Source organism: Aplidium turbinatum, chromosome 7 (assembly GCF_918807975.1).
Source record: "Aplidium turbinatum chromosome 7, kaAplTurb1.1, whole genome shotgun sequence".
NCBI classification, from domain to species: domain Eukaryota; kingdom Metazoa; phylum Chordata; class Ascidiacea; order Aplousobranchia; family Polyclinidae; genus Aplidium; species Aplidium turbinatum.
Genome location: NC_137478.1, coordinates 29,777,072 through 29,828,745, shown reverse-complemented (window position 1 = coordinate 29,828,745; position 51,674 = coordinate 29,777,072). Strand labels below are relative to the sequence as shown.

Below are 51,674 nucleotides of genomic sequence, written 5' to 3'. Positions count from 1 at the left end.
GGAAATTATTGTAAAGTTTCTTGCCCAGAAAAACAACAGCAAGTGCGGGTGGCTGGAGTCGAACATGCAGGCCCTCGACTGCGAGCCTAACGCGCTAACCACTCGGCCACTGCTGCCGATTGTTCTAGACCATGAGCTGTTCGTACTGCATTTTCATAACTTAATTTTGTCAATTTAGTGATGTTTGATGATAGTGGTACTATATGTAATAGTTGTTGCTATTATGTAAGTTGCTATATGTTGCAAAGCGGTAGGCTATATCTACTCATAACAATTTCCCGTAAGACACCGCCAACCAATCAGAACATAGATTACGTTTAAGAGACTACCGTCCAATTGCCTCCCCTCTAGCATTCAGCCAGAGAGTTTATCCTACTTACAACTTGGTTTGGTAATTACAGAAGAAAAAAGAGTTATGACAGGGGTGAGAATTCGAACCCACGTCATCGAAATGTATTCCCTAGCCTTAACCGAATAGACCACGCTAGCTAGGGCGGATTGTTCATTGATTTTAATTTCTATCAGAATGATCAAAAATATGTGCGTATTTTCTCCATTTTACCTGTAACTTGATGATTGAGTAAAACGCTGTTCCTGTATAGGCTAACTACCAATAGAAAACTCCACTTTGTCAATCTCGGTAGGCTACCTGGCCTTGCGTCAAAAGCTTCTACAAGTATGCGAAACTACCAGGATCAGGAATAACCTATCAAGGCTTTGTCAGTCCAAGGTTAAGATTCAAAACCAACCAACTTATATTTTCTGTTAATTCACTTAATTGTAGGCTACTGTAAATTGAAATCAATGTGGAGCTATGCCGAAATAAACTTGATTAATGATAAATATTGGAGACAGCTATGAAAGACAATGAAAAAAAAAATCAGATTTCTTTACAAAATTTTATTACCGGAACAATTATGAGTATTCAGCAGCCAATACATCAAGAAATAAATTGCTCCAAGAATCATCATATTAGTTCTTTTGATGAAAAAACTCAAAATGTTTGATTTTCAAAATAAGCATTGGGCAGCGCTTTTCAAATCAGAGTTGCCCAATGCTTGTGTTGAGGCTTATTATGTTTTTTTTTAACAAGAAAAAGCGCCAGGACTTTTTCTGTGGATGGGGTGCAGGGGGACAATGGTGCCCTTTTGAGGTCATGTAAGCTACTGCACATTTTGCAATATAACTTGTTCTGCTATTCACTTTTAGCCTAATTATACCGGTAGCCATTGTTCTTTGTATATTAGGCTATATATTACCGTATACGGTACCGTACCGTACACTTGTATCATTACTCGATAATGAGCTGATAGATGAACGTTAACACTATATCTTAAAACTTTAAAAAAAATTGATCTATGAAAAAAAAGCCACAAAAGTGCCCTTTTTTCCTAATCCTGTTCCCGGCCCGTCAGAAATCGTTCCGGCGCCCCTGAAGAGGGCCCATTATTCTAACATTTACAGTGTATTTCATTCTGTGCAGTAGGCCTACTGGAGATTGATATACTAGCAGTTTCAAAACATAGATTTCTAGTTGAAACTTGAGCTTCTGTGCTGTGTACCGGTAGCTTAGACTAGCTGTTAGGCTACATTTCACTAAAACACAATTAATGCTCATGGTAATCCAATTCAACAGGTAGAGATTCAATGAAATACCTTGGTATTACCCTTGACAACAAGCTATCATAAAAATCGCATTTAACTAGTCTCAGCACAAAGTTAATTATAACTTGTGGAATTTTATATAAGCTTAGATACTTTGTGCCACTAGCACATTGCATCGTTTAATTTGCTCTTTTTCAATCTCATTTACAACATTCATTAATAAATCGGGTAAAAGTGAGTCCCATACTTGATTCAAGCATCGAGGGATGAGAAGGTAAGGACCCTATCGTGTAGAAGTCGGTTGATCTTGATCTTGCGGTGGGCTTTTGGATCTGATTTATGTAACCAAGCATCGGCGCCGAGTCCCGGGCGGGCAGGCCACGCCCGCCGGACATTTCAGGAATTAAAAAAAAAATTTAATGCAGTTTTAAGTCCCAAAATTTCTGTAACCATCTGCCACCTTCTGATACTAGCCTACTTACCTTATTCACAGGGTTTTGTGGCCATATGATAGGCCCTACTAGACCTACTACCGTAATTAAGCGATTAGTTTTCTTCAATTATTGCAATTGTTACATTCATGCAACGTTGATTCGCCGTTAAACGAGCAAAAGTGACCAGCCGCGCCGTTGTCTCCACTCTGCCACTCGTAGCCCAGTGCTATAAATCAAGTAAATTGCGCAAACCTGTGAGGAACTTTATTCGAGGCAAAAGTCTGACCGCAATTTCCACTGCTTTTACGTACATCGTTTTAACATCACCAGATGTTAAATCGGTGTAAAAACTGTAGCATTGTTTTTCAAAGGAGTAATTTTCTCTCAAACCACGTTATCAATTAACTCTGCTGCCAAAATGCTCTTTTTTATCGTCTTCAATCATCACAATTGCGTCTGTTATGTCACTGATATTAAACTGTGCACACCTGTTGGTTTGGCCGGATGAAACCGTTGGTTGTCATTAGTTGCAATTCAGCTCCTTCGTTATATACGTAACTGTTCTAATTGTGGATTCAATGTAACCTCGGTTCAATAGCGCAGTTTATCGCTAGATGGCTTCTCGGGAGCTGAATTGCCGTAAAATCGCTTCTGCGTTGCATTACAGCATCTTGTATCTTATTTGTGCGCCCGCTAAGAGCGACTTATCGTATGAACCCACCGATGTATTGTGTGTGTGTGTTATCGTGTTGTATCAACAATAGTAATGTAATTATGAAACTAGTACAGTATTGCAGTTTTCGTCCCGCAACCCACACATACCAATCACAAAAAATATGCGGAACTGAATTACCAGGACCAGACGTTGTTGCGAACCAATTATATTTATTACCGTACTTGTTTCCAAATCGTGTTAGAGGAGACATAGACTTAAATGTAAAACTAAGCTAGCCCAACAACCGAGCAAAATCGCCCTTTTGAAAACGCACAAAATAACCTTTATGACGTGACAGTATGTTCGCCCGCCCAGCTATTTTGAAAACTTGGCGCCTATGTAACCAAGCATTTTTTAAAGTTTTTAATTTGATGACAATGGTGTGTATTCACTTGTAGTTAGCCTAAATGTTACTTATAAATTTTTTCTTTGATTAGATCAGTTAAATGTGTAATGGATGGTCACTTTAACATTGCTGATGAAGGTAGTGTTAAGCTTCCAATGTACATTGTCACTGATAAGGTGATAAATGAAAATAAAGCTAGATCTACACTGCCAGATATCCTTTTTATAGGTAAGCCGAAAATCCTGTCATTTGAAACAAAATGTTTTTTTAACTTGTGGCAAATGTCTCTGATATTGTAGTTTGAATTGTCTGGCAATGCTAATGTCATTTACCTCTGAGTTGTTCTCATTTAAAATAGGTCTGCGCTTGCAAAGCTTTTAGAAGCAGTGTCAGGATTAACAGTGTTAGTGATTTTTACTGCAAAGATCAACCATGACATACTATTATTTGTATTAACACTCAGGAATTACAAGTGACTGTGTAAAGCAGTTTGGAGTATTTGCAAAATGTGACATTCTTGGCCACACACAATTTGGTCCACTGGATGCCCCATTAGCACCATATTCTGTTGCTAAATCATCTCCCTTTCTCTTAAAATCTCAGGTAACCTTTATACTGAATGCATAACTTCTTCAGCAGCTTAACATTGATACCGCAAAGGGCAAAACAGGCTGTAAAGGTTACTTTTAATGATATTGATAGTGATTCAATTTACTTTAATTATGTATATATATACCTTTCGTACTTGCCATCTATGTGTATCATTTTAAAATCATGATATTCAAAAGATTTTGAGGACATATCTGAGATATATTAATCATCATTATCTGTTTGTCACATTCCATGTCATGGTCAGTGAAAAGTAATGTTGCAGTACGGTACTGCATACTGCTTGTTGTTATTGTCTTAATTTGGTTATGTGGATAAGTCTAATTATTAACAAATATTATTTTTATTAAAATTTAGGTTCGAAAGATAACCACTATTGAGGATACTGATGAACCAGACAGCAACCTGTATTATGATGTGAGATTACACAGCTTGGTTTAACATGCATCCCTTGATATAATTAATAATAATAGTGAGCTGTGAATAAATTGCATCTTTGGATTGTTTGAAGGTTAGCCAATTGTTGTTACTCACTGTTCCAGCGAGGACTCAGTTGCTGAGTACCTTTTGCTGGCTCGCAGGAAGAACACTCTTTCTTACACAATTTTTGAAGAATGTTCTATCAACTGTAGTAATTTAATATGCAATTGCATTAAAGTGACTAAGGAAGTTTATTATATATTATATCATACTTTGCGATTTGCTGGAATGCTTGCTTAAATTGCAATCTGTGCTTTTACAAATGATCTTTTGTTTATTTTTTGTGATCATTTTATCATTGCAGACTTCCCAAGATAAACGATGCAACTGGATGTGTTTGGTTAGACCAGCATCTTGCCCCGAGGAACAAAACATGGTTGCACATTTTGTGAGACATGATGTCTACTTCACCACTACCAGATTTGTTTCATCTGACGAAGAGCTTAGGGTGTGTTAACTGTGTTATTCGTTCTTTTGAAAATAGCTTTAACTTTTTATATATATTTTAAAATTTTAAGTTTAGGATCTGGACTGTAAAGTTGTAACACATTTTAGTCACTTTGAAATTAACTGTATTAGAAGAATACATAATTTTTATTACTTTTGTTTCTCAATTATATTTCATGTAGGTTTGGTACACCCCAAGCTATGCTCAATTTATGGGACAAACTTTGTTGTCAAATAAAGAGGTCACAGAGATCACTGCAGATGACCAAGTTGACAATGGATCTGTGAAGTATTTGAGGTGAGATGTAGAATTCTTTTCGTTGCTTGTATTATCAGATAATTGGACGACTTCTTGGCGGCGATGCCCGCCGGTAACTTAGAGGCCTGAGCAATGTCGTTTTCATTGAATTTAATGGCAGGTTTTCTGATACGCTGCAATTTTTTTAAATAAACAGAAGCAGTACAGAAACGTGATTTTCACATACGTCCAAACCGGTATGGTCATTTTTAAAACAGTTCTCATTGAAACGGTATTTCCAAAGTGGCATAACCCTATTCAGGCAGCCAAACTTTATGTTCGCATTTAAGCTTGTCATTAATTGTCTCACAAGCAACAGCTATGTGCTTATTGCAGTTGTCGAACCGGTATCTCTTTGAGTGCCCAGAAGATGTCCCCACAACTCTTACTCACTACTTCCTTGTTAATGTGGAACCTGTAATATAATGTAGGTTTCGTAATTCCCGTAAGCCAACAAAGAAAACAAACGATTGTGAAGATTTGAAAGAGAAAGATTCCGTAGATGTTCGGAGTGTTCCTCCCAAGAAACGTGGTTGGAGAAGGACCAGTCAGCCAGTTGACCAGGTATGTAACTTCTTCACCTGATTCTAGGGGTGTTCAATTTCGATTATTTGAATATTCGAAATTCAATTTGTTTTTTATTTCCGAATTTCGATTTCGAATATTACAACTATTCACCAAACTGCAAAATGAAATTTTATTGAAAGAAACGACATGAAAATTCGCTAGAAAACGTGAAAAAAAGCCATGAAAATTTGCGAAAAAATAACACAAAATAACGTCTACAGCTCCAGGCCCATGTTGGTGTTTATGAACACAAGCTGATCGACATGGTCACCCGTCAGTCGGGATCTCAGCTTCGTGACGGTCAGGCCAGCTTTTGAAAACGATCGCTCCGCTGGAGCTGAGGTCGCTGGGATCCCAAACACTTCAAGTTCATTTTCACAGCGAGCGATTCACTGCGCGACATTTCACTGCAGAGTGCAGAAGTTTCGACTCGAAAGCGACATCGAGTGGGAGTATGTTTGCAAGCGCATAAAGCTAAACGCACGCTCCGTCTACGTAGCAAATTATGTTGTTTTTGGGTGTATTCAACAATCAACATCTGATGGCATTGAATCGACACAAAATGGTAGATTTTTGCTATGTCCCAGGCAACAAAATCAGTCATTTTTACATTGATTCAACGTCTGCAGACATTAAATCAATGTAAAAATGACAGATTTTGTTGTCTGGTGTTGGATTATAGCATCGCAGCTTGTTCATAGTGATTATTTATCGCGAAGCTGTTGCGGTTTGCATTCAAAAAGTGTTTTCCTGCTGCCGATCGCTAGTTCATCTATTGTTTTATGTATCAATATTCAATACAGCGTAAAAAGTTGCCCCCACACAGAAAATGCGTGGAGGCCTGGCACCCACGCCCGTAGCCAGCCGGGGGCCAGGGGGGCCTCGCCCCCCCTGAAAAAAATGTTGCCCCCCCTTGGCAAAATCTCTACATTCTCAAGCAACAGCTACAATTATAATGATTTTGCCCGTTTAAATTTTTTCGGCCCCCCCCCCCTAAAAAAAAGTTGCCCCCCTTGCTCTGCGGTCTGGCTACGGCCCTGCCCCCACGGCTTAGGCGCCTATGGATTCGGTAAAAAATGGATAAAACTGCGACAAAGCCTAACCTACACTTTCTGCTATTGCACAACCTAGCTATCTCCATTCTTGAGAGAAGATTGTGAAATTTGGCATTAAAAATGCCAACCTGGCATCCCTGGTGCAGGACTGGCCGTTGGACCCGCGAGAACGTGTGATAGTCACGTGATCGACGATGCGCATGCGTCGAAGTCTTTTTTCGCTTGCAAAATGCAACAAGACAGATTTCGCGCCACTCGCGTTACTTTCAACCGTGTTGAGCCGAAAGGGCTGCTATAATTTCGAATATGTCCGATACGAAAAACGAATTTCGAATATCACCTTAATCGAATCTAAAATCGAAATTGAACACCCCTACCTGATTCAATGATAAAAAAGTTATAGGAATAATGTGTTGTATTTTCGTTGGTTCTTAATGGTTTCAGAATTTTAAAGCTTTGATAGAGAGTTTGCGTTCTTGAACCATGGACAAACAAAACAAAGTAACCTTAGCGGGTTTGACATGTTTTATTACACAGAGATATAGCATAATTCAAAAAAAAAAAATCCGCTCAAACGTTTTCGACATTTTCGACAAACTAGACAATAGACATACATTGGTGTTACTTTCACTTTCATCAGATAAACGTTACAACTAGTGCTAGAAACGATACATTGGTATGTCAACTAGACATTTGTTGAGCAGGGCCGGGGAGCACTTAAACCCACACTTAAAGTGCAATTAACAAGCACATCGCCTCTTGTGAAACGTGCACTCGTGATGTCTCGATCGACCAATTTAAAATTATCTCTCGAGGCTGATTTTCAGACTAAGATCATGGAAGCCTTAAGACACAAATGTAACAATCCATCTCTCAACAGGCAGTTATTCGCCTGTGGCTCATCGTTCCTTTTGTGTGTGTTCTAATTGTTTGTCCCATGCCTGTAGTTTACACCTCACGTGATCTGTTTTGCGTCGTATCAGTTACTCGTAATCATTCTTGTATCACTTGTTAGTTTGTGCTTTTCAGTCCGGTGTGTCGTTACAGTTATAGTGCCTGTGTAGGACTTTAAGGGTTTTTCTTTTTTTAGTATTTGTAATGCTAAATTTACAAACCAACTTTTCTCTCCTACTACAAGCCTCATTGCAAACGGTGAATAGAATGCTATATCAAATTCGGGGTCACATGCTAACATAATGATTGATTGATTGAATCTTTATTCTCGGACTGGGAAAGCTTCTTTGAGAGCTTAATCCTGGCAGTTTTGCATACTTTTAGAGGCTTTGAACCTGGGTTTTTTTTTTCGCTGAGACTTCGGTCATTCGTCCGAAATGACTTGAAAAAATTCAGTCATTTTTTCTGATGAAAATATTTCCTTTCAAATAGCTGATAATACAAACTAAAATTTGCGCTTCCTGACTAGCTACAATATTAAGTTTTGCTGAGAAACGTTGTTTTTTCGGACATTTTGACCGAATTAACTATGTATTTTTTCAGACATTTTGCTAAACAATCGATCAATAACCGAAAAAAACAAAAACAGCTTTGAACCACTGATGCAGGCCGGTCACTGAGATTGACAAAGTGAAGTTTCCAATTGTTGTCTATGAATTATTCCATCCACTGGGTGCAGCTGAATGGAGAGCAGTCCTGAAATGCATTGCTCAAGCGCATACCCCGAGAGTCGAACCAGCGGCGCTGGTACACATACCAGTGTTATTTGATTTGAAGGTGGTAATGCACCCGGAACGGAAGTCAACCAGCTTAGGTCTAGGTGCATGTGGAAGGAAAGTGTGGATCGAAAAATTTTATGCGACTTGTCCCCAAAATTTAGAATGGCGGCGTGGGTCAGAGTAACAAGCTTAGTTCCTCAAATGCAAAAAGATCGGCCCACCGTGTGGGGTGACTGGTACAGACAGTAGTTTTATAGCCAGGCAGTGCCCATGTCTCCATCACGTGGCTGTAACTCTGGTACGCATATGATCTCAGCATTTACTGCAAATCTTTCATTTTATGATTTTATCATTGATTACAGACACCAGCTCAACCTACGGATGAACAGAGTCCTTCAAATGGATGCATCAAAGTGGATGTTTTGGTTGGTTGAGTCTTTTACTTGCTCTAATTTTGCAGCATTTCCATAAACAAATCATTCCTTATCCAATGTGATTACCATAAATAGATTTCGTTGTACAATAGATATAATATAACCCATTTTCTCAAAGACTATTCTTGGGATTAGTTGGAAAGCATTATTTAATAACATGTTCAAAGTTAAATCTTTATGCTTATTGCTTATATTTCTTTGATGCTACACTATCTGCACATTAACTGGGCGTATGGATTGGACTGGTTTGAAAAATAACTTATTTTAAAGTTTTAAATGTTGCTTTGCCAATGGGTTTCATTGACTTTTATAGAAACCTTTTCCAGACTGCAAAATTTGTACACTGTTTTAACGTCTGCTGACGTCGAATAAATGTAAAAGTGACTGATTTTTCTGTCTGAGTAGTTATTCCTTAACTAGTCCAACACAGATCCTGTGTTAAGTTTTTAGTAATATAGTTGTGTGTCTTTGTCACTTCAAGACATCAAATGAAGAACCCCTCACACATGACAAGATCATAGTTTCAGTGCAGAGGACAAGAAAAGCTCCTGTGCCCTTTGAGACGGCCTTCCTCTGTCCACAATGTGGAAAATCATTTGCCAAGTGAGATCATAGAAATACTGTAGTTTGAATGTCCATAATAAACTAGATGTTTGCAAAGGAGCGTTTGAGTCGTGATGCCTTTTGTGAAAATTCAAAAGGTGTTTTGTTTTACGACTTCAGGTTTCATTTATGTATGATTATTATCACTCAAAATTTTGTTAGCAATTGCAAAAAGATAAACAAGAATACTTCATAGATGCAAATTCTTAACAAAAACACGTTTTGGTGCGTAATCGAACGACAACTATAGATGTCTTTTCACATAGCTTCAATTTTGGTACTTTTGCTTGTTTCGTACTCAAGAGAATTATTCAGTTAGAGTAAAATTGTTTCTCTCTGTTAGAAAATACACCTTGAAAAACCATCTCACTACACATTCGGACGTATTCGACTTCATCTGCCACACATGCGGCAAAGGCTTCAAAAGGAAGGACAAACTGCACGAGCACATGAAGAGAATGCATTTGCATGCCAAGCGTGTTAAGAAAAAGAAGAACAAAATACCACGTTAGTTTTTACCAATAGAATTGTGCGTGTTAGAAGTTTGCAATGTACTCGTAAAAATGTTTTGATCTGTAAAATTAAGTTATCTCAAGACTTCTTTAATAATCTTGTATTCAATTTTGGTAAAGCGGTCACTTTCTTCAACCACAGACATATACAACCAAGCAACCACACGGCATTTAACATAATCCATTAAAATTGAACATAAACTATAAACTACAAACGTTTTCGGCCATTCACACGTTCGCCCTTATCAAGTAACAAAAAAAAATAACTGCTTATCATATCTACAATGAAAATGAATAAATGATCTAAACACTGAATTGAAAAACGAAATGCAAAACTTGTATTCTTATCATAGGAACTAAAAAACTGAAAATTGGTTTTACTTGGACTTTTGCCACCTGTGTGTGTGTGTGTACAACTCCTGTTAATTAGCTTACGCGTTCATTTTGGTCGAAATCAAACGGTGATTATATGTGACGTTGTCTCTGCTCTAGTTGACATTGAATCAGTGATGACAAATCCAAAACCATATTTTCTAGGCGTTGCAAGCAAACCAAGATTTGTCCCGAGGGTGAAGCCGAATGAATATGAAAAGTTTTTGTTCAAGTGCCTCAAGTGTCGCGTAGGATTCCAAAGACGAGGAATGCTGATCAATCACTTTCTCAAGCAACATCCGGACACAGATGTTTCATCGGTACGTATCATTTATTGTAGTGGCTCCTAACCCCGATCCCATGGAGAGTTTGAAGAAAATGCATCGATTTCTGTAGAAAGTAATAACAAGGTGTGTTTTATGTAACACTGTTAACAGATAGCCATCGTGGGTATGTGTTGCTCCTCAGCGCTTTACAAAGCAGACAGTGTCAGCGCAGCCGAGTAAATAAATTACTAAAGTAAAAAATACTAAAGATAAATAACTAAAGTACTAAAATTCGGACACATTTCTGCAGGTCCCGGAGATCAATCTTCCCATATTGAAGGAAGAGATAGCATACGTGTGTTTGTACTGTAACAAGTCGTACAAGTCAAGCACCAAGCGGAGAATCCATATAGAAAAGCACCATCCCGGGCAAAGCCTGCCCCCCAACTATTCAAAACACACACCCTGTGTAGCAAGCGGGATAGGTAAGTAGAAGTATATTCTATTATTCTACCTACAGAACGGTGAGAGAATCAGTTTAAAATTTTCATTAATTGAGGCTGTTCATTAATATTCTGTAACTATCAATTATTGAGAAATAAGTTACTCCTTTATAAAAGGTTGGTTTTCTTTAGCTAAGAGGGGCCTAAGAGCTTTGAATCCCGTATTGTGCCCCTATTGTCCGTCTCAATATACCACCAAATCAAAGATGTACAATCACGTTTCTAGCAAGCATCCTTCGAAGGTGGCGGAGCTCAACAGCGCGAAGAAGGCAAGTCAAAGTTTTTTCTTTGCCTTGTTAAATACGAATTTACTGAAGGTAGTGATCACATACGTAATCCACTGTACAATTGTACATTGGTAACATACAATGCAATATGCAATGAATAAAATTCTCATTTAGGTCTGTTGTATCGTATCTTGGTTCAATATTTGGCATGTCAATATCAAGTGATTCTTTTTTTACATTTAACGTTTGATCGATTAGCTGGATGCGTGCAATTGCAATAATTTCCTTCTGCTCATCTGGTTTTAGATATCGTAGTTTAAGAGTGCGTAGGAGCTTAACCGATCACAGAATATCACAAACGGTATTGCATCTCTGTTTGTCGTATCCAGGCTTACTCTCAGTCATTGAAGATTTAGATTAAGTGGACGGGAAGGCAAGGAAGCCAATCTTCGTGTCCACCTTCAGGCATATCATTAAGTGTCTTACAAAAGACACAGCCGCATGCTCTTGAGCTGTGTCGAACCAGCGCCCTTTTTAGCCCGCATTGTTACAACGTTTCGTGATGAAACACGACCCACTTTTGAAGAAAACTACTCGCGAAGTTGAATTTTCAATTTGCATGTTTAGTTGATTTCAGCAACATGGTCCTATTGGTCCTGTGTTTTGCCATGTTAGATAGGTAGTCACTACCTGGTCTAGCTTCCTGAAGAAGTCAGTCGTGTCTGATTGACGAAACGTCGGAATAAAAGCAGAATGCCACTTTATACATCTTGTGATAGAGCTTCGGTAGCAATGTGATAGTTGTGTGATAGTTTACTTCCGTTTACTTCGATAGTTGCTTCGGTAGTTTAGCTAAATTTGCACTAAAGAACGCATCATGTTATTTATCTGCTTCAAATGTTGGCTTTTATTTTTTGACCTGAATTTTTATGTTACGAACAATAAGTCGTTGAACAATTCCCAAACAGCAAAATCCGTCATTTTTGCATTGATTCAACGTCTGCAGACGTTGAATCAATTTTAAAAATGACAAATGTTTTTGTTTGGGTTGGCACTCAAGAATACTTTAGGTCAGTGGTTAGAGCTCGACCGATATCACTTTTTCAGGCCGATACCGATATTTATGAAATTTTTAGGCCGATACCGATATATATCGGCCGATATATATCAGCTACGAAAAGTTTGTTACCAACAAAGTTATTAAGCAACAAACCAATCCAAGAAAGTTTATGCATTAGTTGCTGTAATGGAAAAATCATTCTTAACACTAATCACAAAAAAAAAAAGAGACAACCCAGGCCTCGAAATTCGTTTTTGCTGACGGCGGACAAACGTGTCCGGTCTGAATTCTTCGCCATTTAAGAGCTATGGCTACGGTTTGTAAGGCTTTTTAAAATTTCAGCGAAGGCTTTTATCAGACCAACGAGGTGCGCTTGGAGTCAAAGCGCCGTGTAGCTGCAATACGCCGCATATCTGATTAACTTCCACCGAACGAGGTCGTGTGGCTTCTTGCGTCACAATGCTCTGGGCACGGGTCGGAAAACTTCTACAATGACGCTACTATTTTCTTCTGTGCCAAGTTTCTCTAGGATCTTTTTTTTGGGTTTATTTTTGCATGTCATGTGAGCGAAAGTTAATTTTCCCTGGGCCTTTTCTTTCTTACTGTAATACCAAAACTTGACACATTTGCTGCATCTTGCTGTGATAGCCTACTGTACTCGTATGATCTAATTTTGTAACGAATCTTGCCTTATCAATATCACTTGGAGATCAAAGCCAGACATTGTGACGTAAGACTTGAAATAAGTTGCGCGCGGTTAGTGTAGAACAGGGGTGGGGAACCTTTTTAGTATTGCGGGCCACATAAAATGAGAAATAACATTGGCGGGCCACTAAAAAATTCGAAATTTTATTTACAGATAAAAAATGTAGCGAAGTAGACAATGATTTATTTCACTTTCACAGCTAGTGGAAGGACTGAAAGCTTTTATTTTTGGTGAGTCGTGTGATGTCTGCTGACACGGAAGATGTTGCAACTCTTAACTGCATCTCCAGGTTTTTATCAGTCAGTCTGGAGCGAAGCCGACTTTTGTTAGATTCAATTTGGAAAAAAACTGCTCGCAACGGTAGGTGCTTCCAAACAGAGACACATATTTCAAAGCATGTTTCCGCATGACTGGAAAATCATCAGCATTTATGTAGCGTTGATAAAAGTTGAGCAGTGGAACGTTTTGGTACATCGCTTTCAACGTACAGTCATTCTGGAGCTCTACTATTTCATGTTGGAAGTTACTAGGAACATCAGTTGCAATCACATTGAAAGAAGAGGCAAAAATATCTAACTCCATTTCTTTACTCTTTATGTCCAAAAATCTTGCATTAAATGTCTCCATAAGATTGACACACACATGGGCATATTTGGTTGTTGTAAAAGGCTTTTGCTCTTGCAAGGTAGGGAAATGTGCGGTATTATTGTTTTCAAGTTGTACTTTCTACAGATGTAGTTTAGCTTCAAATGATTTCACTTTTGCAAACAAGGAGCCCAATTTTAACGCGGGCCACATGGAACAGTCACGCGGGCCGCATTTGGCCCGCGGGCCGCAGGTTCCCCACCCCTGGTGTAGAAGTACACCGGTACTCCCATCGATTCTTAGAGAAAATTTCACCTTTGTTACACTGATTCAATGTCATCAATCGTTGAAGCAACGTAAAACTCGAAAGTTTTACTGCTTGAATGGAAGCTAAGGGCGGGAAATCATATTCTCGCAACAATTGTTCGTGCTATGCAAGCACGTTTGAGCAACTTGTGTTTCTTCTAAAGGCATGTATGGCTGGTTTTGAGTTTGCTTTTGCTGGCCGATGTTTATCGGCGAAAAATATCCGATACAATATATCGGCTACACCTGATATCGGCCGATATAAATCGGTTGACCGATATATCGGTCGAGCTCTATCAGTGGTTCTCAACCTTTTTGTTTTGGCGGACCCCTTTTTGGTACCTTCGAAGCGGTCGCGGACCCCCAAAAAAATGTTATCTGAAATTTTGGTATATTGCTTTTCCTATAATTATAATGGAATCAAATGTTTTATGAGTTTCGAAACGACACACATAAAAGAATTTGGTGAACTCGCGACGCATTTATGACGATTGATGACATTAGAGAAATTATGTTATGAGCTTTATGTTGGCACATCAAAAATCAGTAGGCTATATAATCTATAATTATGTTGATTTGATGTTTTTCTATAAATTTTATCAAAAACCAATAGAATTTTGCGACCGTTACAAACAATTTCTTCCTTTTTTCGTTTCTAATCAATATTAATTCGTTATAATCTTTGTCATCGCAAAACTGTAAGTGGTGATAGACTGCTGACCAACGTTTGTATTTCTAAGTTAAGCATTGACCAATAGACTACCGTCTCAAAAAAATTAAGTTGAACATAGCCTTATTAAAAATTAATTCATTTATAATTTATATGATATTTTTTTAGTTAGAAACCAAACCTTTGAACTTTCAAAGGACATCGCACCGGTTCGTTGGGAAGTACAGTTTGAAAATCACAGTAGCCTAATACACTTTAAAGCACAACCAACCAATTTTTACATTTCGTAATTTATCAATTATGCTGCAAACTCGCAAGCTTTCACGGACCCCCTGAAATCGCTTCGCGGACCCCAAGGGGTCCGCGGACCCCCAATTGAGAACCACTGCTTTAGGTCATTGATAACTAGCTCACAGTTGGTAAAAAAATAGTATAAACCAACGCAGTAATGCGTTGTCATTAAGATATTTAATTAGTTAATTTTAAATCAAGCTGTTCAATATGTTTTAGAAAAAGAAAGTGGAAACACCAAAGAAACCGAAAAGAGAAAGAAGTACCAGAATACCTCTACCGCCTCTGGCGGAGATGATAACTTTGTTGCCAGTTCCAGAAGCTGATCTCATCCAGGAAAGAAATAACGATAGAAACTCGCTTACGCTTTCCGCAAAGATAGCGGAGCTCAAAGCTCAGAATTTTTCACAGATGGCGGAGTTTTCTGCTCAAAGTCTAGCACAGATGGCGAAGCTCAAAGCTCATCCCTCAAAGATGGCGGAGCTCAACAGCGCTAGGAAGGCAAGTAGTAAAAGATTCTTTTTTTACAACATAAAATACGAATTGCTGGAGTTAGTGATCATATCCGTAATCCACTGCTCATCGGTACTATGCATCTGTAATGAATAGAGTTCTCAGCTAGGTCTGTTAGTGTCGTAATTCAACATTTGGCATGTCAAATAACATATTACGTTGTACTGGTGCGAACTACGCTAAACTATCACAAGATGTATAAGGGGACATAGGCGTCGAAATAGGGTGGGCCAGGTGGGCGGCGCCCACCCTGTTTTCATGACACAAATTTATGAAGTGTTCGTTACAATTATTTTCGTTTTTGTTAAACGCTGAATTATCCAACCAACTACAGCGCAACTTCTTGTTTTACGCTATGTCTCTCGCTAGGTATCCGACAGAACAAAGCAATTTCGCAACAACGCTGCATTGAAAAAAGGCGGTACTCAGTACTCACTGCATTGTTGTTGCTACGGCAACTGCCACACGCTAGCAATTCCTGGTAAGAGAAAGCCACGTTTGATCTTTTCTCCGAATAGTCTCAATGGTCTCACTTTCGTTACGTCACAATCAAACTTCAGTTCCGGGTCAGCGTAAGGGAATATGAATATGACATCATAATGAACATGACAATAAAATAACCGATACAAACTAAAGACGTACTGAAACAATCGCTTTTTACAAATCTTTCCTCACAAACTTGTTGCTGGGTATAAATTGGGGCACCGCACGATGTTGTCATTTCATTATTGAAAAGTTAAACATGAAGCAAAGTCAAACATCTATTCGCGCATTCTTAAAACCAGCTTCCAAAAGACGTCGAGATGATAACGCTGAACAGAGGCGTAGCAACCGGCCTCCGAACCCTCCGATCGGAGGGGGCCCCCGTAAAGAATGAGGGCCCCTCCGCCGTAGTTTTTGGAAGACTATCAAAATACATGATATAACTACGTGATCACAAATGCATGCGAAATAGCATAGCTTATTGGTATTGAGCTCCGTGTTTTAAAAATACACGGTGCAACGTAGGAAGAGAATGTTTGTTACGAATGTGCTGATGATTCGAGTCGTCTTTCTGCAGAAGAAAAATTCAAATCGCAATTTTTTCTTGTTCTTACTGATCAAGCCATGTCTTCTGTTTCTTCACTCTTTGACCAACTCGTGGAGCAGGGAGTGGTACAAGCTGTTTGAATTTCTGTACAACGCTAGCAGCCTGAAGAAGTGTCTCAGAGAAAATGGTACTGCTAATTTGCATTCATCAAATGCTGGCATTTGCACAACAATCTAACCTCTTGGTGTAATTTATTAAGTTAAGAATCGATTTCGCTATAGTAATAGCATCTTCAGCTAGCACATGTAAAAAAAGAAGAAAATTTGAAAAATACGTAAGACGAACAAATAAAGCAAACTCCGATGTTATCAACACGCATAAAAATTATATTTTAAATAGATGGTTACATAATATTAAAATCAAAACCTGCAAGCCTAAATCTTAGCTGGTGTTCTCCCACGATTTCCAACAATATTCTGGTACAAAATTCAAGAAATACATTAACCTGATCATCCGTCTAGTAAATTACAACAGTTTAAGAAGGCGAATACAAAGAAATGGTTGGGTTAATCTTTTCCTTAGACTGACAAAGCCTTGATTGGTTATTCCTGGTAGTTTCCATACTTGTAGAGGCTCTTGACGCATGGCCGATTACCGAGATTGGCAGAGTGAAGTTTTCCGATTAACTTATTAAAGTGTTGTTGCCGGGAAATTATTCCATTCACTAGATGCCGCTGAATGGAGAGCAGTCCTGAAATGCGTTGCTCAAGCGCACACCCCGAGGGTCGAACTTGCGCCACATGGCCTTGAGTGGGCACATTACCACTGAGCTAACAGGACGGACAATGGAAGTGGACAACCACTGCAAAAAATTTAAAAGAAAAATGGGAGACACTAATGCCAACGAACTAATAATGAAATCGAATCGTTTTATTTATGTCATCGAGAAAGAGAGAGGACTTGTCACGGCAAGCAATTTTTTAACGTACAAGAACAGCCTTAAGGAGATATATCCGAATCTTTGCATTTGCACCAGAATTCTTCTGACCGACCACACCAGTTACTGTCGTCTGTCGCCAGTGGTGAAAGGACCTTCAGCAGAATGAAACTGATTAAGAATATTCTGCGCTTAACCATGACATATGACAGGCTTTATGCTCTTGCAATTACCATCAAAAACAAGATTGCCAGATCCCTGGACTATGACCCATAAAAATTTGCGCAGAACAACGCTCGAAAGAAGCGCTTTGCGTAATTATGGAATATATGTCCACAATGTCACTGTAGACCTATGTATACACAGTGGTGGGCGCAGCTAATGTAAAAGTTAGCTTTCAACAAAGAAATCAGCGGATTTCCAATAAATTTACTTTCGCTAATGTGTCTGCTAAAATTTATAAATGCTGTATTAGTGAAAATGCTAATCCGCTAACCAAAGTGTTAGCTTCGCTAATTAGCGGAACTGTGCCCTCTAGCCTACTGTGTATACATAATATGAACCCTGCATGTTGTGTAAAATAAATACAGTACCACATTCCAGTTTCTGCGTTGGAAGGGGCCTCGGACTTATGTTCGGAGGGGCCACGTTCTTTGTTGCTACGGCCCTGACGCTGAAGAAGCCACATCCAGCACGAATGAACGTAGAGATGACATTGATGAAGAAAGCAGTGCTTCAAGGATGGACAGTGGTGAAGTCAATGTCTCAGGCAAAGCACTGGTAGTTGTAGAAGACAGCATGAGCCATGGATCTCTACCTGCTCCATTTGACGTTAGCATGCTGCCGGATCAGTTTCCGGCTCGGGAAGGTCGGGTGTTGCAAAGGAAGGTTTTTTCCGATATCCAGTGGATGCGTCTTAACCATGATGGTAGCCTACTTGTTACTGTAGCAGTGTAGCTGCTGTTTGTGTTTGCCTCGGAAAACAATCGGTTACCTGCCGCAGACCAACGGAAGTTATACAGCAGCAATATCCGCAGTCACCTGTCCGAACATTTTGCGGCAAATCCGAAGGCGCCACTTTAAAGATAACAGGTCACGCGCTTTTTAGGTCGCAATAGAAAACATAAAAGAAGTTTGTTTAGTTTAGCAGTGCTCATAAGATCGCAAGGCGCAAAAAGAAAACATCAAGCCTATTAAAGCTTAATTGCTGCAGCGACGCTAAACGCAGTCTTTGTGAGAAAGACTAACCATTGCGAATTTGCGAACATACACATTCAATGAAATCTGTTTGAAAACTCTCGCCCACCCAGAATTCCTCTCTTCTAAGAAAAAATTGACGCCAATGTAAGGGAATGATGTGCTTTTATTCGACGTTTCGTCATCAGCTTATCTTCCACATCTTGTGATAGTTTAGCGTAGTTTGCACCAGTACAACGTAACATGTCAAATAACATGTTACGTTGTACTGGTGCAAACTACGCTAAACTATCACAAGATGTATAAGGGGTCAGGGATGATGTGCTTTTATTCGACGTTTCGTCATCAGCTTATCTTCCACATCTTGTGATAGTTTAGCGTAGTTTGCACCAGTACAACGTAACATGTCAAATAACATGTTACGTTGTACTGGTGCAAATTACGCTAAACTATCACAAGATGTATAAGGGGTCAGGGATGATATGGTTTTATTCGACGTTTCGTCATCAGCTTATCTTCCACATCTTGTGATAGTTTTGCTTAGTTTGCACCAGTACAACGTATCATGGTATTTACTTTTAAAAATCTCGCTGATTACCTTGATAAGTGCAATTGCAAGATTATTTTTCTGATCATCTGGTCGGCTGCATAGCAGAGTGATGAAAGCCCTGGTTCGATAGGGCGCCGGTTCGACACCGACCAAGAACGTGTGGTTGTGTGACAAGACACTTGAAAGCGTACCGTTGATTGAGAGTGGCACCCCTACTACTATAACCAGAGTTGCCATCGACATAGACCCAAAAGTAAGGACAACCGAAAAATTAGATTAGCATATAAAAAACATTTTTGAACATACTTTGTATTTATACGAGCCGTGTAAAATCACATTCCATACTTTTGCCAGAAACAATCTGCTCCAGCAACTCCTTGTTATTAGAAATTGCTTCAAATAGTCTGTTCCTTTCCTTGGTCCACTGTGCCGAAACAAGAGAGAACACTCTTTCCACAAACGCATTGCTGACCGGAAAGGAGAAAATGATGCTAACCAGCATGTAGAGCAGTGGATGCCAGTGGAAAAGAATTGTTTCTGGTAAAGATCTTCATCCACTTGACCTTAGGTTCATCCTTGCTGAACACATCATCCGGAATCTTCATGAGCAGAGCGTTAACAGCCGAGACCTCATCGAACAGCTCATCTTTCATTGCCATTAGTGGATCAACTTGCTTCGCTAACCCCTTGATTTCCTCATATTCGATTGCTTGATCTTTCAGCACACAACAGGGTCCAGTTAATGTGCGTTGGATGCTTCTCAAATCGATACAAGTTGTTGATATATTCCAAAGTAATGGTGTAGAACTCCTGGAAGCTCGCTTTGAGAACCTTAGCATGCTCTTCATCGACTGTTCTTAGTAGTTCGTCTGTTGGTGCTCCGAATAACCCTGGACACTGGCGTTGCAATATTTTGATCTTGAAAGATTCAATTATCTCTGACAGTTCTGGAAACAATGCAGTTGACTTTTGCAGGAGTAACAGGGGTTCATTGAAGAGCAAGAAAGCGATGTGGAGGAATGACACGATGATCAGTGACTCTTCTGATTTAAAGAAATCCTCCGATATTCTTTTCAGCGATAGAAAATGCGCTTTGAGTGGTTCCCAGAGATCGATCATTCGCTCGCGTACAGCATCAAGTGTGGTCTGTCGAGTCGGCGTGTGTGTTGGTAGAGTCGAGTAGTTGCTATCAAGCTCCTCACAGAAATGCTTGAGCCTCATCGTTCTACCAGTTTGGCTTTTAAAGTGGCTACCAATCTTCAGTAGGCCTACGATTGTTTCTATGTCAAGTGTGAGGCGCTCTGAACCCTTCTCTGCTGCATTATGCAAAATATGAGCAAGGCAGTCGACTGGGATCAGATGCAATGTTTGCTCTTTGAGACGAGAGAAGACATTGTTTTTTCCGCTATGCTGTGATTCTCCAAAATTCACTGGTGCATTATCGGCACAAAAGGATGACAGCTGTTAGTGTTTCATGTCTAGGCCATTCTCTTGAATAGATGAGAGAATAAAGTTCGTGATCTGTGCCTAGGCCTCGCCTGGCATCTATCGCTGGTCAAGAAGACGCACTCGCACTCCAACTTTGGATTTGAAGAATCTGATGACCAGAGGAAACTAATTAGACTAATTTTAGAACATTATGCAACACCGGATACCAGAGGAAAACGATCGAGGTTCTGTAATTGTTGAAAATAAGACAAAATAAGGACGCAAGTCGAAAATAAGGACATTTAAGTTTTCTAAGACCTGGCCCTTCAAAATAAGGACAAATCTTAGAAATAAGGACGGTATGGCAACCCTGACTATAACCCTTCATTTCTCTATAATATTGTTAGTATTATTATTGTTATTAAGCTGCTCTAGAGAGAAATGGCTATGGCCTGCTGAACAACTGGTTTTACATGATTCATTTTTCGAGTGCATGCGTGCTTATTGCTTAAGCCTTAACCCATCATAAGATATAACAAGCGGTTCTGTGTTGTTACAGCGTTTCGTGACCAAACTCGATCGAATTCTTCAAGAAAACAACTCTCTATCTCAGGGTTATTCCTTACTGAGCTTCGGAAACTTAGTAGACAGCTTGATTTAAAGATAACTAATTAAATATCTTAATGCTGTTACTGCTTTAATTTACGGAATTTTTACGAACTGTGAGCTAGTTATCACTGACCTAAATTATTCTTGAGCGTCTGTAGTTTAATGGCTTATCGAAAGTAACATGAAAAGTCGGATGAAAAGTAAAAGCCAACATGTAGGATGGATTGTTGTTTTCTTGAAGAAGTCGATCGAGTTTGATCACGAAACGTTGATAAAGCGAAAAAAGGCCTTCGGCATTTCTTTCAAAAGCAGCGTTCTGTTCATAATCATGAGAGAAATCAAGGGTTATAGTCGAAAGGGTTCCACTCTCAATCGACGGCACGCCTTCAAGTGTTTTTCAATACAGCCACATGCTCTTGAGCGCTGTTGAACCTGTGCCCTATCGAACGTTGAACCAAGGCTCTCACTACTCGGCTATGCAACCTAGCATTACGATATTTATATGGTTATTTTTAAATCAAGCTGTTCAATATGTTTTAGAAAAAGAAAGTGGAAACACCAAAGAAACCGAAAAGAGAAAGAAGTACCAGAATACCTCTACCGCCTCTGACGGAGATGTTGGCTATGTTGCCAGCCTCAGAAGCTGATTTTATCCAGAAAAGAAATACCGATAGAAACTCGCGTGCACCTCCCTCGAACACGGCAGAGCTTATCAACGCTAGAAAGGCAAGTGAAAAATTTTTTTTTTTTGACATGTTAAATACGAATTTACTGGAGTCAGTGATCACATCCGTAATTCACTGCACATCGGTAACATACACCTTGCAATGAGTAGAATTTTCTCATCTAGGTCTAATATTTCGTGCTGTTGTTCACCATTCGGCGTGACAATATCCAGTCAGACCTTTTTTACTGTTAAAAATTTCACTGGTTAGCTTGATGAGTGCAATTGCAACATTATTTCAGCTCATCAGGTCGGCTGCATAGCGGAGTGGTGAGAACCCTGGTTCGACAGGCCACCGGTTCGACACCGCTCATAAGCATGTGCCTTGATACACTTACGGCGTGCCTTGATTTTTCTTATGATAATGAGTGGTACGCTTTAGCGATAAATGCCTACGGCCCTTCTTAGGGCTACGGCCTGGTGAACTAAACAACTGGTTTTGTGTGATTCGGTTTTCGAGTGCATGCGTGCTTAACCTATTATGATATCACAAGTGGTTCTGTACGTTTCGTGATCAAACGCGATCGAATTCTTCAAGAAAACAACTATCTATCCTACATGTTTGCTTTTACTTGTTGACCTGACTATTCATGTTACGAACAATAAGTCGTTGAACAATTCTGAAACAACAAAATCCGTCGTTTTTACATTGATTCAACGTCTGTAGACGTTCAATCAAAGTAAAAATGACGGGTTTTGCTGTCTTGGTTGGCACTCAAGAATACTTTGGGTCAGTGATAACTAGCTCACAATTGGTAAAAAAAGTATAAACTAACGCAGTAATACGTCAGGGGATATTTACTTAGTTATTTTAAATCAAGTTGTTCAATACGTTTTAGAAGAAAGCAAAAAAATCAAAAAAAACGAAAAGGGAAAAAAGTACCAGAATGCCTCTACCGCCTATGGCGGAGATGGTAACTCTGTTGCCAGTTCCAGAAGCTGATCTCATCCAGGAAAGAAATAACGATAGAAACTCACTTGCGCTTCTACCAACAAATGCTACCCGAAAAGTATCGTCACGTGGCGGTGACCGCACGGAAGATTTATCGAACGTCAAAAACATCATCAATATGCTGAGTGACGTCTCTTCCAAAACGTTTATGAGTAAGTGATGCACTTGTTTGTGATGGCTGGGTTTCTGACTAGTCAACAAAACACGCTGTTTTTACATTACTTCAACGTCTTTAGTCTAGTTAATACACCAAGACAGCAAAATCTATCATTTTTACTCTGATTCAACGTCTGCAGACGTAAAAATGATGGATTTCGCTGTCTGGGTAAGTATTAGCTTGCTCTGTGTAGTCTGGGAAATATCCCTAACTTCGAGTGGTAAAAGGACAACCCCTTACCCCTTGTACCCATAAACTCAAACGATGATGATTGGTTCATAGTTTATCGTATCAGGTGACTTGGAAGAAACGACTGCAGCCACTCAGCATATCTGCAACGTGCTTGAGGCTGAATCAGCTGACGAATTGAAAGTAAGTTGTTGATGTATTGGTAACGTTTAGTTCTATACTCCGTCTTACAATTTTCCAGGGACCTTCACTCTGTTCACAATTCCTTAGAAAAAGTTGGTTCATGTACAATTATATAATTTACAAGATGGAACCCCGTTATCAAAATTATTTGCTTTTAGATGTCTTTGTAAGCACAGCATCTGCTGATGTGCAAATTTTGTAGAAAAACCTTGAATTTTATAAAAACATTTCAGATTTCTGAAAGCGCTGAGTCAGTTGTTGCTGACGTGAGTGAAGAAGAGAGTTTGTCAGATTCTGTTGTTGCTACGGCAACCAGTTACCGAGCCAACCATAGCATTGACATCATGGAGGAAGTTACCATTTCACAAGAGGGTGACAAGGTTTTGGTAAATAATTAAGTCACACTTTGTGGAAAAAACAAAAATTCTCATAAAACCGTTGAAGTTTTCTGCTATACGATTTTTGATCATATGTTTGGAGGACATCATTTAACATTGGATCTACGACTATCGAATCTTCTATACTTATTGCCTTTCTATGTGTGACCACACTGCTGTACCATCGGCCAGTTTAAAAGCGACGTCTTGTGATTGCTTTTCTCAGGAAACTGACGAAGTCTTTGATCCTACCAAGCATCGTCAAGAACAATTTACAAACTCAGCCAGCTCACCCAATCAAGACAGCCACGATTCCTCAGACGAGGTGAGCTGATGTGCAATAGTTAGTGGGGTGGCAGGTTGATAACACTTTTCTGGAAGATTATTCTTATCAGTGTCGCGTGCTTGTATGAGACCGTGCATAGGGTTGGATGCCTGGCTTCAGTTCAGCAGGCCATAGCCCTAAGGAGGGCCGTAGGGCTTTCTCTTGATCATAGTCTTGAGAGAAATCGGGAGCAATAGTCGAAGAGGCACCACTCTGCAACCTTTAAGAGTTTTGCTAAAGTCACATGCTTTTGAGCGGTGTCGAACCGGATATCGAATTAAGGCTCTTACCACTCGGTTGTGCGTGCCTGGCTTCACCCACATCGAATTTGAACCGCTAAAAATCTTGTTTGAATGAAACTTATGATGCTGTTTCGCTCGAATTAAACCGATAATTGTAATTGTGGGCAACAGTTAACACTAACACTAACGTCTGTCACAGTTAACACTAACAAAGTGTAAAAGTCATTTGAAGAGCAAGGTTGACAGGCAATCATAATTAAGATATCAAAAATGTGAGTAAGCCTATTACTCTAGAGTAGACCTATGCTGAAAGACAATATTCTACTTTGGTGTCATAGACTTCTTAGCAATATCCTCCCACCAAAGTCGACAGTATAAACCGCAAAAGTTAAATGAGTTAGACGATGTTATAGAACACCGGTCAATTTCTTTACTTTTATAAATAATAAAATTGAAATTTTAGACATCCCCGTCTAACTCATCGTGCTTTTCCACGCTAACATTTCTCACAGTCGAGCTTGAAGGGATTATGAACCATGAAAGCTATTACATCGATGATGTGTGTTTCACAGGCAAGTCACCACTCATTGCCGCTAAGGTATATACGTGGAAGGAAGCAGTTACTGCTACAAGCGAAGAATGATGAAAGAAAAGCAAAAAAGAACTCATCTGCAAATAATCCAATTCGACGGTACATCCGCCTGGTGTTTGTTCCGTTTAGATAATTAGTTTGTTGGGTGCCAGCTAAATGGCTCTCATCAAGGAATTTGTTATCCGTGGCTGTTAATGTTATCCCATTAACAGCCACGGGCTTTTTAAAGAGCCCATACTCTCGACAAATTGACGACTTCAACAATCAATGAATCAGTCAATTAAGGATTTTCCAATCTCAAACTCCAATTGTTTGAAGTAAAAAGACCACAAGCGGTGAACTGAAAGATAACTGCGTGCGGCAGTTATCTTTCAGTCAGCATTTAGTTAACGGAAAAGCATTTAGCATTTAGTTAACGGAAAAGGTTAACTGACATAGCTTGGGGTAAACGTTCTCTTTGTAGTTTAAAACAGACTGGTGTTTAAATGCTGAATGTTTGCAACTTGTGAAGCAACTTGGTTATCCAGGGATTTTAACCAAATGTCATCTGCTTGATTTACAATCTTTTCATATTAAAATGTTATATCTGCAACACTAAGTGGTAATAAGTTATGAATGCAAGCAAAAAAATCTGTTTCGGTCACCAAGTTAGAAGTCCTCCCAAGTGGATTTAATCCTGGAGACATTTTTTCCTCTTACTGTTGAAAATTCCCGGCGTCCTACTGATATTGATGTGGATTGTTCCAGATCTTTACGTAAATCCAAGAGGCGAAATGGCTCTTCTTCATCCACCATCCACCAGTCGCCAGCAGCTTATTCTGACTCCTCTGCAGAGCCTCGCTATGATGTGATAGTTCCACATCCGAGATCAGCACAACCAAAGGTGAGGCCGTACGAGTTTTTGAGGCAATTTGTGAAAGAAATGTCAACTCTCAAACTTTTACGTTGTTCGTATTGTGCATCTCAATACGACTACGCTGACATTTCTCCGCTTTGTAAAGCGCTGAGAACAACGCATACAGCGCTATAGGCTACAGTATAAAACATGCATTGTTGCGACTACGGTTTCAGTAAAATAAAGTGCTAAATAGGTGTTCTGGTGATAGTGAAGGCCAAGTGTGTTGTTTTACTACAGGGCTGTGGAGTCGGAGGGATTTTGACGTGTCCGGGTCAGCCAATATAACCCGAAGAGTCGGAGTCGTATACTTTTTGCCCGACTCCACAGCCCTGGTTGCTTCCATGGCCACAATAACTTCATAAACAAGTTGACTTTGTAATAAGTTGGTGGAGATTGTTGATGGAAATGCTACATTGCAGTTATGTGCTCAAGGCCACCTGTTTTTTAAGCGGGCGACGTCGACGACCAAACAAACTAAAACTAGGCTGCTCACTTTTGCTTGACTTCCTTGGCTGCCCTTCGATGTGACTCACAAAAAGCACTGTACTTTAAAAGGCCGCATTTGGTCTGTAACTCGTCGTAATTCCAACGCTATAGAATTACATAACGGTTGTACGACAGTTTACTGTACATAGCGATGATTTGCGTTTTAGCCAGTCATTTTTTTTACTATTTTTATGGATATTTTTATGTACTTTCAGACGACGGCATCTGACATGAGTTGGATATATTAACGTTCAATAGCTGATCAAACAACATCACAGAAAACCCCGCAAACCACACGACAAAGCGCTCTATCAAATGATAGGCCTGTCCTGATGGCGCCTCCACCCAGACCCGGTCATTGCTGCGGGTTCTGTTTCCACCATCCGGGCCTCACGATTGACCTTTGACCTTGTGACCGAGTGACCTTTTGTGGTGCAGTGACGTAACAAGAAAGAAAATTTTAGGGGTAGCAAAAGTCGCTGTTGAGGGTAAACGTCATTCAACATAAACTACAAAACAAAACAAATTTTTGGGGGGTGGGGGGCAAGATCAATGTTTGGAGAGCGATTGTCCTCAAGTCCCCCCGTGGCTGCGTCCCTGGTGCAGTCAATTGTCAACCTTCACACCCTGAAGTTGTGGATCTACGTTGTGGTCAAGTCGCCATAGTACTTAAACCAACGTACAATGGATCGTGAACTGTTATCATAGTTAATTTCGAACAATTTGTTGTTCGGGAACACTTGTTCTCGTTGTCTTGCGCGATCAGTTGAGAATATTTGTGCTTTTCATATTTATTGTTTTGATGTAGCCAAACTGTGTATCTTTAGTTCAAGATTGGCATTTAGTTAACGGAAAAGTAAAAAACACAGCTGCATTGTGTTTCACATTTTCAATTTTCAAATAGCCTGGGGTCTGATGGGGTTTTGGGTGGAAACTCGAAATTTAATAGTTTAACTCATTGCGACGTCATGAAGACGTGGGTAAAGCCCCGTGACGTTCCACATACTGGTATGTTGACGTATTTGGGAAACCACTTGTCGTTGTGTTACAAAATTTGTGTTGAAATGCTTCTTATAACCTTAAATCGGCCTAAATTTCTTATAACCACTTTTGAGGATTGAAAGACGTATCTCCAGCAGAAACAGTTACTTAAAAACAATGATAATAATATTTTGAGTAAATTTTGAAGATAGTACCGTAATGGATTTTTACAGTGTTTATTAAATATTTTCCGGCTGGTATTGGCATGATCGTGGCTATTTGATGCTCCACTTATGCTTCATGTTCAAGCAAATACGTGGCCAGTAAAGTTGACAGGGGTACTTATAGCCCCGGGATAATTTTAGGGTCCAGGTCTCCAGGACTTAAAAAAAAACATTGCGTATTTGTTAGATGCAGTAGCACGAGGATCTCATTGGTACCGGGCTCGAAATAACCTTCAATGGCCCTGTAAGTGGCTCGTGAACAATACGTATCCCAGGGATCGGACCAGCGCCGATTGATCCTTGGGTTTCTTTGTTCGTAAAGTCATGCGCTTAACCAACTCAGCTGATCTGTTTAATCTGCTGTTGTAAAAAAAAAGTGAAACATCTCTTCCTTACATCGGTACGTTGAAATTATTAAAAATAGCAAAAACCTCGGTTATAGATAGATAGAGATTTATGGTTACTGCGAAAAAGATGTAGTAGCCTACGATTGATTGAATCTTTATCCTCGGACTGGGAAAGCTTCTTGGAGAGCTTAGGCTAATCCTGGCAGTTTTGCATACTTGTAGAAGCTTTGAATCACTGACACAGGCCCGGTCACCGAGATTGACAAAGTGAAGTTTCCGATTGTTGAAGTCTTGTTGCCAGGGAATTATTCCATTCATTCGATGCCGCTGAATGAAGAACAGTCCTAAACGTGCGTTGCTCAAGCGCACACCCCGAGAGTCGAACCAACGCCGCTTGACCTTGAAGCTTCTTCGTTCCAGAAGTCACGCGCTAAACAACTGAGCTATCGGGGGGCACAATGTACTGTAAAACTGCTGAAAAAATCACAAAAAAAAAATAGCATCACAGCAACGGAAGGATGCGAAGTGACTACTCAAGTCAAGCAGCCACCCTCGAACACATCAATGATGGTTTTGTAATCGAAATAAGTAATTAATAGTGAAACGGTTAAAGGTAAGCGAGATTGGAAAACCAATGGTCATCTCGGAACAATATTAGCTCATTCTTCCTTTTTGTCACGCAAAAACACTGCAAATCGTTTTGAAGATCATACACTCTCGATAAGACTTTTCCTCTCGACAAACAGCGCTCTCTGGAGTGAAATAAAACATGATTGTGAGCTGCTTCCATATCGCCTAATATGCAGAATATTCTCGAATTGGATGAACTTTCTTTTATACCTATAAGTTGAGCAAATTGGTTGGAGCGTCAGTCAATCTAGTCACAAGATAAATTCATGTTCATCAAACGTTTCGAAAAATTTTCATCTTTGGTGCCATTAAATTTAATAGCACTGAAGATGAGAATTTTTTAAACCTACCGTACGTTTAGTTTGAGCTGATGCTAACCTGTGGTTATTGTGTAGGCAGTGCTGTATTCGAGGGTATACGGCGGTATACGCAGTATACTCTCTGCTTTTTCGAGCAACCATAGTATGCCCTCTGGTTTTCCAAAAATAAATAATTTTGTACGTTTCGTCTCATTTTCGTTTCGTTTTATGTAACATCTTGTTTGCTGCCCATTATCAAATCGGTTCAAAGTTTGTCCTAAAATTTTTTGTTTTAAATTCAGTTGTTTTTTAAACTTTTCTGGATTAGTGTGTGTTGTATCGGTATAAATCAATTTAATTAAACCAGCGGAAGAGTTTTTAATGATAATTTACTTAGTTTTTGACATAAAAATCTAACGTTGGCCAGCAATCAAGCCTAGTCAGTTTTTAAGCAGGGCTGCCAGACAAGTTTGGATCAATCGCACTTAGCCTAAATCGACAAAAATGCTTTTATTTCAATGCGAAGTGTTTGATTTTTTTAATTGAATTTAAATTTTGTTGCTTTATGTCAGTGGAAAAGTGACAAAAATTGTCATAAATTGTTATTTTGGGCTCAAACTTTGTAATGATACGTCGTCTGGATTTGATTTTTGTTAAATTTCGTCTGAAGAAAACATTATTGACCTATTGTCTTATTCGGTTACACTCAATTATTTCTCATTTACATTCTATTCAATTTGTTTGTCAAATTATATGGTCACATTGCGCTAGTTTCATGCAGCCTAACAGGTACCACGTCTGAGAGTCACTCAGCCATTTCTTTTATGACAGAACAATAGGCCTAGGCTATACCTTTTTTTTAAATTGTGATTATTTTTGTATTGTAATACTGTTACTGAAAATGTTTTTACTCGTAGCCTTGAACTATTTATTGGCTTGAACTTTTCTTGGTTGCACTGAAGTTTAAACGCCCTTGCTACAAGAGTTTATTGATTTCAAAAGTTTTTCCTATTTTTAATCACCCGGAATAAACTTTATATTTGAATAAAACCACAGGACTTCACTTAAGGATCGCAGCAGCACATGATTTTTTTTTCTTTCATTAATATTACTGAACATCAGCCTATCTTGTTTCAACGTAATTTGCCGATGCTTGACATTTGTCACATTAAGAACTGGGAAGCAGCTGACTCGATGACTGATATAGTCTTTCGCTGCTTCCTGTCTGTTGTGGTATTTAGATAGCTATGGTACTATTTTATTCGTATTGTTTATAATTGTACCGTACTATTGTCGCAACAGACGAAATAAAAGGTTTCTCTCTCTCTCTCTCTCTCGTCCAATTTTGATGTTGATATAATTCATGTTATGGTAGAAAAAAGATTGGTATTTTGAAAGTTGTGTATTACTTATCATTTTGGCCAATCTGACAGTATACCCTGTGCTTTTTTATACGAATAAGCTTACAGCACTGTGCGTAGGCTTATTCGAACACCGTACAGTACAAAAGTGGTTGAATTTGCATCTGACTATCAAGCGAAAAATGTTCCAATCTAAACATAGCACTATCTAGAAAAGTGGTAAAACCGACAAACTGTGAATGGCAAAGCAAACTCTCGATCGAAATCATGTAGCTGCTGACGAGCGTACAAGGATTGGGCAAGTTTACAACACTCACAGTGGCCTATACCAGTGGCGTTAGCAGATCTAGCCTTTGCAGCACCTTTTTCCATAAAACTACGCTTTAAAATTGTCACTGATTGACAACCAGACGCGTTGATGCTTGACACGTTTGCCGAGCGTTAATGCTAAAAGGTTTAGCAAGAAAAAGCTAAGTTTAATGATTGACTTAAAGTCTTAAGCAGTGCTGCTCATATCAGTCTTGTTAGTTTTGACATAACACTAAATATTGCAGCAATATCAGGTTAATAATAGACTAAAGAAAGTCAGGATGCCAATGATAAAAGGATTGATATCTGCTCCTTTTACTCCCATGCACAAAAACGGGTAAGTTTGAACAGTAGGCTACCTTGTTTTTGTTTTCACTAATGGTCATGTTTACTAGTGTACAGTGTATTTGAAAATTAACTTAAGAAGGTGTCAATGATATCGTTTATGAAACCCTAAACATAAATCAAAAGGTCATGTTATATTATAGGCTACAGTTCTTTACAGCTAGTTATTGCACCACCTAAAGGTAGGGTATAGGCCTACAACTTTTAGCAAAAATTGCATTAAAGTAAATTGCTCAATTCCCTGAGCGTCAAGTCAAAAGATGCTAACTTAGTGTTTCTAAACACTATTGCCTTATTGACACAGAAAAACGCAAAAGTGCAAAAACAGTTTTTGCGTTGACTTCACTTTTAAGTCTATCAAAAGCACTGAATTGCTATTTATTTCTCACAGATCGAAGATTTGTAGGAGTGTCGGACATAAGGGGAAAAAAATTATTTTTTTTTTTAAACCTGAGATTTTTGGTGGAAGCTGACCAAATCTAAAAAGGGCATTCAGTCTCTTTGGCCATCTAAGTTCCAAACGCTGTATAGGTTTGCAATGTGATTTGGTAGGAAAGCAAAATGCATGTTGCTGTTTTACGGCTGCGAGCTAACAAAAGCTTTCGTCTGGCGTTTGATATTTGTAGAAATATAAGCAACTAAAACCATGTGATTTAAGTCAAGATTTTGATATTGACAGGGAAATAAATTTTGCCGTCATTGAAAAGTATGTTGACGTTTTGTTGGATCAAGGAGTCCGAAGCGTGTTTGGTAAGATACTTAGCCTACACTGGCAATAGCTATAAATAAGAGCCTACTATAACTGTTTGTCGTATCCAGGCTGAGGCCGGTGGTTGAAGATTTAGATTAAGTGGACGGGAAGGCAAGGAAGCCAATCTTCGTGTCCACCTTCAGGCATACCTTAAGTGTCTTGCCAAAGACAGAACCGCGTACTCGAGAGCGGTGTCGAACCAGCGCCCTTTCCGACGTCGTTCCAGGGCTCTCACAACTCTGCAATGCAGCCGACATTTGACTGTTGTTGTATTAGGTGTAGGGCTATGTGTTAGAAAGTAGTAACTGTATTTGATGTAATTTGCTCTGCTTGAATCTTTGCTTGGCATTGCGCACTTTTTGTAGTATTTAGGGCCAGGCTATAGTTTACTATTTTGTTTGTATTTCTTGTTTTAGTCAATTCGTCTGGTTGTTGATTGAAATTTTGCCACAGAGGGTAAATTTACTTTGCCTCTAGCAGCCTACACCTACTGGCAATGGCCGTTTGTTTGTTGTAGAAACTAAAAACAGACGTAGGCTACCGGTACCGATTCATTTTCTATTCAAGTGGAGCAAACCAAGGTTGCTAAAAGCGAAACTCAATCTATTGCAAAGCAAGGCTCGTTTTACAATGAGTCACTATCTATCCCAACTGTTTTACTTTATAGACATTTGCAACATCTGCAGTGCAGACGTTAAATCAATGTAAAAAGCGACTGATTTACTGTCTTGATCAACTTTAAATTGTAATGAAAATAACGCAACGAAGACAGTGTAAAAACGATTGATTTTGACTTTGGAAAAAAGGTGTTAAAAAAATTTCCCAACATGCTTACTACCCATTACATTAATTTGTTTTAAGACGGATTTGGCTGTCTAGGTATTTACTATGGACTACCAGCAACAGAAGAAACTAAATACGGGTTTATTTTATCATGCTTCGACTTTAGCTTTTTTGCTTTTCGACTTTTTGCTTTTTTGCTGTTATTTTTAAGATGATGGGAAAGTTGATAAAGCTAAGCTGAATCATTTTTAGTGAACGGAACTACCGGAGAATCAGCAAGTTTAACTGTGGATGAACGGAAAAAAACGGCAGAAAAGTGGATTGAATACGGAAAAGGAAAGTAAGTTTGTTTATTTCCTGTGTTTAATGATAGTTAACGTTACAGTTAGTGAAGAAAAATCAACAAAGCGTTAAAAGGAAGACATCGATTCATCTTTCACTGAAAACATGCACTTTTTTCCTTTTTGAAAAAGATTTTTTTTGCTGGTATTTTTCTGATGAAACAGATTTAATGTCAAATATAGATTGTTGCTTTAGTTTGGGCAACATGTCAATCCCTTTATGGCTACAGTTTTAAACAAAAGTTTGATCTATGTCTTCGTAATGAAATATCTGGAACTAATAATGACAGTAAATTCTTTGGAAAAAATCAAACTAGCTTAGACTATATAGCCTAGCTTAAAACCGTATTACCTACGTTGGCTAATTGTCGAAAACGGCTAATATTAAAAATACTTCAATTTGTCGATAAATGAGATTGAAAAATTTGGTAAATGGTAGAAATTCTATATTTTAAAAGCTGTTCGCCAACTTGCAGCTTATTAAGTTTGTTTAGCAGAAAAAAACTTTTTTATTCTTAGATTGGATTACGTGATCATCCATGTTGGCACAAATTGCTTGAAAGATAGTCAAGAGCTGGTGAGAATAATTTGCTTGTTGGCCTGTAAAAGGTAGCTGGTGAAAGTCCAAACTACTTGCAACTTCTGTTTTGCAGAATCAAAGCAACTAAAAGACTGAAGTTTCTATGATGATTGGACTCCTGCTTTTGACCATAAAATGTGTAACAAATGAATTCCTTATTCCCAGTCGCATGGACATTGAAAATCAACCATAGACTGAGATTTTCTTTCAAAACTTAAAAAATCCCAACGCTTTTATAAGTAGGCTAAGCCAAAGGGATGTGCGAAGACTATTTTGCTTTTAGTCTGGTATTTTTCTGTGGATGTTTGAGGAAATTAAGGGTACCAAAGTACCCCCTGAACCCTCCTGTCAACTCTACTGGCTATTTCCTTCTTAGTCCGGACGTGTCCGTAGCTGTTTAAGGAAATCAATGACGCTACGTGTCAAAACAAAACATAGGCCTATATATTTTCCATATAGGCTAACGTAGGCTACCGTAGATTACACTTTGCTGACACAGGACTTTGAGTCCAGTTCCTGAATAACGCTTGTCGTCTATGACGTAGGCTCGCCATGCTGCATCTTCCGGCGCCGACGCCATTGCATCCTTGCCGCCCAGCTACTATAAACCTGCATCGATAGCGTTGCTTGTGGACTATCTGGCCGAAATTGCTTCCGCGGCTCCTAAGGTTCCTCTGTACTATTATCACATCCCTTCATGCACAGGCGTTGATTGTGAGTTTATTGATCAACTATTGTGTACATATTGTATTTTCCAACTGAAAAAGAGTTGTTTAGATGTGAAGTTGCAGTTTCGCATAGCCTACTTGCAGTTGCAGAGGCTTTGAACCACTGACGAAAGCTTCTTCTTTGTGTACCATGCCTGTTACAGGCTTAAGCGTTCATGCATTATGCCGTCCCAAGGTAAAGCGACGTAACTACAGATTTTTGATTTTTCCACTTTTCATTGTCAAACGCTTCGCAAAGACTGTATTTTTCTTCCAGCAAAGACTCAACAGCGTAACTGCAGTAGTTTGCGAGATATTTGTTGGTCAAAACGACGTAACTGCATATAAAGATCATCTATGCAAAGCCAAAACGACGTAACTGCCAGTTACGTCGTTTTACCATAGAATCCAGAGCAAATAATCTCAGTTACGTCGATTTACAATAGAATCTAGAGTTAATCCCAAATTCTCAATGGGATGCCAGTCTCTGCCAAACAACGCCAGCTGTTTCGCTCGTGTTGCAAAGATAATTACGTAGCAAAATAATAACCTCATTTTGTAGATAAAATTCTTATTAGCGTCTGAAGTGAAAACATTTGATGTACAAATTGAGGTTAATATTTTGTTGCGTGTTGACTGCAGCTTCTGTACCCAAACACTCTTCAAAAAGCGTCTTGTAGCATCCTTTTAGTGAACAGAATCAGCAGTTAGCTTTAACGCAGCTACAAGTTAAGCGTGGATAATGGCAAAAAATAGACCTGCATGAAGTTGTGAAAACGCTTATGAATGATTCTGAGAACGATAACGCTGATGACAGAAACTACATGGTGACATACACTAGCGTACGCAGGGGGGGGGGGGGGGCATTGGGCCATGGCCCCCCCCCCTTAAGATGTTGTGTGACGTCACGATATTGAGAATGATGCTTTCAGTCTCTTTATGCTTGGGAATGATGCTTTCAGTCTAAAAAAAAACTTGCCTAATTTTAAACAAAACTGAATTAAAAGAGCGAGTTTTGCCAATACCAAACATTCAAACATCTCAGCCAGGAATTAGCAACAAGAAAACGTAGACTTAGCTTTATTTCCGAAAAATGTCAAAGAAAACATGATCTTATCCTTTTGCTATGCCACCTGACACCACCATTTTACAGGAATATTCATACCCACATTTTTGTTGAAAATGCTCTCAGAATGCACCAAATTCAAAGTAATTTTTCAAAATTTTCTGGGGGAGGCCCCCCAGACCCCCCGCCGCTGGGTGTCGTCTTAGGCGAAAACGCCGTCGGGCTTCGCCCGCCGGTCATCAAACCCACCCTTCAAAATTTCCTGGCTACGCAACCGTTAATGGCCCCCCCTTGAGAAAATCCTGCGTACGCCACTGGTGACATACTAAGCAAGCTATGCCCGCTTATTCCGGAAAATCAACCACAATTTTGGGGACAGATACCCACCAACGACAACTCACTTGACTTAATTGATGTTGACTAAAGATACTGCATGGTATTTGAACCATATTACATATTTTGTGTGTGAATTCAATGCATTGTGTCAGATACGCCGGTTTGCCTTTGCAGCACTGTCAGAAACACAAGCAGGTTTACAAAGGTAAAGCGACGTAACTACACTAATTATCTTAATTAGCGAAAATTAGGACAGCAATCAATGTTTTTGTTCCCTTTGAAACAAAAAGTAGACAAGGTCTTTTAGTTAGAGGCATCAAATGTTGAATTGCGATTAAGATGTCGTTATGGTTTACGATTAACTTTAAAGCGCTTTTTCTCGGTTTTAACTTTTCTGTAGTTACGTCGCTTTACCTTTGTACGGCAATCCCGGTATTTAACTGTATTAAAAATTGTTGTGGTTGTAATGTGAAGATGATTCTTGGGTTTTTTAAGAAAAGTTAGACGCTGTTTTCCACAAGCTCGTTTTCTATGATCTTTCCACAAAAATCAGTGAGTTCTAACTTTTCCTTCCTCCTGACATGGCCAAAAAGTTTATTTGGCGCTTGGTGATGTTCTTCAAGAGAGTTCTGGTTTAATTGGTTTGACTTAGTAGGCTACCACTTCATTTGTTTTAACGCAAGCTAGGTCACCAACATTGACAAAACGAAGATTTCGCTTTTTAAGGAGTCGTTGGCTGTGGATTATAGCCTAGCCTATACATTGGGTTTTCTCTTGTTGAAAGCTGTTCTTGAAGTGCATTGCTCAAGCGCACACCGCACAGCACACTCCAGCACACCCCAGCACACCCCTTATTTCCGTCTTGTTGCCATTTCATGTTGTTCACAATTTAACAAAACATGATCATGGCGAACTAATATAAACTGACTGCAGAAACATTTAACACCAGTATAAGAAAGAAATTTATCAAGTTCGTTAAAGAAGTTTGGAGCGGCAGAGATATTTTTATTATTCTAGGAAATAAAATATTAGTAGTTTTGTGAATAATGATCTTGCTTTATAGTTGACATGTGCAATATGATGGGGAAAGCAATTGAGAGAATTCCTTCTTTTAATGGAATTAAATTCACATCAGAAAATTTACACGATTTCGGAAGATGCATTGATAAGTTTGGAGACCACCTTAATCTCTGTTACGGCAAGGACGAGGTGAAGTTTGTGTTACGCTCTATCTGAATTGCAAAAATGAAATGCAGAAGTAAGCAAAGATTCAAGACGGGATGAAATTGACAAGCAGTAGGCTAATATGACATACAGATAACTATAACATGATAACAGCTGCATTAAGTCTATTCAAACAAACTCGTTATTTCAAACATTAAATATTTGCCCCTCTCAACAGTTGCTTTCTCCTCCTTCAATTTTTTTTTCTACTTGCATCACTGATATAGCACAGTATAGTCACTGCAAACGGTACAAATTCATGATGTCACAATTCAGAGCACAATAAAGTTATTTCATTTTGCATCTGTTTGTAAAACAATTGCATTTGCTTTGGCGTTTTTGAACATCATCATAATTTTACCTTAATTATTTGCAGCAATTGGTAGGAGCACTAATGTTAGGAGCTCATGCAGGTGTTGGGAGCAGTTATAATTATGCTGGAAAAATTTACAGCCGCATGGTGACAGCATTTTCTAATGGTGATTATAAACTTGCTGCTGCTGAACAACACAACTCTCAAAGAATGTTTGGGGTGATGTTCGAAGAAAGTAAGTTTTAAACATAAAGTGACTGGGGAACTAGTAGGATATTAAGGTACATTGATCTTAGATTTGGTTTGTTTTAACTTTAGATCATCAGGTTTTGGAATAACTTTAAGTGGATTCTTTTTTGGTAGGCTATTTAATTTTTTTTTAAACGAATCACCTCATCATCGTCGCGTTCATCACTGCATCTTGGAATAGCCGGTTGTTGTAAACCTATTGTTCTTTTATGGTGCTCATAGGCCTATTTTAACAATAGGTTACGCGTAGAACGTTTACAATAATTGGTTTTGCAGACTTCGATGTTGCAGTCAATAAAGCTATGATGGAAGCAATCACCGGACTCCCAGTTGGTCCAGCCAGGCTTCCTCTCTGTTCACCACCAAAAGAAAAAGTGAAAAAGATTATGGATGGCTTGAAATCAAGCGGTTTCTTTGAACTTGTTTGATAAAATAAAAATAAATGACAGAAATAAAAGATTTTGAAGAGTTGTTTTATTGCAAAATAAAAATTCTAATTTTATGTAGTAGCCTAGGCCTATGCCATTGTTATAGTTCTCTCTATATCTTTAAAAGGCTATACGCATTGCATATTGATTGGCTTAGCGGTTAGTAAAGTGGTGTCTCACTCAACCGACCCGTGTTGAATACTCGATGCTGTCACGGAAGTCTAACATAACTCTTAAAAGGCTACATTTGCATTGCGCATAGACTGGCTTAGAGGTTAGTGAAGTGGTGTCTCACTCAACCGGTCGTGTTCGATACTCGGTGCTGTCACGGAAGTCTAACATAACTCTTAAAAGGCTACATTCGCATTGCGCATAGATTGGCTTAGCGGTTAGTGAAGTGGTGTCTCACTCAACCGACCTGTGTTCGATAATCGGTGCAGACACGGAAGTCTAACATAACTCTTAAAAGGCTACATTCGCATTGCGCATAGATTGGCTTAGCGGTTAGTGAAGTGGTGTCTCACTCAACCGGCCGTGTTCGATACTCGGTGCTGTCACGGAAGTCTAACATAACTCTTAAAAGGCTACATTTTCATTGCGCATAGATTGGCTTAGCGGTTAGTGAAGTGGTGTCTCACTCAACCGGCCGTGTTCGATACTCGGTGCTGTCACGGAAGTCTAACATAACTCTTAAAAGGCTACATTCGCATTGCGCATAGACTGGCTTAGCGGTTAGTGAAGTGGTGTCTCACTCAACCGACCCGTGTTCGATACTCGGTGCTGTCACGAAAGTTCAAATTCCGGTTCAATTTCCGCAAAGCTAACTGGGACAACTTTACACAAGTATTAGACGCAGAAATCGACAATATACCCCCCACACCCCAATCATACGCTGTTTTTCAAGAACTGGTTTGGAAGGTCTCAAAACAGACCATACCAAGAGGAAGCCGCAAAGAATACATACCTGGTCTCACAACTGAAAGCAAAGAAGTGGATGAAGAATACCTGAACAATACAACCAGGATCCTTTCAGCCAAGAAGCTCTGAGCCTTGGCGAAACAGTCCTCAACAAACTAGATGAAGAAAAAAAACGCGCTGGAGAGAAATGATGGAGTCAACTGACCTTCGCCATAATAGCAAGAAAGCATGGGCTACCATAAAAAAATTAAATTCTGATAACCAACTGCAAAATAACCTCGCAGCAGTCACACCAAACCAAGTCGCCCACCAACTGCTCCATAATGGAAAGACCAAAGCCAAGCATCGATACCACAAACCCACCATATCCGAAGAGAAGTCGCTACAAAAAATAAAAAACAAATATCCGATCAACGCCAGCCTCTCTATGAACACAAACGCATTCCAACAAGACTCAAGTCACGCAAGAGCTTCATCAAAGTCGGTCCAACAAGCGCGGCAGCTGCACGATTAGAAATGTGGACCTATGAGCCCGATAGGGTAGTCGAGTATCGAATTCGCATTGCGCATAGATTGGCTTAGCGGTTACTGAAGTGGTGCCTCACTCAACTGACCCGTGCTCGATACTCGGTGCAGACACGGGAAGTCTAACATAACTCTTAAATTGCTACATTCGCATTGCTCATAGATTGGCTTAGCGGTTAGTGAAGTGGTGCCTCACTCAACCGACCCGTGTTCGATACTCGGTGCTGTCACGGAAGTCTAACATAACTCTTAAAACGCTACATTCGCATTGCGCATAGATTGGCTTAGCGGTTAGTGAAGTGGTGCCTCACTCAACCGACCCGTGTTCGATACTCGGTGCTGTCACGGAAGTCTAACATAACTCTTAAAACGCTACATTCGCATTGCGCATAGATTGGCTTAGCAGTTAGTGAAGTGGTGCCTCACTCAACCGACCCGTGTTCGATACTCGGTGCTGTCACGGAAGTCTAACATAACTCATAAAACGCTACATTCGCATTGCGCATAGATTGGCTTAGCGGTTAGTGAAGTGGTGCCTCACTCAACCGACCCGTGTTCGATACTCGGTGCTGTCACGGAAGTCTAACATAACTCATAAAACGCTACATTCGCATTGCTCATAGATTGGCTTAGCGGTTAGTGAAGTGGTGCCTCACTCAACCGACCTGTGTTCGATACTCGGTGCTGTCACGGAAGTCTAACATAACTCTTAAGAGGCTACATTCGCATTGCGCATAGACTGGCTTAGCGGTTAGTGAAGTGGTGTCTCACTCAACCGACCTGTGTTCGATACTCGGTGCTGTCACGGAAGTCTAACATAACTCTTAAATCGCTACATTCGCATTGCGCATAGACTGGCTTAGCGGTTAGTGACGTGGTGCCTCACTCAACCGACCCGTGTTCGATACTCGATGCTGTCACGGAAGTCTAACATAACTCTTAAAAGGCTACATTCGCATTGCGCATAGATTGGCTTAGCGGTTAGTGAAGTGGTGCCTCACTCAACCGACCCGTGTTCGATACTCGGTGTAAGATGTTTTCTCCTCTCTGCCTAAGTTCCTTGAAGTTCACGTGTTTACGAGTGGCAATATATTGATGAATGCTCTCTTTGACTACATAGCAGCTTTCTCCTGACGATTTATCAACTATAATTAATTAACTGGAAAGTTTCTTGGTGTGAAACAATATAGAAAAAAAAAATACTTTAATTTGGGAAATATTTTGGTGATTTCATACGCCCTTGCAAAACATGGCGGTTCCAAACTTTGGTGACGTAATAATTTACTGAAATCATAGCCCCCTGGGACTTAGTTTATTGCCTACAGAAACAACATTCCATGATTTCATCGAAAATATTGTTTTCGATTTGTTGCTTTTTATTGTAACTTGGGAAGTTCAAAACATGTAAAATGTTTTCTTAAATAAGCGCACTTGTGCCTGAAATATTATCAGACAAATTTGTAGCCATATGTTGGGCAAGAGTTCTGTTCATTTGTGACTTTGGTTTGTGATCTTGTCAACCAGTTCGAACTTATTTAGCAAGTCGAGATTTGTAGAATTCGGACAAGCAGCTTTAAAGAGATTGCTTCATGTGAGTACAAATCGATTGTTTACTAGTAACTTTGGCTTTGTGTTAAACGTCTGACATATCTATTAATGACACGGTTTTATTGTGCATGATCTACGTAGTTTCGACGTATTGTAACGCGTTATTTTCATTTGTTATGGCTGAATTGTAACCGCATTGGAATCTTGTGTAAAGAATTTCAGACTGTAGATGTTGTAGAAATTCAACCAGCTTACTTGGCAAAAATTGGTATGGACATTTTAATTATATGTGAATTGTAACTGTATGTGAATTTTATTGCTGATTTAATGTTATTCACAATATCTGCTTTGTAAATGCGCTAAGTTCGACGCATATTCACGATGGATGAAGCAATGAAAAAAACTCACATTAGTCAATATTGCCTTGTAGTTTAAGGCAAATGCGTGATTTGTGTTTTATGTTATTTCAGAAAACGACTTCTCTTGTCACTGTTCGTTCTGTTCACTCGGAATTGTGGTTTAAGAGACTGTTGACAAAAACGTCAAGTATCATTGTTATTTCGCTCCAATTTAATAAACCATTTCTATCCATATTCGACAACAGTCAGATTGCTTTTGCGGCCGAGTCTAGTGATATAGGATAATATCACACTCGGTGCTGTCACGGAAGTCTAACATAACTCTTAAATCGCTACATTCGCATTGCGCATAGACTGTCTTAGCGGTTAGTGAAGTGGTGCCTCACTCAACCGACCCGTGTTCGATACTCGGTGCTGTCACGGAAGTCTAACATAACTCTTACACCAAAGCAAAGTTGTTTACTGTTTTGAATAATTTTATCAGAACATTAGGTTAGCACTTCAATATATCTGCTTTCCCAGATCATCAGCAGTTGGACAAACTTCTACTATGCAGACCTACTTACAGAACACGAGATCATTTACCAGAAGTCAATCTTTATGCTTTTTTGTGAGAAAATAATTAAACTTTACAAATCATGACTAGCGCCATGGAGTATCAAAACTACGTCACTTCCTTCCCAGGCTTTAGCTCTACATTGTGAGCTCATAAGCGGCTGGTTGTCGCACTTTCGGGTGATAAAAAATGTTAAAAGGGAAAAACTTTTTTTCAGTTTAGGATGAGTGCTCTATTGTGTTGAGTGTATGACTGAGATTCAGGAATTTTATAATTTGCCTAAAACAGTGAATAGATTCAAATGTAACTTGAGCCTGGCTGTGAGAACATAGATCAAACAAGAACGTCTCAATTTTGGGTGTTTGTATTTGACAAAAATATTTAAGTGCAGTTGTCCATTCAGCGATATGTCTATCCATACAACAGAAAATGAATAACTTATAAACAATAACACTTAAACAACAAACAAAAATTAAAAAATGTCAACCTCGACAGACTAGTGGCTGAAGTGGTGACAGCGTCAACACGGCTCTCGAAATCGCGTCTTTCGACAATCCAGACGACTGTGCTGGCTTGTCAAGGGACTTAAAGCCACGTTTAAACGTGGAAGGAGTCTTTCTTACCTTGGCAAACTAACAGGATTATGGTGAAGAAGGTACCTTGTCCAACAATTCAAATTACTTTTCGGTTTGACTTAAACTTTAGACCAGCGGTTCCCAACCTTTTTGGTGCCGTGGCCCTTTTATAACATTTGCCAAGTTGTGGTGACACCAAGGATAAAATTGGTTGGGTTGATTCTCCTTCACTGCACTGTTGTAGCTAACTAGTAGGCTACAAGGCTATATATTAAATTTGACTTCTAAATAAATAAATAAACAACATAACAAATCAACACAACAATTTGTTCAGTGAGAAGGCTGTGCTTGCTTCTTTTTAACCAGATCTGAAATCCTTTGAGCAATCTTTGCAAGAGCACAACTCAGATCATCTTCTGCATCAACTCTGCTCCTGTATTTAGATTTGATAACAAACAAGCTTGAAAAGAAATCTCTTTGTAGCTGTCTGCTAGCTGTCTCTTTGTAAATCATTTTCTTGTTTTACTTTTTATTTATTTTTGCATTAGGCCTAGGCCTACTTCATTTCTCGTGCTGTGTGCACTGTGCAGCCTCATTTTGCCGCCTCTGGCGCAAAGCCAGAACCGTCATGTGGCTGCTACGCCACTGAGCCTACACTAGCTTGCCTAGGCTATCAACTGATCCAGAAATAATAGCCTAGCTCTTAACTTGCGTTCTAGCTGCTCAATGTTTGAAAATTTAACTTTTTTCTCACAAATATCAACAAAAATCGCGACCTTAAGTAGAAATTTTGCTTAAAAAATGCATTATTTTTGCCCGGGGTGTTCGGGTTTGTCTAGTAATTTAGTTACTAGTAACTAGAAAACCATGGTAAAATCGCGATTTTTACCAGGCTCTAGGAAAATCGAGATGCACTCTGTGGTGAGCTGCCCATTGTTAAGAGTTAACTTTCTAAATTTCTAAACTAATGAAATTCTAAACTTTTTAGAAGGCCTCAGGTGACCCCAGGCAAATTGTCAGGCGACCCCAGTTGGGGTCGCGACCCTCAGGTTGGGAACCGCTGATTTAGACCATTTAAGGGTTGAATGTTGTTGGCTATAAAAGTTTTGACGTTTAACGTGTTTTTTCTTCTTTAATAAGCCAACAGAGTATACTTGGCTTTCAAGAATACAACCATGAAGATCATGATGATGTGTAGAGAATGCTAGTCAGATGAAATAATTATTTGCAACAACTTAATTTTAACATCCAGTTGATTGACGCACAAAAAGATTGTACGATGTCGGTCGTGAAACCAAGCACGACAGAACACAAACCGCGATAGATCGGTTTCGACAAGGTGTCGTGATTACTTAAAGAGTAATACTGGGAATAACTTGTTAAAAAATGCAAATACTCCCGTGCAATTTCTTAAAACTATGAAAGTTGCACATTATGCTGACCAACTGGAGGTATTTTCATTTTAATTATAACTACAAGTCTCCATGACTTGTCAAATCAGTGTTACATTGAACCTGTATGTTTCAAGCATTTCTAGTTATTTATTATCATTCAAGCCATGACAAGATTTCAGTTAATTATTATTTGTACATTTTTTTTCAACATTCAAGTGGCTACTTCACAAACAGGTAAATCTTAAAATGCAACGTATTTAGGTTTCACGAAGTAGGCTACTGAAATTAAAAAGTGCAATCATGGAATATTTCATTGAAGACAAACAAATAGTTTTGTGGAAATTTTAATAAGCGTCCTATTGATTCGAATAGGGCCAACAGACCTGTGGCCTTTTTGAGACAAATTTAGTCAAAACAATTTTACTCTGGAATGTGGATCTCCTGTGATGTCTTTGATGAATAGTCGAATATAAGAAAATACGTAAAAAAAAGCTTGGGTTGCGTATGCTGAAAGTTATACCTCTGTGGTTTGTAAACAAGCACATAGCTTTGCGCAATGCTAATGCCAGTCGTAAAAAATCTCTCGCTAGATAGTTCCAGTACCAGACACCAGCGCTGTACTTGAAGCGTAGACAATATTTTTAAGTTTCTTTTTCCATCCACCTACAAAGTTTGTGCGCACTGGCATGAGTCTATTTCAATAAGTCATACAAGAGCTTGCTTGCTAGCTTTGCTTGTTACATATTATCATCATTATTATTATTTTGAGGAGTGTGGTATCAGCATAAAAACGGAGTTGATGACGTCACAGAGTACATGGTATCCACGTCACAAAAGAATTTCTTCAAAGCGAGAGACAGATGCAAAGAAGAGGAGGGAAGGTTGGCGATATTGTCCACTGATGAGGCGTTTATGTTTATAACAAACCAATCAGAAGTTGTGCAAGGTTGGTTTAATCAAGCATTGAATATTGATCGACTGAATCGCTGCGGTTGAGCGTCTAGTATTTTATAACTCCAAAGTGATGATGTTTACCTGGGCTACACTTAGACGCTACGGGAAAGGAGCAGAAAGACTGTGCATGCTCTGGTTAGATATCCTCCTGCAATCTTAAAAGTTAAATAATTTTTTCTGTTCAAACTCAAGCTAACTTTGTTTGTTATTCGTTTCGATGAAGTTCGTTCCTTTCTGAATGTTCTTTTTTGCTGCAGCACATTTGCTTTGTTACAATGCCTGTTGTATCAAAATGAAGCAACAGTGTGTACAGAGACAATCAGTGGCATCTAACAACATTATTATTGAATAATAGTAAGAACAAGAAGGCTTCAAGCATCTATCGAATTGGCATATGGGAGTATCATTGTTATTATCACTGTTCAAGGACTCTCTTGTCATTTAAAACTTTATCATTGTTTTTTTCTTTTTTTCAGGAGCTACGGATAACCTGTCTTATTACATTGGTGCAATGAACGTTAATGGAATATTTAAGTGGGATGGTGACCGCACTAGATTTGGTAATAGATGGGGACCAGGCCAACCCAATTGTAACCACAATTGCGTCGTCCTCCGGTACGAACCAAATCGTCTCGTGTTCAGGTGGTACACGGCGCCCTGTCAGAGTGGCAACTTCGGCTTCATCTGCCAAAGAAAACCTGGTACGAAGGATTTGTGACGTCAGATAATCGTATGACGTGCTGCTGCTTACGTTGTTGAAAACGTTTAAGGAGATAAAGCTGCACTTGACTCTGGAAGCGTCATTTGTTTTGGTCTCGATTTTAAGACAAGTAGGGTTGCAATTTTAAATGCTTCGCTCAGCAGTTTTACATAGATTGTCACCTGGAATTGAACTGGAAACTCATCACTTCTAAGTTTCTAAAAAGGTTTTCGGTTTTTGAATCTTTATCTTCGGACTGACAAAGCCTTGATTGGTTATTCCTGGTAGCTTCGTATACTTGCTGAGGCTCTCGGCGCAGGGCCAGTTACCGAGATTAACAGAGTGAAGTTTTCCGATTGTTGAAGTGTTGTTGCCGGGGAATTATTCCATCCATTGGATGCCACTGAATGGAGAGCAGTCCTGAAATGCGTTGCTCAAGCGCACACCCCGAGAGCCGAACGTGCGCCGCGTGATCTTGAGCCCGGCGCGTAACCACTGAACCATCGGGGTAGTATCAACTAACATTAAGAGCTTTTACTTTAGGCAGCTATTGGTCTGATTGGGGGAGTTGGTCTAATTGCTCGAACTCTTGCAATAGAGGCAACAGAACTAGGGAGAAAGTGTGTCAAGCCACAACAACCACAGGCCCGCAGACCTGTGAGACACAAAGTCGGATGGAAACTGTAATCCAAACATTCATGAAAGAATCACATTCACTTTTATGTGTCAGTCTGATGACAATGCTAAATAATTGTAATAACGGTTCACAATTTGTTGATAGGCGTCCTGTATAATAAACTTAGATACAATTTGTATCAAATTACTTTCATAATAATAATTAACTGTTCGGTTACTTACTAATAATAATAATAATAATAGTAAGTTAATAGGTCATATGAAGAATACAATGTTGATATGATCAGGGCCTTCAAGAGCCCAGCTGGGCCCCGGTGCAGATGTTGCTGCCGGGCCCCCAGCGCGACATGTCGCGTGATACCTCACCAATCACAAGCAAAATTTGCGGTGCGCGTTCTTACAAAGGATAAATTAGGTTAGTATTAACACTCCATTATTTCACAAACAATGCACTATGTAAATATAACTTTAAATTCACAGATACACACTAGTTATACATAAAGATAAAATGCGGTAAAATGCTAAAACACTACATAGTGTAAATATAGCCTCAATAGCGTTGTCAGATATGTAATTCTGCCCTAATTTGAGGAAAAGTTTATAGCTGTTGAAAACAAAAACTTGTATTTTGGATGTTTTTTTTAGTCCTGGGCAAAGATCAAAACCCTAACCTTTCCTACTTCTAACCGTTCCTAAATCTGACAACACCTGATTGTAACCATGGCAGCAAGTGGGTAAAATTAGCCATTTCGAAGATAAAAATTGCAATACTATCCGACATGGCTGACATAGCATTGCATATGTGTGCTTACAGCTTTACAGTCACATAAAATACCATTTCTGACCTTGAAATCTGCAGAGACTAAAACAGCAAACTTAGGATGAATGCATTGCTATTGTTCAAGACATTAAGAAATACCAACTTCTAAAAGGCTACATTCTCTAAAAAAATAACTCTTAAAAGGCTACATTCGCATTGCGAGACTGGCTTAGCGGTTAGTGAAGTGGTGCCTCACTCAACCGACCCGTGTTCGATACTCGGTGCTGTCACGGAAGTCTAACATAACTCACAAACGGCTACATTAGCATTGCGTATAGATTGGCTTAGCGGTTTGTGAAGTGGTGCCTCACACAACCGACCCGTGTTCGATACTCGGTGCTGTCACGGAAGTCTAACATAACTCTTAAGAGGCTACATTCGCATTGCGCATAGATTGGTTTAGCGGTTAGTGAAGTGGTGCCTCACTCAACTGACCCGTGTTCGATACTCGGTGCTGTCACGGAAGTCTAACATAACTCTTAAAAGGCTACATTCGCATTGCGCATAGATTGGCTTAGCGGTTAGTGAAGTGGTGCCTCACTCAACTGACCCGTGTTCGATACTCGGTGCTGTCACGGAAGTCTAACATAACTCTTAAAAGGCTACATTAGCATTGCGCATAGATTGGCTTAGCGGTTAGTAAAGTGGTGTCCCACTCAACCGACCCGTGTTCGATACTCGGTGTTGTCACAGAAGTCCAACATAACTCTTAAAACGCTACATTCGCATTGCGAGACTGGCTTAGCGGTTAGTGAAGTGGTGCCTCACTCAACCGATCCGTGTTCGATACTCGGTGCTGTCACGGAAGTCTAACATAACTCTTAAAAGGCTACATTAGCATTGCGCATAGATTGGCTTAGCGGTTTGTGAAGTGGTGCCTCACTCAACCGATCCGTGTTCGATACGCGGTGCTGTCACGGAAGTCTAACATAACTCGCGACCTTAAGTCCAACTTTTGCTTAAAAGATGCATTATTTTGGCCAGGGTGTTCGGGTTTGTCTAGTAATTTAGTTACTATAGTAACTAGAAAACCATGGTAAAATCGCGATTTTTACTAGGCTCTAGGAAAATCGAGATGCATTCTGTGGTGAGCTGCCCATTGTTAAGAGTTAACTTTCTAAATTTCTAAACTAATGAAATTCTAAACTTTTTAGAAGGCCTCAGGTGACCCCAGGCAAATTGTCAGGCGACTCCAGTTGGGGTCGCGACCCACAGGTTGGGAACCGCTGCTTTAGACCATTTAAGGGTTGAATGTTGTTGGCTATAAAAGTTTTGACGTTTAACGTGTTTTTTCTTCTTCAATAAGCCAACAGAATATACTTGGCTTTCAAGAATACAACCATGAAGATCATGATGATGTGTAGAGAATGCTAGTCAGATGAAATAATTATTTGCAACAACTTAATTTTAACATCTAGTTGATTGACGCACAAAAAGATTGTACGATGTCGGTCGTGAAACCAAGCACGACAGAACACAAACCGCGATAGATCGGTTTCGACAAGGTGTCGTGATTACTTAAAGAGTAATAGCCTACTGGGAATAACTTGTTAAAAAATGCAAATACTCCCGTGCAATTTCTTAAAACTATGAAAGTTGCACATTATGCTGACCAACTGGAGGTATTTTCATTTTAATTATAACTACAAATCTCCATGACTTGTCAAATCAGTGTTACATTGAACCTGTATGTTTCAAGCATTTCTAGTTATTTATTACCATTCAAGCCATGACAAGATTTCAGTTAATTATTATTTGTACATTTTTTTTCAACATTCAAGTGGCGACTTCACAAACAGGTAAATCTTAAAATGCAACGTATTTAGGTTTCACGAAGTAGGCTACTGAAATTAGAAAGCGCAATCATGAAATATTTCATTGAAGACAAACAAATAGTTTTGTGGAAATTTTAATAAGCGTCCTATTGATTCGAATAGGGCCAACAGACCTGTGGCCTTTTTGAGACAAATTTAGTCAAAACAATTTTACTCTGGAATGTGGATCTCCTGTGATGTCTTTGATGAATAATCGAATATAAGAAAATACTTAAAAAAAAGGCTTGGGTTGCGTATGCTGAAAGTTATACCTCTGTGGTTTGTAAACAAGCACATAGCTTTGCGCAATGCTAATGCCAGTCGTAAAAAATCTCTCGCTAGATAGTTCCAGTACCAGACACCAGCGCTGTACTTGAAGCGTAGACAATATTTTTAAGTTTCTTTTTCCATCCACCTACAAAGTTTGTGCGCACTGGCATGAGGCTATTTCAATAAGTCATACAAGAGCTTGCTTGCTAGCTTTGCTTGTTACATATTATCATCATTATTATTATTTTGAGGAGTGTGGCATCAGCATAAAAACGGAGTTGATGACGTCACAGAGTACATGGTATCCACGTCACAAAAGAATTTCTTCAAAGCGAGAGACAGATGCAAAGAAGAGGAGGGAAGGTTGGCGATATTGTCCACTGATGAGGCGTTTATGTTTATAACAAACCAATCAGAAGTTGTGCAAGGTTGGTTTAATCAAGCATTGAATATTGATCGACTGAATCGCTGCGGTTGAGCGTCTAGTATTTTATAACTCCAAAGTGATGATGTTTACCTGGGCTACACTTAGACGCTACGGGAAAGGAGCAGAAAGATTGTGCATGCTCTGGTTAGATATCCTCCTGCAATCTTAAAAGTTAAATAATTTTTCTGTTCAAACTCAAGCTAACTTTGTTTGTTGTTCGTTTCGATGAAGTTCGTTCCTTTCTGAATGTTCTTTTTTGCTGCAGCACATTTGCTTTGTTACAATGCCTGTTGTTTCAAAATGAAGCAACAGTGTGTACAGAGACAATCAGTGGCATCTAACAACATTATTATTGAATAATAGTAAGAACAAGAAGGCTTCAAACATCTATCGAGTTGGCATATGGGAGTATCATTGTTATTATCACTGTTCAAGGACTCTCTTGTCATTTAAAACTTTATCATTGTTTTTTTCTTTTTTTCAGGAGCTACGGATAACCTGTCTTATTACATTGGTGCAATGAACGTTAATGGAATATTTAAGTGGGATGGCGACACCGCTAGATTTGGTAATAGATGGGGACCAGGCCAACCCAATTGTAACTACAATTGCGTCGTCCTCCGGTACGAACCAAATCGTTCCGTGTTCAGGTGGTACACGGCGCCCTGTCAGAGTGGCAACTTCAACTTCATCTGCCAAAGAAAACCTGGTACGAAGGATTTGTGACGTCAGATAATCGTATGACGTGCTGCTGCTTACGTTGTTGAAAACGTTTAAGGAGATAAAGCTGCACTTGACTCTGGAAGCGTCATTTGTTTTGCTCTCGATTTTAAGACAAGTAGGGTTGCAATTTTAAATGCTTCGCTCAGCAGTTTTACATAGATTGTCACCTGGAATTGAACTGGAAACTCATCACTTCTAAGTTTCTAAAAAGGTTTTCGGTTTTTGAATCTTTATCTTCGGACTGACAAAGCCTTGATTGGTTATTCCTGGTAGCTTTGTATATTTGCTGAGGCTCTCGGCGCAGGGCCAGTTACCGAGATTAACAGAGTGAAGTTTTCCGATTGTTGAAGTGTTGTTGCCGGGGAATTATTCCATCCATTGGATGCTGCTGAATGGAGAGCAGTCCTGAAATGCGTTGCTCAAGCGCACACCCCGAGAGCCGAACGTGCGCCGCGTGATCTTGAGCCCGGCGCGTAACCACTGAACCATCGGGGTAGTATCAACTAACATTAAGAGCTTTTACATTAGGCAGCTATTGGTCTGATTGGGGGAGTTGGTCTAATTGCTCGAACTCTTGCAATAGAGGCAACAGAACTAGGGAGAAAGTGTGTCAAGCCACAACAACCACAGGCCCGCAGATCTGTGAGACACAAAGTCGGATGGAAACTGTAATCCAAACATTCATGAGAGAATCACATTTACTTTTATGTGTCAGTCTGATGACAATGCTAAATAATTCTAATAACGGTTCACAATTTGTTGATAGGCGTCCTGTATAATAAACTTAGATACAATTTGTATCAAATTACTTTTATAATAATAATTAACTGTTCGGTTACTTACTAATAATAATAATAACAATAGTAAGTTAATAGGTCATATGAAGAATACAATGTTGATATGATCAGGGCCTCCAAGAGCTATGCCGGGCCCCGGTGCAAATGTTGCTGCCGGGCCCCCCAGCGCGACATGTCGCGTGATACCTCACCAATCACAAGCAAAATTTGCGGTGCGCGTTCTTACAAAGGATAAATTAGGTTAAAGTATTAACACTCCATTATTTCACAAACAATGCACTATGTAAATATAACTTTAAATTCACAGATACACACTAGTTATACATAAAGATAAAACGCGGTAAAATGCTAATACACTACATAGTGTAAATATAGCCTCAATAGCGTTGTCAGATATAGAATTCTGCCCTAATTTGAGGAAAAGTTTATGGCTGTTGAAAACAAAAACTTGTATTTTGGATATTTTTTTTTAGTCCTGGGCAAAGATCAAAACCCTAACCTTTCCTACTTCTAACCGTTCCAAAATCTGGCAACACCTGATTGTAACCATGGCAGCAAGTGGGTAAAATTAGCCATTTCGAAGATAAAAATTGCAATACCATCCGACATGGCTGACATAGCATTGCATATGTGTGCTTACAGCTTTACAGTCGCATAAAATACCATTTCTGATCTTGAAATCTGCAGAGACTAAAACAGCAAACTTAAGATGAATGCATTGCTATTGTTCAAGACATTAAGAAATACCAACTTCAAAAAGGCTACATTCTCTAAAAAAATAACTCTTAAAAGGCTACATTCGCATTGCGCATAGATGGGCTTAGCGGTTAGTGAAGTGGTGCCTCACTCAACGGACCCGTGTTCGATACTCGGTGCTGTCACGGAAGTCTAACATAACTCATAAACGGCTACATTAGCATTGCGCATAGATTGGCTTAGCGGTTAGTGAAGTGGTGTCTCACTCAACTGACCCGTGTTCGATACTCGGTGCTGTCACGGAAGTCTAACATAACTCTTAAAAGGCTACATTCGCATTGCGCATAGATTGGCTTAGCGGTTACTGAAGTGGTGCCTCACTCAACCGACCCGTGTTCGATACTCGGTGCTGTCACGGAAGTCTAACATAACTCTTAAAAGGCTACATTAGCATTGCGCATAGATTGGCTTAGCGGTTACTGAAGTGGTGCCTCACTCAACCGACCCGTGTTCGATACTCGGTGCTGTCACGGAA

The 51,674-nt window shown here is 39.4% G+C and overlaps 3 protein-coding genes across 3 annotated transcripts; all 3 read left to right on the top strand.

The window, feature by feature from the left end:
- The first annotated feature begins 1,874 nt into the window (after positions 1-1,874).
- On the top strand, positions 1,875-27,403 carry LOC145774193 (uncharacterized). The gene is made up of 22 exons (XM_082585365.1): positions 1,875-1,879; positions 3,192-3,328; positions 3,564-3,703; positions 4,067-4,126; positions 4,494-4,637; positions 4,819-4,934; positions 5,366-5,498; positions 8,592-8,654; positions 9,145-9,266; positions 9,610-9,773; positions 10,316-10,470; positions 10,727-10,901; positions 11,052-11,188; positions 14,984-15,265; positions 21,569-21,754; positions 22,592-22,856; positions 23,157-23,233; positions 23,467-23,619; positions 23,837-23,935; positions 24,750-24,868; positions 25,517-25,652; positions 26,369-27,403. The coding sequence occupies exons 2-22, from the start codon at positions 3,208-3,210 to the stop codon at positions 26,399-26,401; spliced, it is 2,880 nt and encodes a 959-aa protein (XP_082441491.1). The 5' UTR covers positions 1,875-1,879; positions 3,192-3,207; the 3' UTR covers positions 26,402-27,403.
- Positions 27,404-30,518: 3,115 nt separating this feature from the next.
- Positions 30,519-37,497, top strand: LOC145774489 (N-acetylneuraminate lyase B-like). Its single transcript, XM_082585747.1, has 8 exons — positions 30,519-30,641; positions 31,329-31,399; positions 32,436-32,523; positions 33,044-33,101; positions 33,650-33,818; positions 36,277-36,422; positions 36,814-36,985; positions 37,276-37,497. The coding sequence occupies exons 1-8, from the start codon at positions 30,586-30,588 to the stop codon at positions 37,425-37,427; spliced, it is 912 nt and encodes a 303-aa protein (XP_082441873.1). The 5' UTR covers positions 30,519-30,585; the 3' UTR covers positions 37,428-37,497.
- A 5,951-nt stretch (positions 37,498-43,448) lies between these two features.
- On the top strand, positions 43,449-49,673 carry LOC145773996 (C-type lectin domain family 6 member A-like). The gene is made up of 5 exons (XM_082585124.1): positions 43,449-43,536; positions 44,072-44,248; positions 44,733-44,957; positions 48,748-48,924; positions 49,408-49,673. Exons 1-5 carry the CDS (start codon positions 43,467-43,469, stop codon positions 49,647-49,649), a joined length of 891 nt encoding a protein of 296 aa, XP_082441250.1. The 5' UTR covers positions 43,449-43,466; the 3' UTR covers positions 49,650-49,673.
- Positions 49,674-51,674: the final 2,001 nt, after the last annotated feature.

Bases quoted from the DNA above. Each gene is read 5' to 3' on its own strand.
- LOC145773996 (XM_082585124.1), top strand. From the start codon at position 43,467: ATGACAAGATTTCAGTTAATTATTATTTGTACATTTTTTTTCAACATT. The intron at 44,249-44,732 runs GTTGGTTTAATC...TCTTTTTTTCAG, and splicing joins CCAATCAGAAGTTGTGCAAG to GAGCTACGGATAACCTGTCT. The intron at 44,958-48,747 runs GTACGAAGGATT...TATTATTTTGAG, and splicing joins CATCTGCCAAAGAAAACCTG to GAGTGTGGCATCAGCATAAA.
- LOC145774489 (XM_082585747.1), top strand. From the start codon at position 30,586: ATGCCAATGATAAAAGGATTGATATCTGCTCCTTTTACTCCCATGCAC. The intron at 32,524-33,043 runs GTAAGTTTGTTT...TTTTATTCTTAG, and splicing joins ATTGAATACGGAAAAGGAAA to ATTGGATTACGTGATCATCC. The intron at 33,102-33,649 runs GTGAGAATAATT...TCTATGACGTAG, and splicing joins TGAAAGATAGTCAAGAGCTG to GCTCGCCATGCTGCATCTTC.
- LOC145774193 (XM_082585365.1), top strand. From the start codon at position 3,208: ATGGATGGTCACTTTAACATTGCTGATGAAGGTAGTGTTAAGCTTCCA. The intron at 9,267-9,609 runs GTGAGATCATAG...TCTCTCTGTTAG, and splicing joins TGTGGAAAATCATTTGCCAA to AAAATACACCTTGAAAAACC. The intron at 11,189-14,983 runs GCAAGTCAAAGT...AATATGTTTTAG, and splicing joins AGCTCAACAGCGCGAAGAAG to AAAAAGAAAGTGGAAACACC.